The following is a 70,445-nucleotide window of genomic DNA, read 5'->3' on the forward strand; positions in this document are numbered from 1 at the left end:
TAACCTTTTGTTTTCTATGTGTAATGCAGGCACACTATGAAGCAACTGCTGAGATGACTGATGTGAGCCCATGTGTGTCTCTTACTGTCCGTCTTCTGTCACTTCAGTCAAAGACATCAGTGCACATTGAGGAGATCTGCATATTTGCTGACCCTGTTGAATCTACCAATGATAATTCAGTAACAGGTCCTGGAAACATGGGTGGTAGTTCTTTGATGGCTATGCTTGTTCCTGGACTTATGCAAATGTCTAATTCAAGAAATTTGAAAATTGATGAGAGATACTTTTTTGATGGATCAAGGACTCAACTTACCCAAGATCGTGCCGTGAAAGAGAGCAACCCATCTGAAAAGATTATGCAGGAAACGGGGCTAAGTAGCACAGATAATCATAAGCCATCAGGGATAGAAAGTGTAATAAATTCTGCACACAGTGGAACAGTATCTAATGAAAAAAGCAACCAAGGTGAGTTCCAGTTGAAGGACACCGATTCTCTACCGTTGCCTTTGCCTGTACAAACAACAAAAAGCACACAAGCGCCATCAGTGAAGTACCAGCAAGGATCAGGCGTGGGTCATCTTGCTAATCCCCTTGTGAATGAATTTACTTTTTATAATCATAATATTGAGAGAAAGCTGGATACTCTGCTATCTAAGGTTGAGAAGATGGAACTATACTGCTCTAGGTTTGAAGACAGCATGATAAAGCCCCTCGGTAGCATTGAGGCACGGCTTCAGCGACTGGAGGAACAGTTTAGTTCATTCTCTGTGGAGATGCAGTCTTTGCGAGGTTCTTCTGCAGTTAGATCAGCATCAGATGGTATATCTAATATGACTAACTCACAGGAGGAAGCATGTGCTCCTGCTCCTGTAACTGATAGGAAGCTTGGTTTAGCTTTCAGGGTGCCAGATTTTTCTTCTGATGATGCCCATTCTTACAACGCCACCAGGGAAAACCAGATTAATATTTGTGGGTCTAATGTGATGCCAAGGCTACTTGTGAAGGTCCCTGATTTTATTGCTCAACCTGAGTTAACTGGTGGAGACGTTCATGATGGGCCTTCCTCACCTGTCTATTGTGCTCCATCTTCTGAAAAGGAGCGAAAGATTTCCCCAGGTTTAGTTGTCAAGGTTCCTGAATTCATAGATGACGATTATGACTATGACGAAGAAGTGGAGGAAGAGAAAGAAGCAGAAGTTGGGGATCATGATGATGGTAACACACAATATGGTGATACTCTGAGCAAAGGCACTGTTGACAGCACCAAGAGCAAAAAACCTGTATCTATCAATGGTGCATTGGCTTCCGCATTAGAGGCATTACTCACTTCCAGCAAAGGACCATCATCTTCGAAACCTGTTGTTTGCACTGACAGTAATTTAAGTGCTGAAAATACTAATGATTCCTTGAGTTGTTCCCTTTCTCCTGAAAACATGGGCGAGAAGTCCACTATAGATGATTCAGCTGACCAATTTCTGGGTACGTGTGATGCAAATTTGGTTGGTACCTTCAGATCTTCTCAGGAAATTGATGCAACTCCACATACATCTCTCTCAAAGGAAATGTTGGATATCAAGGTTGAGATAAATGAACAAAACACTGATTTTAATGCAGAAAAGGTGTCATTTGTTGCAAGCACAGAATCATTGGTTGTCCCTTCACAGCCTGATACAGTTGAGCAATCTATTGATAGTGGAAGTCAGGTAGATGGACAAAACAATTATCCTACTTTGGACACGATGCCATATGCCATAAGCACTGAACCTATGGGACCTTCTAAGCCTCCTGCAGTTTTTGAAGCTGTTGATGATGGAGTTCATGTTAATGAAAATAGACCTGCCATATCCTTAGCAGAGTTTCTTGCTGCAAGAAATGCTAGCTCTGGCAAGAATGTTACTTCTGAGGTATGCAGCAGTAATGACGGGCCTAAAAAACTGTCCTCTGAGAGAACATTGGCTGGAACTGATAAAAGCTCAAAAAATATCAGTCAACTTCTAGTGAGGAATGCACTTGAGGTTAATGCTGATGAGGGGAAGCATTATTCTAGTGTATCCATTGGGGCAAATTTTGATGGGTCAAGCAGTGTAGATCCGGGAAATGCTGCTAGTAGGCACAATATCATTACAAAAGAAGCTGTCTTAGATAAGGCCTGCGTCCTAAAGAATGCAGAGAGTGGCTTTAGGCTCTCTGTTGGGATTGACTCCATATTTTCTCAGTATCCTGCTACAGATTCCAGGAAAGAATGGATTGAGAACAGCAGCTCAGACTTGAGCCCAGATGATACCTTCTCAAAACCAAATGTGATGCATTCCTGGTTAAGTTTGAGTAGTATGGAGCCGTTTAGTGTGGCACCTGCCTCTGTTTCAGCGAATGCCACATCGAGAAATTACGTGGAAGATCTTGAAGACATTGGAGATTGTCCTACGGCAACACGGATTTCTGGGGAAGAGCTGCAAAAGGCTTGTGATTTGCTTTATGAGTTCAAGGATGACATGTTGGGCCTGACCTCCATGTCGAAGGGTACCAGTAAGAGTAGTTTGTCCCTTGAAGTCTTGCTTGCCGAATCATCTGAATCTGAAGCACAAATTTCTGATCTGGAGGTCATTGACAATGGCGCTGGGGGCTCAGCTCAATTGTGCAGTACATTCTCATCTTCAGATGATGATGACGAGCCTTTAGTTGATGTTGCTGACCTTACCACACCATCCGAACCATGTGCTTGTGCCTTCAACGAGCCTTTGGTTGATGTCTCTGATCTGACAAACCCTTCTGAGACAGATTCTTCTTCTGTGAACGAGCCTTCGGCAAATGTTGATCTGTCAAACCCTTCAGTGACATCTGCTTCTGACGTGAACGACGAGCCTTTGACCAGTGTGGATGATCTGTCAAAACCTCTGGAGACGTTACCTGGTGGGACCAGTGGAGAACATCCTGGCAGTCTTATATAGGGGGCTATGCAATACTGATCTACTTGTCAGAGAAAAGTGAAGCATATTCGTGCTGCACTGGTTGGTTTGTCCTGTACAGTGACAATCGTTTTAAGTCCAAGGTCACACAGTAGTTTCTGTACATAAATAATGTTCATGTCTGCAACAGTTTACTAAATACTATGATACCGAGCGGTGTGGCTTTGGTTTGGACTTTTGGGTTGATGTTCTGCTGTTCGTGTAGTACATTATCCGATTTACAACCGAACACCCGCCGATGTAACTATTAAGGATTAACTGTTGCTCGTTCATTTTAAGGTCAGGGCATTGCAGCCTTTCAGGAAAAAGCATGGATACACAAACACGGTATGACATAACTTCGAACCTTTCCTTCTCTGATACTAAAGCATGATTTGGTGGGTACATTATCTCTGGAGGTTACCTATGTAATTTCTTACACTAATCTCTTGAGCTTGTAACCATCGCTGACAGGTGAAGGCCTCGGATTCTCGGAACACACCATGTTCCAGAAACGAACGGAAGAACAGGCGGCATTCTGTTCACATGTGAGCTTGCTTGCCTGCCGCCTTGCTGCGCGCCTGCGCTCCGTGTAAGCACATGGGCTAGTCCTGTCCATGGGCCAAGCGAAGTCGTCCCCCGAAAGATGCAGAATTCAATACGAGGCACGGCCCACTAGTGGGTCCGTGGCCGTCTTTACTCCGTCTAGGTGCAAGGAATCCACGGATTCGCATCCCCCCGCCGGTCTCGCTGCAGTCCAAAAGGAAAGGGGACATGGGAGACACTATTTTCTACCTCAAAAAACAGGCGGCTCAATTCTCAGGTATTATCGTACCAAAACCACTTTTTTGTCTCTTCGCCTTTGATGATGGTATACGCAAAAAGTTCTAACTTCGTTACAATTACGCATTACATTCACATTTGTTCACACTTCACTATATGCAATCATCTATAATAAAAAAAGACATGTATCCCACGAGAATAATTTGAGTTGTAGAGTTATACCGAGCCAAACAATAAAAGGGAAATACTCCGTCTATAGTCCAAATCCTAAGTTGCCAAACCATGCAAGGTACCATACTATCGTTGGTGCCATACTGCGCTACACTCCACATCAAAATTAAGTACGTTGAAGGTCACTTTCCTGTCACGGATATTGTTTAGCAAACTTGTACCAGTGTATACCTGCTTTTCTTAAAGCTTTCTTAAACTACGATCATACCAATTGGAAGTATGGGTCAGAATTTATTTAACGAGACGGAGATGACCTATCACCTATCATTTGGCTCCTGTCTGCAAAGGGCACTTTCGGGTACAGTATATGCGTTTAATGATGATGAGTGCTGTTACTCTCAAAGTCTCACCATGTCAATGCGACTGTGAGTTGAGGTGACACTCGGGGGGCGTTAAAAATTTTTGAGCAAAATTTTTTAGCACATTTTCCAACACTAATTACGAGTATTAAACATAAATTAATTATAAAACTAATTACACGGGTGGACGGGAAATCGTGAGGCGAATCTATTAAGCCTAATTAATATGTCACTAGAGGTTGTTTACTGTAACACGATATTGTCTAATCATTGCATAATTAGGTTTATTAGATTCGTCTCGCGATTTCACCCGGGAGTTATGGAATGAGTTTTGTCAGTTATCCACATTTAATACTCCTAGTTAGTAGTCAAACGTTTAAAGTTACTGTAGCATCCGAAAAATTTTGGGAACTAACGGGCCCGGGCCCATGGGGCGTGCGGCCCGTGCGCCCGCACAGGCCCCAATTTTCTAGGGCCCCAGAATCTGAAATGGCCCATTAACTAGTTATGGGTTGAGATAACTTGTTCTGAGCTTCTGACCTGCTTTGGTCCTATCTGCGCAGCCCAAACGCAAATGACGCGACGCAAATGACGCGCAGCCCAAAAGAAAAGAAAGGTCCGGCCAGCCCAAACACAATCGACGTGCAGCCCAAAACAAAAAAAAATGTCCGGCCAGCCGGCGGCCGCCTATTCAGTGCCCTCCGAGGCTCCGACTTTGGCGATTCTGCCGATTCATCTTCAGTTTCGCTCGACAGATGAGACGGAGACGCCGACCGAGACTCCGGCCAAGCAGATAGAGACGACAAGTCGGCAATCTGCAGGACCAGGGCGCGTCGCAACCTACCTGCAAACACCGCCGCCGACGCCACCGAGGCCGCGGCAGGCAGAGCGCCAGAGCCGGAGCGGCGGAGCCGCAATCCACAGCCCACAGGCGTCAGGCGATCAGAGATGAAGGAGAAGGTAAATAGTTTTCTTTTTAATTTCCAATCGACAACTGTATTGATCTACATGTACTTGTATCCTTTAAATCTTAACAGATTAATTATAATTTTGTCCTTTAATCTTTTGTGTTAGAACGATCGATTGAAATCATGACTTCTGCAAATCGGTCTAGAAAATATGATTCTGGCAGCCAAAAACGTAAAAACAAACAAAGACTAGATGATTTAACTCAATCTCAAAAAGGAGCTATGGATAGATTTATTGTAAAAGAATCGCAAGTGTCCTCTAATAATCAGATACTTGATCAGAACCCTACACTTGATAGTAATGTTGCCTGTCTAGTAAGCCCCACTTTAGATTTTCGCACAGGGCCCGATTTTTTCCGGCACGGCCCTGGGAACTAAACAGATAGTTCTAAAAAATTTCATACAGTACTCGTCACATCAAATTTTTAGACACATGTATAGAACATTAAATGTAGCTGAAAAAATAACTAATTATACAGTTTAATTGTTTCATACGAGATGAATATTTTAAACCTAATAGTCCATAATTGAACATTAATTATCAAATAATAACGAAATGTGATACAATACCAAAACACAAATTTTTTTCACCAACTAAACATCCCCCCTCGATTAGGAAGCAACAGCTTCACCACACGACTAGCTCATCACCACAACTGACCAGGATAGTCTCATCGAACAGCAGATACACTGATGTGCCCATCGAAACTGGTCAGTTAATAGTTAACACACGCAGAGGTGGAAGCAGAGTATGTTCAGTTACACTTCATGGAGTTCAATACTGCCCCATGTTTACGGAATTCAATGTTTTTTTTGCTCAATATAAGCATATAAGCAAATTTACAGCGCGGTAATTCACTTGATATCTTGTTCATATTGACATACACGATCCTTCATGAAAAGAAATTTGCAAGAAAACACAGGCAGCTCTTGCCCTCAAGACTCAGGCAGAGCACATCCTTCTTATGACATGTGTACTGTTCCCTGTCTGTCCTGGCCATCGACCTTGCAATACCATACAAAGCACAAAACAGGGGAAAAAAAGAGAGAAATAACATTACAAATCATACATGTGGACACAACACTAAAACAAGCGTTCCACACAGCTAGCACGGCACTGATCACTCTGTCTGATCCCGTGTAGTGAAGCGGTGAACGATCCAATCCAACAAAACGAGTGCACCGGCGGCGACGAGCACCAGGCTGAGGAAGTTCTGACTGAAGACGACGAGGCCGGGAGGGATTCAGAAGAAGGAGCGCTTGGTGGAGGGCGCCCTCCCGACGGCCCTCATGAAGTTGGCGAGCTCCAGCACGCGCGCCACCTTGGTGCCCCGCCTGGCCTCCGCCGACGCGCGCTTCTCCTCCGCCTTCCGCCGCGCCTTGGCCACCTCGTTCTGCGCCTTCTCCATCGCCTTGGCACGCTTCTCCTCCAGCTTCCTCTGCACGCGCGCAGCAGAAATTCAGAGCCGATCGGGTCGGGAATGGCGCCGCCGGATTGTCGGATTGAGTAAGGGAAGGGGGTTTGGTCGGTGGACGGTGGATTGGTGATCAATTACCTCGTACTTCTTGAGCCAGGCGCTGGCCTTCTCGACCTGGTCGCCCTCCCATCCGTTGATGACGACCTCCTCGCGCTTGAAGCGGTTGTTGACCTTGGCCACCTCGGCGATCTGCCACGCGGCGATCTTGGACTCGACCTCCTCCTTCTTCACCTGCCCGACCGACACCCCGGCCTGGCCCTGGCCGTGGGCGCCGGTGCCGGCCAGCGCCGCGTCCGCGCCGGGGGTCGGCGGGCCCCGGCGCGGCGACGGGATGGGGTTGCTGTCCGGCACGATGGCCAGCGGGTTGGTCTCCTCCAGCTCCTCGCCCTCCCCGATCCTCCCCATCGCGTCGACGTCCCTCTCGGCGTCGCTCCCGGCCCCGTTGGCGGCGTTGGCGGTGGCGGTGGCGGTGGCGGTGGCTGCTGCGGCGACCATGGCCGAGAACTCCCTGCTCATAGTCGGGAAGGGCTCGCTGGGGGCGGTGTCGCTCCCGACGGAGCGGATCGACGTGTGCCTGCTCCCGCCCGCGGCGGACCCCCACGACTCCCCGCGCCCCCTGCGGTACGACGGCGGCTGGCTCGGCGGCGGGCTCAGCGCGTGGATGTCCCTGAACTCCGGCTCCTCCTCCTCGTCCTCCCCCACCGGCTGCCGCCGCCTCTCCTGCTCGACGACGACGCTCCTCTCCCGGTCGACGACGACGCCGCTGCTGGTGGTGCTGCTGCTAGCCGCCGTCTGCGCGCTCAACATGTGGCACGCCGCGTGCTGTCCTCGATCGCCGATCGACGCTAGGCCTCCCGCAGCCGCGGAACCATCTGCGGCTCAGCCGATGAGCTCGCGCTTCCCCTGCCGACCCCTCGAGCTTGCGGTGGTGGACTGGTGGTGAGCGGTGAGTAGGATGGTGGCGGGTGGCGCCTTCTTAAATAGCCCCGGAGGCGGTGGCGGGCCGTGGCAGCGTGGGGCGCGCGCCCACCAGCCCGAGGGGAAGCGACACCAACAGGCACCAGGCCGGCCGCCCGGGATATTTCCCGAAATTCTTTTTGGCGCCTTCGTCTTGCTTTCTCAGAACCGGATGGAGGAGGCGATGTTTATTTTTGGGGGGTAAGCAAGGGTCGCGTGGCCCAAGTGCGCTGACTCACACTACCATGCATCCACCACTGCTAATTCCAGTGCTCTCAAGCCTCAGGATTCGATTGTTTTTTGTTGTTGTTGCCTCCCTCTCTCTCCCTCTCTCTCTCTCCCTCTCTCTCTCTCTCTCTCTCTCTCTCTCTCTCTCTCTCTCTCTCTCTCTCTCTCGTTTTTTTTCGGGCTCGGGCGAATTGTTTTCGTTATCGGCGTGCCATTGCCACGGGTAGGTATCATTGACGAACATTCCAGCGACGGGGCTCCGGTCACGGTGCGGAGCTGAGCTATCATCTGTAAGCAATTCACAACAGGACACTGAGGCCGGTTTTGCAAATGATATTGTGATTGCAGTGATTATTTCTAGGCTCTCGGTTTCTCTAGAGCCATCAGACTATCAGAGCACAAAACCTGAGCAGGATCGGAGGCAGGATCTAATACAATACAATCCCTCATGACTGGCTATATGTATGGATTTTAACTAGTTATATATGGCTTACCCAGTGAAGCCAAAAAAGATTCAATCTATAACGTGGAGGGTAGTTGCGTGATTTCTCTTTTTACCACCGCCCACGTAAAAAGGGAGATTAGAAAGAGATATTCCGTTACCATGGGGATAAGATCGACGTGGTCGGCCGTGGTAACACAGGTCGCCCGTCGCATGATCAAAGTAGACATGACCGCCCAGCGAGATGAAATTGACCGCACAGGCACTGACGCGAGAGGCGGTAGAGGGAATTAGCGTTAACCCCGCGTGGGCCCGGCTCCCCGATAGCTCCACTAATTAAGAAATCACACCCCATTTATCTATCTATTTTATTAAATTATTAAACCCCTCGGTAGGCGCAGACAAGGTGGGCCTGGGCCCTTTCCGTCTCCCGCCAGTGGGCCCGGCGCAATATAGGCGGGGAGATTCACTTGATGGAAGCATCTTCTTTTTTTAAGCCTCTCATCTGGGTACAATTGTAAGTTGTAGCATCTGTTCATATAGTACTCACACCCATCCTACATATGTACGCCTCACTCATACCACACATGTACAAATAAACCTACAACTATACTCAGATACGAAGATCGCGTCTTTCTTGAGATCACCGGAATCTTCTGACTCCGTAGGCAACGGGTACGTCACATCCCCATTGTAGTTCCACGCGTGAGAGGCAAACACTTGAAAATCATCCAGCGGAGACTACACAACAGAGGGAGAATCACGCGTTCCAGCGCGCTCGAACCGTGACCGGCGGCCTCCACACTCGGAGGTCACTCACACCACACATGTACAAATAAACCTACAACTACACTCAGATACGAAGATCGCGTCCTTCTTGAGATCACCGGAATCTTCTAACTCCGTAGGCAACGGGCACGTCACATTCCCATTGTAGCTCCACGCGTGAGAGACAAACACTTGGGAATCATCCAGCTCACATAACAGGGGGAGAATCACGCGTTCCAGCGCGCTCGAACCGTGACCGGCGGCCTCCACACTCGGAGGTCACGCCACCCGAGCTACGCTCGGTCCCCATCTTCTTCTTCGTTCTTCCTTGTGAGGGTCGGACGGTAGGAATGTGGAGAGGAGAGTAGCCGAGTAGGAGTCGTTGGCTGTCAGAAGAAAGGAAAGGGAAACGAAACGAACAAACCCGTCAGTCAGGAGGCGTTAGCCGTTAGAGATACAGCAGGCCGGGGATAAGGGCCGTGTTTGGATGGAGGGGTAAATGAGGTAAAAAGGATAAAAGGAGATATTTTTTACCTTCAACATCCAAACATGAGGGTAAAAAGAGTTGAGGTAAATGTTTTACCCCAAATTTTCTTTACCCCTTTTTGGGTGTCAAATAGGGGTAAAACTTGCCTAGATCCCACCAAAAGTAGGACAATTATTGTATGGCTCTCTCTCATGACTATCTTACCAAGTCTAGCTATCTACTAAACATTGAATGTTATCCCCAACTACATTTACCCCTAATCCAAACATTTTTATAGGGTAAAACTATTAGAGGCAAATAATAGAAGTAAAACATTTACCTTGAGGTAAATTTACCCCCAAATCATCCAAAACAGGGGTATGGCCGTCGGCATCCGGCTCCTGTGTGCACAAACCCACGTCCCGTGATGGACCACTGCTCACTGCTGGACGGTACTGTACGCTGTGCCCATCATCTATCGTGTTGCAGCCTGCAGCCATGGCCGGCTCGTGTCAGCGCGAGAGCGACACGCCACGTGGCATGCTGGCAACTTAATCTATTATATTATTAAAGGAATGTTAATCTAAAAAAGAGAAAGATTTGCACCGTTGGATTTTATAAAGATGTAACGGTTCAATATAACTCAAGAGTCCATTTTAAATACGATTAAAAAATAGCTAATTTCGGATTTAAAATATTAAAAAAAATTAGGACATGACAAAGAATTCTTGCCGAATTTGATTAGTAAATAGCTTAATTTGAAATTTAAAAATAAAGAAATTAGGACTTAACCAAAGATACTAAATAGGCAAATTTGAAATTATAAAATTATAAAAAATAGCATTAGCACTCGATAAAAAATGATATTAGCCGAATAGCTAAATTAAATATTTAAAATATAAAAAATTGCATCGAATATGACTAATAAATAGATAAATGCAAGAATTAGAATACAAAAAAATTATTGTTGATGTGTATAGTTATTAAGAAGCATATTAAGAAGGAAAATAGCTAAATAAATAGTATATGTCAAATGCAATAATAAATACCCAAATTTGAGTTTCATGCCAAATAAAATTAATAAATACTCCAATTTAATGGAGATCTACATAATATTTGTGTATAGGATTTACACCATTTGATTTAATGAAGATCTAGCCATCTAAATTGGCAGAGTCCATGTCTAATTTAGTGAAGATGCAATATTCTAAACTACCCAAAAGTGTTTGTATCCAACTAAAGTTAAATATAGAGGTCGCATGACATAAAAACTCATGTTACCATCTATGTCTCGCATTAACCCTCTTTAAAGATGCAAAAAAAAATGACAGCAGCATAAGCGTGACAGCGCGACCATAGTTGTATTGTGTCTGTACTATAGAAAGAGATAATTGCTTTCAAAAATCTTCGGAACGCCCTGCACTACGACGCCACCATAGTCTTAGCCCTAGATTCCAAATCACAACTTTTCGAGTCTCCAGAACGTCCTGCAGTACATACAGATGCATGAAGTACACTAGATTCTACTCAAAATCATTGCCGAACTCAATCAATCCATTTCTCCTAGAGCAACCAAACATCAAGATAGGGATGAAAAAAATAATGACAATGCTTAGAGTTTCAGATATTGCAATCTATTGCAAGACCATCAGCACCTTTTATGATTGTCAATGTGGGCCAATGAATATGCATGCCAATCAATGTGAGAGAAATATCCACCGAAGAATCAATGCTTTCTCCAAACACGGATTATCATCATAAATGTTGCATATTCCTGAAAAACTTTAGTTATACAAACTAATCTGATGGTGGTCAACGAAGATTCATGATTATGTGGGCATACAAATAGTTCCATACAAGTAATAATCGCTGGGATAAAGAGTAAAGCATTGGGAAAAATCAGAGACTTAGTCGTGTGAGGAATCAAATAGCATAAATAATTCTTAATTTTGTTATCCCTATCTAATCTTCTATAAATACATGAAAAAACACTAGGCACGGAACACAAATGTGATTTATACCTCTAAAAAAGTATAGAGAAAGAGAATAAAAAAGGATAAAGAAGCAACAACGTTAAATGGGTAAGGAAACTAGAAAAAGGAGAATAGAAAAAGCAGGCAGGCATAAATGTTGCATATTGCTGAACACCTTCAGTTATACAAACTAATCTGATGGTGGTCAACAAAGATTCATGATTCTGTGGGCATATAAATACAGATATGTACAATATGCATCCGTATTCAAGGTGACTCAAAATTAAATTCAGTCCTCAAATTAAGATTTTGCAGGTTAAAGTACTAAAATATGCAACTATAATATATAACAAAGCAACATAAAAATAGAATCTATTCCACTAAAAGATCCCAAAGTTAGATATATACCATCGTGATCCACATGTCATTGACTCATGTGAGCCCCATATGTCAATGATCTAAAATTTGATGATTGATATGAATTCCTATGCATAGAAAGTTGCAGATAGTATTCAACAAGACCAAACGATAGATAAATAAATTACCAAATACATCTCTTCTGTCAATGTAATTTTTTTAAAAAGAATTAAATAAAAAAACTAGCTACCCGCGCTATTAGCGCGGGCCACCTTCTAGTTTTTTCTACTTCAAAGTTCAATTTCTTTTTTTTAAAAGCCAAAGTTCAATTTGTAGCTAGTGGTTGCTCCGATGGAAGCGAAAAGGTTTACGAGAGAATAATCCCAGCTTAGTCTCCCGCGTACTATCTTAGAAGCAACAGTAGACGGCGGTGGGAAATTACGATTGATGAGAACAGGACCGGCCGAGGACGAGAGGCGAGTAAAGGGCGACCGAATTTCCTGTGATCACCCGTCATCCTCGGGGTGAAAACTGAAAAAATGATCGGTGGCTGCGTCGACATCTTCTATAATCTCTTCAAGGAGGCACTGTCGTTGTTTGCAGAGACGTAAGAATCATGAGACCGCGGCCAGCAGGAAAAGCTCCTTGGATGGCCAAGCTTTGGTGGGTGTGGAACAGCAGCTCTGGCCTGGAGCTAAGGATGGTAATGGGTCGGATTCGATTCGGGTGGGGTGTCTGGGCACCCAAAATCGAAACCCGAACTTGAAACCCGAACCCGTCCCGAACTCCGATTCAGATAGGAATTCATCCCAAAATCGAAACCCGCGGGTACCCGAAACCCAATGGATAATTTGAAACCTGAATTTTTTTTACAAATCAGCATTCCTATTCAGCCCACTTTCTCGGTCCAACACACTACGACACTACCGCCCCACGTCCCCGCTCCGCGAGTCGCGCCCAAGGGCCCAATCCTTTGGAACCCTAGCCTCTCATGTTGTCACTCAAATCTCTCTCACCGTCGCTGCCCCCAGGCCACTGCTACCCCCCAGGCCGCTGCTGACCCCAGGCCACCGTCGCCCCAAAGCCCAGAGTCGGTCGTTGCCGCCCCCAAGGTCGCAGTCGGCCGCCACCGCCACAAGCGAGGCCGACGCGGCTTGGAGAGACACCAAGGTCACCGAGGTCGCTCGTCGGGTGCGGGCGAGGTGTGAGGGTCGAGCCGACCGCGAACAGGAGGCCAGCATGCGGGCGTGCGGTGCGGCCGCCGTCCGAGTCGCTGCTGCTGCGGCTACGTAGCCTCTGTGGCGTGCGGGGCGCGGCCGGCCGCTGACCCGCTGGCCTGCCGCCGTGCTGTGCGGTCGCTAGGTGCGGGGGCCGGCGGGTGGGGGCCTGTGCGAGCACGACCGATCGAGGAGCCGAGCGCGATGCCAGGCTGCCGGGATTGGTGAGAGATTGAGGGAGGGGGCGGCTGACAGGTGAGGCTGTGAGGGAGAAGCCGGATTGAGGGTGATGGAAGGATGGGTAAGGGGATTTTCAGTTTATATATATATTTAGGGTTGTTAGGTGGGTGTCTATTGGGACATTGTTTTGCAAGCCCGATGGAGCTCCGCGGGTAGTATTTACGATCCGCCCAAAACCCGAACTTTTTCGGGTATCCAAATCCGCAAATTCACGGGTGCAAAACAGAATCTGAACCCAAAACCCGCATATACGAAATCCACGGATAACCGCCCCGCTGCCATTCTTACCTGGAGCGTTAGGATTCAAGGTGAGCATTGGTACTAGCAGTGTACCAACCTGTTGGGCTGCACGCTGATCGAGTCGCTGGCACCCGGACGTGGGGGTGGCCCCGTGTGTTCCTCTTTCACTTTCACCTTTCGATGCAGCGTCTCCTCTTTCCCGCCATCTGAAAGCTACTATAGCTAGCATGCAGCAGGGCCCTAGTGCTGTCTCCGCAGCGTGCCACACGGTGCGTGCAAGGCAGTATGGTCGTGGCATCTGGTTCACCGGAACCCGGGGTGACCCCGCCATGGCATGCACGACGACACTGCGCGCGCATCGAATCAACGAAAGCTGGAGCCAACTTACTTCAATTATTTTACAGCTAGTAGTAGTTTAAGAAGAATGTTTGAAATAAAAGTGCTTATGATTATCTTTGACTCGGCAGGACCAGAGGACATGGCGAATCTCTCAAGATCACGTTTTTTTAAAAAAAAAATCCCGGGCCCCAAAGGAAAAAGTATTAATTCGCGTTCTTTTTTTTTATTTTGTGGGAGAAAGTGAAGAAACACGAAGTTTCAGTGACAAGGAACGGACGCGTCGGGGAGATTAGGAACAAGGGTCAGGAGAGGACGGACCCCGCCCCGTAGAAACGCCAAATGTGAAATCGGCCTCGGACCCTCGGACCTCGGTCGATCGATCGGCTTGGATTATACGTGCACGTGGGTCCCAGAGCTTGATGCAGCAGCAGGGGGAACAGACAACGGAAAAGATCGCTCGAGCTAGCAGGCCGGGATCCTCTGTAACCACAATGGCTGTGTTTAGATCCCTGGAAAGCGGGTAGAAAAGGTCACATCGGATACTGTAGTATACTGTAGCACTTTTCGTTTGTTTGTGGTAAATATTATCCTACCATGACCTAACTAGGCTCAAAAGATTCGTCTCGCAACATACATCAAAACTATGCAATTAGTTTTTTATTTAACTACATTTAGTACTCCATACATGCATGAGTTATTTGTTATATTTAATGTTTCGATGTGATTTCGATGTGATGGAAAGTTTGAAAAGTTTGGAGAAGTTTGGGGATCTAAACACACCCAATATATGATATAACTACGCTAATCCAATGCGCAATCAACTGTCTTCTCCCGTGACCATCGGTATGTACTTGATCAAGTCACTCGTACTGATAATGCAAAGGCAGGGTGGCTTAACTGCATGCAAGCACCATAGACCATACAAAGTCTACAAAACAGAAGCATAGAAAGTATAATAAACGCGAGAAGCTTAGCCCCAAAGTTTCATCCAAGTTAGGCGTATGGCCAACGCATTTGCGCGGCTAGTATTGAAAATTTAAAAATTTGCATATCATTATATCCTTACTATTTTTAAAAATCATAATATTTGTTACCATACATCACCCTGTTAGTTATCGTAAATTATATCTTACTATTGGTTAAAACAATTCAAATATAATCTACATATAATAAAAATTGAATTTGTTGAGCTTTAATAATATTATGCATATAATTATTCTTATTTTCTGTTTATTTTGATTGATTGTTGTTAGCTTTAGTTTTTAATACATAGCTAAATGGTATTTTATATTTTTTCATAATGGCATTGGTGAGTGGTTTTTAATAAGGCACATGAGTATTTTAGACTAATTTTTATCGTAATGGCAGTGGTGGGTAATTTTTGTTTTTCTATTTTTCTCCGATTAGTGTGGAAATTTCTAGACTTTAAGAGCGAATATGGAGACTTTGTTTGTTGGTCAAATAATAAGATAATATAGTTTACCATGGTGTAAGCTGCGAGGCGCACCGCAACGTGCATATGTTTCCTGCTGTCAAACCAAGCACGTGAACAATAGTGCAGCAGCAGCTAGCGTAATGCCCAGTGGTGTCGTTGCTGCTCCGATCCGCGCAGAAGATCCCTGAGGCGAGCAGCCCCCTCGCTCGTGGCACGTCCACGGACGAGGTCAAGGTCAACCTTAACGTACCCTACCACGGCAAACCTACCGGATACCGGTGGTCCGGTGCCGCACAAGGGAACTGGAAAAAGCGAGGCTCGGCGCGCCCCACCACGTCATGGGAAGCCATGGCGGGTCAGACGCGGTTGTCGGCCGGGGCGGGCGGCCAGACACGTGGGTTACCGACAGCGCCCGTGCCCCGCGGGGCCCGGCGGCGCTGCAGCCGGAGCTCGAGGCCTCCGGTACCCTCGTCGCAGGAGGCCATCGCGATCGATCGATCCATCGCTGCCGCGGCCACGCCGTGGCCCGTGGGCGAGCGCGCGGCTCGTCCCGCACCGTGTGACCCCTCGCCGATGGAGACGGGCCCCTCGCCATGCACGCGACGGGCCTTGCGACGAGCAGGCCCGGCCGCGGAGGTTATTCATCGCGTGCGCGACGCAGAAGAGGCGCTGCGGCGCTGTAGGTGGGCCTGCGCATTGCGCATCTTCAATCTTGAGCTCGCGATGGTGGTTGGGGTCGCCGGCGAGCTAAGGGTGGGGGAGGGGGTGGCCGGCGAGGGGTGGGAGGTGGGCGGGGCGGCCGTCGGCGGCCGGGGTGGTGGCGGGAGGCGGCGGAGCTTTAGTTTTCGAATTGCTGGGGTGGGACGGGCTTCATGGTCGTCGGACCTAGAGGAGGGGGGCGGTGGAGGGCGCGGGAGCGCCGCCGGCCTGCTGGGGCCGAACAACAGGTGGGTGGTGGCCGGCGGCGGTGCTGGACGGACGGCGCGGCGGTGAGATTGGTTAGCGTGGCGGTGGTAGAGAGCGGCGGCGGAGGCGGCGGAGGCCGCCGGAGCCTGGGGAGGCGCTCGACGGCGGGGGCGGGCAGCGGACGAGGGTGCTCGGCTGTCAGCTCTCTGCGATTGGCGATGAGTAGACGCCCCCGGCCCGGCCGGCGAGGGGCTTTGCTTGCTTTCGCATAATCTTTTCGTTCCGGGTGACAAGATTATTGTATTAAAGTTAATTTATGATTGATGGACGCGGCTCCATGGAAAGGGAAATATGGAGGGGAGAGGGATTGGTGCGCGAATCACTCTCCCGTCCGCTGCCGGCGGCCCGCCACTTGGCCGGCGCTCGGTTGGTGGCCGCGGCTGCTCATTATTGCTGTTACTGCAGCGGCGTCTCTTTTTATCAGTTTTCGATCATATTGGTTGGGAATTCTGGATGGCCAGTGCCAGTGTGCCACTGACAGCGCGGTTGAGCTTCTATACGTGTGGTTGCATCTAGTGCTGGACGCCCAATCCAATTTCCCATGTTCGATCAGCAAGAGGCTGCTAGAATCTGATGACCTGAACCCAACCCCCTTGTTTTATGGGCACATAGTACACGTAGCAAAGCCAGTGCATGGAAGCAACATGCCAAAAGCGATCGGCTATGGTCCATATGGCGGGCTGGCTCTCGTTTTTTGTTACTACATGCAGGTCGCATGCCAAAACTAAAGCGAATCTGCTGCGCTGCAGGCTGCCATGCTCGCTTCCTTTTGGACGGGTGGATGACTGGCCGGAGCCCAGACTAGGAACGTGACGGCATGCGCGTCACGGCATCGCTATGGCGCGCCTGGCGGAGGGACGGACTGGGGAGACCATTCTCGACGCTGACGTTTGTGTGGACACGTGGTCGCCGTGCGTGCGACGCTGGCTAGGTATAGTGGCCGGGATGTCATTGTGGATGAGATGATCGAAGCCGCCGATGGGTACGTTACTAACTAGTACGGGTGAACGCGCCGTGACGTCGGCCCTCGCGTCAAATGCCATCCATCGGCACCTGCCGCTGGCTGCTCGAACGACAATGTCTATCCATGGACATGGGCCACGAGAGTCCATACATGCCACAGCCCACGGATCAGTCGCAGCAATGGATACATGCATGGAGGGCGGAGAATCTGATTCTTCCGCAACGTTCCGCGCATGCTGCTCGCAGCTCGCTCAAGTGGTTTTCCTTCGTCCTCGTCATAATCGATCGGGGAATCTGACGCTATCTCTAGCTAGATACGCGTACTGGGAGTACCGTACCACACGCCGGTCGACAGATGTCCGAGGAGGAGAACTGGAACGCATGTAGTCGGAGCACCAGCACTCCCTGAGCCTGTCGGCAAACGACTCTGATATCTCTACTCTAGTCTCTACTCCACAAGCAGAGAGCGACCGGGCGCCTGAAACGAAAACCCGGGGCAGAAGCGCCCAAACCCTGAGTTCCCGATCGACGGCGACGACGCGAGCCAGCCAGCAGCAGCGCGATGTGGTGGGCCCTCTGTCCCTCTGTCCGTATGTAGACAAACGCATGGAACACGGGCCGCGTACCCATGAAAGGATAAAGCGCCCGGCCGGGCCGGGGGGCGGCGAGAGTGACGCAGCGACCACCCCGGCCGCCGGCCGGACGGCGCCATCCGGGACGAAGCTTCCGTCGTCCTCCGCCCCGGCCCCCCTGCCCGCCGGGCGGTGCATGCATTGCACCGATCGGCGCACGGATAGATCCTTTTCGATATCGCCCGCGGGTGGCCGGGCGTCGCGTCAGGGCTCGCTCTCTCGCGCGCGCTGGCTGGACGTACCGGGCTACCGGCGACGAAACGGGCCCCGGCCGGCCGGCCCGCCCGCTCTGCTGTCGCTCTTGCCCGCTGGTCGTACTACGACGTGGTCGCGTCCGGGCCAGCGGTGAGACCGAATCGATCGATCGCCGTGGCCCGCTGCTGGCTTGCATCAACGCGGCTTTCGGTGGGAAATTTCTGACCTACTTGCTGTTTTACAGCTGCGGATGACAGCAACTAATGTTACAACGATCAGACGGTCAGTTTTTTTTTTAAAGAAAGAAACACCAATGTTACGTCAGTTCAGTCAGGAGCAAGGAAACCGTCGAGCGAATATCATACTGTAATATACAATAGACAAAAAAAGAGGTCCATGTCATGATACGATGATGCGTTGTCTCTTCCTTGGTGGATGCATGGTCGGGAGGAGGGAGGGACAAAGGCGACCATGGAGTTACTAGTTCCCGTGAAGAAAAAGGCTACCGGCTCTTGCTTGTCCGATCCGGTCCCGTCCATGGAAGAAGGAGCTTTAGGGGTGCCACGCACTCACATGTTTTTTAAGTGGCGAAGCCTAACCAAAGGATAGGGAGGGGGCTATCCTATATTAATTGAGCTGCTAAACCAAATGAACAATATCAAAATTACTGTTTAATCAATGGAAAATTTGCATGGTATGATCATGGCCCTTTGTGGTCCCAACGACACTCCGCCGGCGGCGAGGAGCACCTTTTAGCACAAGCTTCTGTTGACCGGTCGGTGGAGCAAGTTTTAGTGTTTTACTGATCTGGCTATAATCAGTAGATCAGATAGATTGCGTTCAGTTTTAGAGAAGAGTACATTCACAAATATAGGGCCAATCCACTGAAATAGGAGTCTGCGCTCGCGTCGCCCCTGCGCGGGCGGCTCAGGCGTCCCTGAAACCCTAGCCGCCGCCTCGGTCAGCCGCGCCGTCGCCGGAGCGGGCCGCTGGAAGCCCGTGCAACCCGTGATGAGGGCGGCGGCGGGGCCCTTCCCCTTTCCTCTGGTGCTCTCGGGCGGGTGCAGCTGTCCGGTCCGTAGTTGGAGGCTCGCCGGCGGGGCGGCGTTCCGCGGCGGCAGATCCCTTGGAGCCTCGGATCCGGCCCGGCGCCGGCCGGATCCGGTGCTCGCGCTGCCTGCGCGCGCGTCTGGGGATGGCCCGGCGCGGCGGTGGCGCGGCGCGGCGGCTGCGCAGTGGAGGTGGCGCGGCGCGGCATCGGTTGCGGGTGTTGTGGGTGGTCCTGGGAGGCGCAGTGGAGGAGGCGGTGCCGACGACGCTGTGGAGGAGGCGTGGCGCGGTGGCTGTGCAGTGATGGCGGCGTGGTGCAGTGTCATGACGGGGTTGTGCCCCATGGGTGCACCCCAAGGTTCCTCGGTTGGATGCTGCGCGTGACGATCTGCTGTGATGCGGTGGCGGCTTGAGGCCCACTTTGGGCGGCGACGGCCACGGTGTGTGCGGGACGTCGGTGGCTAGGGTGTGGCGCCCCTGGCTGCTCTGGAGGTCAGTGGGCGGCAACGGCAGCGGTGGAGGTGCGACCAACTGGGAAGAGGCAACACGATGGTGCGAGTTCCACGGCGCGAGGTGGCACGGCGGCGGCCCCGTCGGCCCTGGGGAGGCTTCCGTAGTTTGCCAAGCGGTGGGCGTGCAACTAGGGACACGATCTCCGGACGAAAGTCTTGCCGGCTACATGCTTGTGGCGATGACGATGGCGTCCGAGGGCGTCATTCTCCGCATTGGCGACATCATCTTGGAGTCTGTCCCTGTTGCACGGTTTTCTCTGGGTGAAAACCCTGTCCACATGTTGGACGAGCGACGGCGGTGCATTTGGCGTCGTTACCTCGTTGGAGGCGTCGTTGGTGGAGACCCATCTCGGCCAATTCATGGAAGACTTGCCGGTGGCCTGGCAGGGCTGCACGGTGCAGAGTGGGAAGCTCAAAGTGGGTTGCCGAGCTCAAGCAGTGGCGACCAAAATCATGTTGGTGGCAGGGGTTGTCGCATGGATGTTGGTTTTGGCTACTTGCAGCGAATACTGCGGCTGGCATTGCTTGGCAACTATCGGTTCGGTGTGGAACTGCGTCTGAAGACGGTGCTTGCAGCAACAACATTATGGGACGGCTTGGCTTTGCAGCGGATTGTGATGGGTTGCTTAGCATTGCTCAGCAACTTCGGTGCGGTACATCGTCGGTAGATGGCGCAAGCGACAACCTGGCTTCCTGGCATGTTGATGGAGGCTGCGTGCGCGGGAGGTGCAACGAGATGCTGTCATCCGCAGGGATGGTTCGACTGTTGATGGAGAGCTTGGAAACAGGGCAAAATTTTCATCATCTTGATGGCGATATAATAAATGGATCCGTGACTTAGAGTACTGTGGCAGACGTGGCGAGCCCCCCCTCCCCGCGTGCGGTGTCTTCTGCGAGGCGATGAGAGCATGGTGGAGTCCACGGCGGATGTGGCGAGGCCCCCGTGTGATTGTGTATTCGCTATGGTGACTGCGAGGCAGCCTGCGTGTGGTCCGGATTCGGTGTTTTCACCCTGTCAGATGGTGTGTGATGTTGCAGCGACACTATGGCGTCGGGTCCTGCATAGCGGTGGCCTTCTCGGTGCGGTGTGGTCTGTTTCTCTCGTTTCTCCCTCGGCACGGGGCTATGCCTTGCTGGCGACTTCATGGGATGGAAAAGGTTGTTAGCCACCGCGGCTATGTTTTGTTTCTGCCTTCGTTACCTGAGGATTGGCCCTGTTTGTGTCAATGTCCCAATCTGATCGGACTGTTTGGTCTCGTGGAGACAAGTTGCGTGGCTTGTATCGATGACCCAATCCGATCAGCCTGAGTTGAGTTGTTTTTTAGCGCGTGTTGATGCCCTAATCTAACCTGCCGGTGTGTGTTTTTTTCTTCCTTTTTTTTATTTTTCTTGATTTTGGCCTTCCAGGGATATGATCTTGTATTTTTTCCTACTATATCAATGAAACGCACTGGTCGAATGTTGTTCGTTCGAAAAAAAAATCAAATATACAACCTAGAGCGCCTGGACCGGACGGTTTGGAAAGCAAGCAGCAGCGGCTGCCAGGACGAAAAGGTTTATATACAAATGCAAAAGGAACCGGATTCTTACCCTATACCGAGCGTTTTGATTGGCTACACGAGAACGGACGCTTTGAACGCGTACTCTGTAGTCCTGTGATGGATCCACATGTAGGATATAAATGTTCATCGTAGTACGACACTGCACGTGGCTGCTCTTGCAGCAGTTCACCAAACCATCCGTGGTTTCGTTCTTCCACACGGTTCAGCTTGGTAGCAGGCCACAACGAAACTGCACGTGGAAACTGGAAACCAGCTAACCAGTACTGCACTGATGAGTCAATCTGCTAGTGGTCTGGGTCGAAACTTGTCTTTGTGGTTTGTTTTTTGTTTGGGCTGACTTGGTTTGGTGATAATCGGGCTGAAATATCTTATGGGCTGGTTTGGTTGGGATTGGCAATTTAGGTGGGTCAGTCTGAGTTGGTCTGGTTTGTCGCGGATCCAGTCGCCCTTATCCGCTCGGCTCGTCATCAGCGGCGGCGATGGCGACGCAATAGCAGCAGCTTCTGTCGTTCGCTCATGGGGGCTCGATCGTCGTCGCTGGCACCTGGGTGCTCGCGTCGTTGCACCCCATCTGGTTGTCCATGATCCGCGAGGTACTCCTCTCCTTCTCCCATAGCTGCTCCTCTCCTTCTCGGCTTCTCCCATGTCGCTCCGACCCTTCCTCGGCGGTTAGCACGACGCCCCCTCCTATCCCCTCCTTCTATTCCGGCGGTTAGCGAGGAGGCGACTGTGGGAGGTAGCGAAGGAGAGGGCGGAGGTGTGTAGGTGGTCGGCGGCGGCGCAAAGGCGTAGCCTGTCGATAAGGAGGAGGAGGTTGGCGACCAGTGGCAACGCAGAGTGTTTGGCAGCCACTCGCAGACCCAAACTGACGAGGCTTTGGTCCGCAAGTGTTTGCTGGCTGTGTAGCTGTGTAGTGTTGGAACCAGCTAATATATACGGCTCGGTTTAGGTTTGGTTTGAAACAACAAACAGTTTGGTTTGGCTCAGTTTTTTAGGCATGTAGTTTGGAGTGGTGGCGTTGGATCAGTGAACAAAGTAATAAATAATTTGGTGTGGTTATGGTCCGCATCTCACACTATTAGCAGGTTGACTGATGAGTGATGGCGTAAAACGCGGCGAGTTTTTTTCTCTTCTTTTTTTACCCGACGGCGGTGGGTTAAAAGTTGTATTGACTTTCTTTCAAAAAAAAATTGTATTGACTGAGTACGCTTCTGCATCGACCGTCTTAAAAAAAAATCACCGTTCGTGCGCAGGCCTTTTTTCATTTTTATATTAAAAAAATAAAATTCCAAAAATATATATCAAATAGTGAAATTTTCAAAAATAGGTGACTGGCGCCCCCCTAATGGGCGATAGGTTGCCTGTCGCCCATCAATGTATCTAAATAAAGAAAAATAGTTCTTGTACCTAGAAAAATCTGAAATAATTTATTTGGTCTAGTTGTGCTTATCTAAAATTTACCAAACTTTTTTATAGCTCTTAGGAAATAAAATAATGGTACTGTAAAAGTTATGACTTCTAATACTCAGTATAGCAGCATGGATAAATAACCCATTTAAACTAGACATATTGCAAGATCTAATTTAAAAACTTATTCTAGAAATGTTTTCTGGGCCTACAAATTTTGTACAAGCCTATGCTCACCATATGCAACACTCTGGCCAAAGATGACATGCATCCAAAGGATGGATCTTGAGATTTAAATAAAAGTGCATTAAACTGGTATTTAAAATAGAGCAAGATACATTGATCAAATGAAAAACTTTATGTAACAAAAAGTTGTAGATCTTGTTTCATAGAATCTAAAACAGTTGAGTTTGTATTTTTTTTATTTTTCTACGATTTTATATCAATTTTACTGTTTAATGCGCTCTGGACGCCAGGACCTAAATGTATTTTTTTTACATTTAGGTCCTGTCGCCCACTGGATGAGCGACAGGTCACCCATTAGGGGGGCGACAGGCACCCATTTTTGAAAATTTCCCTATTCGGCATATATTTTTGAAATTTTATTTTTTTTAAATATAAAAATGAAAAAAGCGCTCGGCAAGGAGCCACGAGCCCATGACCAGGTGCTTTCGGCCCACCGGCCACCGCCCTTCCCGCAACTGCAACGCGATACCGACGTTGGGCTGAGAGAGTCTTTTCCAGGATGATGCTGGGCCCGGAAATAGGGGGCGTGGGAGTTTTTGGGTAAGCCATCGCTGAAATAGATCCGCGCGTGCCGAGTGCGAGGGGGTGCGAGAATTTTTCCCGGTAATTCCAGCAGGCATTTCGGCCCACTACAGTTTTAAATGGGCGGTGATAATGGTGTTACCGGGCTTTCGGGAGTTCAGAAAAATTCTCTAGTGTCCTCTATTAAGCATCCTAAATTAGTGGGCAATGAAGTGGTGATGGCATCGTTATCCTTGAGTTCGTGGTAGAGACAGAGTGGTAATAGTGCAAGGCACAAAATGTTAGTAGAGGGGCTAATGTGCACTGGTCGCAGTGTGTTTGGTTGCATGTGCCATTTGTTGATACATGGAACTGTTCCATATGGATGGTGATCCTTATACATTGGTTGGATGAACCGTAAGAATAGTTTTCAACTAAGAGTGGTGAATCATATGGTTTAAGAATTAAAAACATATCATCCAGGAGATGATAAATACAATCAAATACATCTAGGGCAGATGATAATAAGGGAAGATCAGAGAGGCTCTCAATTAGGAGATGATAAATGGTTACATACTTCTAACAATCAAACACTTCCCAAATTTTTTGGGAAAGTTACTGTAGCACTTTTCAATCGAAGATTAGGAGGACTAAATGTGATTTAATTATAAAACTAATTACATGGATGGACGGGAAATCGCGAGACGAATCTATTAAGCCTAATTAATCTATCATTAGAGATTGGTTACTGTAGCACAACATTGTCTAATCATTGCATAATTAGGTTCATTAGATTCGTCTCACGATTTTGCCTGGGGGTGTGGAATGGATTTTGCGAATTATCCACATTTAATACTCTAAATTAATGGTCAAACGTTATAAATTACTTTAGCGAGCGAATTTTTTTTGGAACTAAACGGGCTGTAAGCCACGATGAATGACTGGCCTGACGATGAACTACGTCAAAATGGCAACACATACAACGGTCTCCGATGTCCCCACGCTCCAAGGCTTTTGACCTAGTAAACCCTCCGGCATAATCGCTTGCCCGATGGCCGCCGCCGCCGAAGCCGAAGCCGCCGGCGCGTTCCCCTCCACCGCCTCGTCCGACTCCGACTCCGAAGACCTCCTCCTCCTTCCAAACCTCCTCCCGTCCGCACCTTCCTCCCCGTCGCACTCGCAGCTCCACCACTTCCACGTCCCGTCCCTCCCGTCCCCCATCACCGTGCGCGCGCTCCCCTCGCGGGGCCTGTCGTTCCAGCTCTGGCCCTCCGCATCCACGCTCCTCCGCGTCCTCCCGGCCTCCCCGCACTTCCTCCCGCGGGCGCCTGCCCCGGGGGGCCCGCCGCTCAGCGTCCTCGAGCTCGGCTCCGGCACCGGCGCCGCGGGTCTCGCGCTGGCCGCGGCGCTCCCGGCCCGCGCCATCCTCTCCGACCTCCCCGACGCGCTCCCCAACCTCCGCCACAACGCCGACCTAAACGCGCCCCTCCTCGCCTCCGCCGGCGGCGCCGCCTCCGTCGTGCCGCTCCCCTGGGGCGACGCCGCCGCGATGCGGGAGGTGGCGGCGGCGCGGGCGGAGGCACCTTTCGACCTCGTCGTGGCGTCGGACGTTGTGTACTATGAGGCGTTGGTTGACCCCTTGATCGAGACGCTGCGGTTCTTCGTCAAGGGGGAGGTGGTGTTCCTGATGGCGCACATGAGGCGGTGGAAGCGCACCGACAAGAAGTTCTTCGGGAAGGCGAGGAAGCTGTTCAACATCGAGGTGGTGCACGAGGACCCGCCGCTTGAAGGTTGGCGCCACGGGCCGGTGGTATACCGGTTCACCGTGAAGAAGCAGCACGGCAAGAAGTGATGAAGCTGCCTCAAGGTAATGGTTGCCTGCTTGCCTGTGTGCTCACGTTGTATTGCCCCTGCTGTTGATGGGTAACTCAACGAAATTTGGATCCCAATGTTGGCAACAGAAAATAGTTCCTGTGAACAAGAACAATGTAACATTGTGCAACTCAGGACTGGAACTTGGGATTGTATCGGTGGAGGTGTTAGTGCTGCTGCAGTTTACTTTATGCCTGGTTTGATGAGTGCAATTTAAGTGTCATATTGCAGTTTCGAATTAGATGAAGCTTAAAGAATCTGAACCTAGTATGATAAAACATGATTTGAACTATGAGGTAGTTGGCTCATGTGCTTTGTGAGGGACCTTTTGGATTTTCTAGTTGAGACATGATGAAGTTGGTGGCAATGCTAGTGTGTTTTCATGTTATATTTCAAATGATGATGGACCTCAGGTGGAGTGATGAATCACATTGTGCCTCATCACGTCCGTAAATTGGTGACCTTGTTAACATTGAATTTTAATTTTAGTGGTTTATTCAGCTAATAGTTAACTCTTTCTGTTGTGTGAGTAGAAATGTATCCACAGTATTGTTTGGGTGATGTAATTTCTACTTTTTAGGATTGTATCGGTGGAGGTGTTAGTGCTGCTGTAGTTTACTTTATGCCTGGTTTGATGAGTGCAATTTAAGTGTCATATTGCAGTTTCGAATTAGATGAAGTTTAAAGAATCTGAACCTAGTATGATAAAACATGATTTGAACTATGAGGTAGTAGGCTCATGTGCTTTGTGAGGGACCTTTTGGATTTTCTAGTTGAGACATGATGAAGTTGGTGGCAATGCTAGTGTGTTTTCATGATATATTTCAAATGATGATGGACCTCAGGTGGAGTGATGAATCACATTGTGCCTCATCACGTCCTTAAATTGGTGACCTTGTTAACATTGAATTTTAATTTTAGTGGTTTATTCAGCTAATAGTTAACTCTTTCTGTTGTGTGAGTAGAAATGTATCCACAGTATTGTTTGGGTGATGTAATTTCTACTTTTTAACTTTCCAACCTGCTTCTAGGTCCTCGTGCTTTCTAAACACATGTCTGCTTCACCTACACAATTGACTTAAAGTAGAATTATGAATTTTTCAACACCACTTCTATCCCTCAACAAATGTTTGCTTCACTGTTAACTTAAGTAGTATGAATTTATCCATTTGTTAAATTGCCATAGAAGGTTGTCAACTTTGTAACGCTTTGTCCGTATGGCATGCTAACCTAGTTCTTCTTGGAGGACTTCTCTTGCACTATTTTTCTTTGTGCATGCATATGGAAGCAAAACTACAACTCTAGCTTAAACCTTATTTTCTCTCGGGGATACATTTGAGTCCTCTCATATGAAAGGTCCATTTGCATGTTTACATGGAACCCTGCATCTCATTACTCAATGTCTCTGATGCCTTATACCTTAAGTTATGCTGTATGGCTTTTAAAGAGGGAAGATGTCAAACACTTGCATACAGGGCAAATCTGGAAAGGATATCTTAGAACCAATGATAAGTAGAAAAGATTTAGTGCGTGTTCATTGATCAGTAGGTACTAGGCATGCCAGAGCTGGCCTTCACCTGATATAGGACAACAGTAGAGCTTGCTCATACCCAGAAAAAAAGAAGAAAAAAAGAGAAAAAGAGGAAAGTTGATCTCAGTATGCATTGACAAGCACAATTGATGAAATATTCAAAATGAAAGCAGCTGACTCGTATTGATGAACAATACCAGCACGGAAGTCTAGGTGTTAGATGAATGTCAGAGCTTCACCTAAGAGAATTATTTATATAAAACTAGTCTTTACCAAGAGCATTTCAATACACAATATACTTACATGGTAGCCAGTCTATACAGAAGTAGTCGAATTAATACTGTTTACAACATGCAGATGAACTCAATAAAGGTATTTTGGCTGTAACTTAAGGTGTCTTTTGAATACCGCCGGTTGTAAACACAAGTAAACACATTTAGTATATAAAAAGGAAGCTGACAGACCTAGTAACCCATCTGTGGTAAATGAATAGAGGGAGGTGAACTAGAAGCATTGGTTGCACTAGACGAGCTTGTTGTCTTCCCATAAATTTTGGACCCCTCCAGCTCCTTCAGTGTTCCATCAGATGAGGTGTATGAAAACTTGCAAAGATGGATTGGTGGTGCAAAGTACATTGCCACAGGCATCTTTGCTGGAAGGCTTGGCAATGGTGCCTCAAACTTCAATACACTTATGACCTGGCGGATTGAAGGTCGGAAATTATAGTCTGGGTGTGCACACCAGAGCCCCACAACCATCAAGCACACAGCTTCACGCTCATCCAATGCACCGTCAAGCCTTCCATCAACTGCATTAAGTATCTCATTTCTTCCATAGAGATCCCACACCCATTGAACCAGCTTGATCTTCTCATCATCTTCCTTTAGCACAACAGGCCTCCTTCCGCAGGCAACCTCCAATGCAAGAATTCCAAAGCTGTATACATCAGATTCTTTGCTTGCTTTGCCAGTGGTGACGCATTCTGGAGCCAAGTAACCCATTGTGCCAGCTATCACTGTAGTTTGTGAGCCCCGGTCATGATCAACAAGACGTGCCAGCCCGAAGTCCCCAAGCTTAGCGTTGAATGAAGAATCAAGCATCACATTGCTTGGCTTGACATCACGGTGCACAACACATTGCTCCCACTCCTCGTGAAGGTACAGGAGGGCAGATGCAACGCTGATGGTGATCTTGAACCGCAACGGCCATGCTAGGATGTTACTATTGTCATAGAGGTGTGTGTCCAAGCTCCTATTCGGCATGAACTCGTACACGAGCAAGAACTCTCCATGCTCATGACACCAGCCCACAAGTTGCACAAGGTTCCTATGCCTCAGCCTGCTGATGATCTTGACCTCAGAGATGTACTCCTTCTTGCCCTGTGTTGATCCTTTGGCAACTCGTTTAATGGCAATGTTGAGGTTTTGATCCTTAAAGAAACCCTGGTAAACTGCTCCAAATCCTCCTTCTCCAAGCTTTCTCTCCAATGCAAAATTCTTTGTTGCAGCCACAAGTTCATTGTATTGAAATCTTCTTGGACCCCTCCCTTTCTCAAATTCACCATCAATGGACTCATCATATTCTAGCTTCTCTTCTTCCTCCTTTCTTAACCTCCTAGTCTTTCTAAACCTCAGGAAGCACCAAACCAATCCCATAGAACAGACTATGCCACTTATGCTAGTAGCCAAGCTTATGACTAGTACACTTTTGATCTTCTTACTCCTCTGCTGCACATCAGTAGAATTGAATTCCCAGTAAAGTATCCGATGAGTCTCTACCAATTTACCTGTGGCAGCTGAGAAGCCAATCGCCACTTTGTCTGGGAGATTTTCTCTGAGATCAACTGAATAAGATAGGGTGGAGTTGCCACTGAATTGTGGGTTGTCCTTGTAGGTCAAGAAGACACTCAGGTTCTTGGAGCTGGCCTGGTAAGTTACCCATGCATTTGCTATCCTACCATCCTTGATGCTACTTTTCCATTTTACATTGGCTGCAGATACGATCGAATTGATGTTGATACCTACATGGTTGTCGTCTGGATCCCATGTGTTCTTGTGGCTGTCAAACTCGACGGCCAAGATCTGGTTGGATATCCCACTCTGATCAGCACTGCCACTGAAGAGGCCAAGGTTACCATCCGTGGAATTATTGGGGACAACAGAAGGGTATGGTGAGAGGAAAAAGGCAAGCCCCTCACCATATGAGCCATCAGTAACGTTAGCTTTTATCATGAATGTGAAGCGGGTTGTGAAGTCAGCCAACTGACCAGTGGTGCTATCCCAGAGGGTTACTGGATCCTTGAAGACTGCTCGGCCGACACTGTGAGCAATCTCGCCATCCATCTCTTCCTTGGTAAGCCTGACCGCCTTGTTGTAGAAGGCATCCTCTTGGAACTGGATTGTGGCAACTCCATTGTGGTTCGATTCAGTGAAATTCAGCTTGAAATACAGAGGACTGACGCAGCTGATATTCTGAAATAGGAATACGTGGAGTGCCAAGAAGCTGGTAACTGAGCTTCTTGATCTCATTGCTGTTGAGAGAGAGCTGGAGAAGCAGGAGGGGAGCAAGGGAGGAGAGGCAAAGCATCACAACTTCTGTGGAACTGAGGTTGTTTCCTATGTATGCTGATGTAAATGAGTTCCCAACTTGGTCAGCCGTCGGTTACTTCACAGTGCAGACATGCTTGTTTTTTGCGTATCACTATGGCCGGCCTGTCAATAGGGCATAGGCCTTGAAAGGACAGATGTAAGCCACAGGAGAAGCCGCTCAAATTTGAAGTTTATATTGGTGCTACCAGAGGGAGGAGGATGTATAATAATGGTATGATGTTGAAATATGAATTGAATTTTTCAACAGGAGAGAGGATGCTTGGTTTCTATCGCCATTGCCGTCCTAGATCACAGATAAATACAAAGATAGTGACATGAAACGAGGTCAAGTATAGTCCGTCCACACTGAGTTTGTTGATTGCCGGCCAAAGCAAGATCTTTGCTTCTTTCAGCAAATGGAGCAGGTATCTTTAGTGGTATCCCTGAAGGCCAGGAGCTCACACTTTCCTTCCCTCTGGCATCTGTGCTTACCACACTGGATCCGGGTGTATTTTCTTTTTTCATATAGTTCAATGACAAATCATGTCATTCATCTGTAGATAGTTTACCTGGTCCTAATATCAGGTCAATGTTTCTCAATATATTGTGTAAACTTCAATGTTTACAGACATCTGTCGCCAAATAAGATCACATTTAGTAGTAGGACGACTTATTACTATCTAATATGTTCAGAATTCAGAACTAGGATTCAAGTACTTAATTTTTGCACCTGCAGTTAAATGAGGCTTATCTATCAATCTGTGCCAGTAGCTCAATATGTGTCGCGCCCCCAAAAAATCCTTCAAAATCAAGAAATTTAAAATAAAAGACAGGCTGGGGGAACTTGTACTTTCATTTCGAAATCTAGGCACAAGACAAAACATCCGGGTTTTCCAAAAAAAAGGAAAAAGAAACACCCATTGTTACGATGCTTTGCTGAGTCGTATTGTGAGGACAAAAAAGGGTCCCTTCCACTAATGACTAAACCATAAACCCTAGAAGAGAATATACATCGGTGTTCTGTTCTATCCATGCAGGGTAGGGCGTAGTATACAGAAATGCGCAGGTCAAATCAAACCCCTGAAGAGAATAAACACAACACCCTGTCGAGTGAAGCAGTCATACTCGTTGCTTGGCGCGAGCTCCAATCTCGCCGTTAACCCTTGGACTCGCCGGTGCTTGTGTCATCGGTCGGCCAGACCACCGTCTCCAGCAGCCTCTGGCGCATGATATCCAGGTTCTCTTTGGAGATCTGCTCGCACATCATCGCGTGGTCGCACTTCTGCTCAGGCGCAGGTTTGTTTTACACAGAGGTAAGTTCAAGTTGTGCCATAAATCTTTATTTCTTTCAGATTCAGCTGATGGGCTGATCTCTGAATTACTACCTTGATCCATTTGCCGTACAGGTGAAGCCGTGAAGGCGTGTGATCATCACTCTCTCGGCCAGGTCATGCCTCTCCTGTCACCAGATACGAACCAAGCCAAAGGAATGAACCCTAGCACAATGCTAACACACTATAGTTTTTTTTGTCAGTTTCGTGTTAACAAGCAGAAGCAAAGGAGATAGCTAGATAAAATACCTTCGCGAGCAGGCGAAGGAAATAATCGCCATCTAACGGATCGTTGACGAGAACGTAGCTGACAAAAGGAGGAGCGTTAATTTCGAAAGGCAGTCGAACAAATATTCAGATGCAGGTATGGATTCGGACCGAAGAGGATGGCTGCTCGCTCACTTGTAGAGCCAAGTGTAGGACGGCGGGTTCATCTCGTAGAGCTGGTGGAGGACCGTGTGCGTGGCCTTGTAGGTGAAGTAGTTGATGATGTTCTGCACATCAGAAGTTCAAAACAATGGCAACTGATGAAACGTCTCGCAGAGTAACCAATTCACACAACCAGAGCTAAGCGTATGGGTTCGTTTTCTGATAGTGAGACAACAATGCTGAACAAATCAGACCCAACAATATGAAACAGCAATTGTTCACGTTCAAAGAGCAACAATTTTTTTTGTCAGCGCCACGCTTGGCACGTTGAGGCTGTCAGTGAGGCGCACGGTACCTTGTGCACGTCCTCGAATCCGTCCTCATACGTCCCGCCGAACTCGGCCACGACCACGGGGCTGCGGCGGCGGCCGGTGGCCCGCGCCCGTGCCCGGGTCTGCGCGCGCCTCCGTAGCCACCTGAACCCGCACGTCGTCCCGACCGGCGACCGGGACGGCAATGCCCAGCGCGAGGGGCCCCGGCGGCACGCGGCGGAAACGCAGGCGGCGGCGTGCGCGGACGCCGCAGCCACCACCGGCGCGGCGACCGCTGCGGCCTGGGCGACTGCCATCGTTCGTGGAGAAGGATAGCGGCCAGATATTTTCGTCGGCTGGCGTCGCAGGGGGGAAGTGAAGTAGCCAGCAGAGGGACAGACCGACAGAGTGGTCGCTGCGATTTCTTTTCTGTGGAGGAGCTTTTCCTCGCGCGCGGAAGCAGCGCATTTCTTGGGCTCTTCTTGCGATCGCAGCGGCAGAGCCTGCGAGCGCCGTGGGCCTGGTCAGGAAGGAACGGGGATGAGATTCTTGTGATTCAGAGTTGGGCTTTTGTCCTTTTGGTGTTATAGATGATCCTTTCACAGAATCTTCTTTCTTGACCCTTTAACGATGTCGCCAGCGCGAACTTAATTACTACAGTGACTCTCACTAGTCAGCCCACGCAAAAAAAAAAAGAAAAGAAAGAAGACTCTCACTAGCCCTGTTTGGGGGAGCTTTTGGAGCTTTTGCTTCTCCACGAAGCTGCAAAAGCCAAAATCTCCCCCAAACGGGGTCGCAGAATATGCGGGTTGCACCGTGATCAGCAAATCTCCAACCGACGAATATGGGAGCCAATCAACCGAAGGCGTCCATCTCGGGGGCGACGAGCGTGAGCTCCCAATCCACACGCAGTCGTCGTCGTCGTCGTCACGGTTACCCTCGCGTCTCCGAAAAAACCAGAGAATTTTCGTTGCGTAATTGCGTTCCCCGGACGCCCTCCCATTCCCACGCCGACCGTGCGGGCGGCACGGGCGCGTCCACGCAACCCTGGATGATCAAAACCACCAATGCGAAAGAGACGACGCGAAGCGAAGAGGTGGTCTCGGCCGCGTCAACCACGCCGCCGGCCGGCCGTGCTGTGGCGCGACGTACGACGAGGCCTGCGTCACGTAGAAGCCGCGGGCCTAACTAACTACCTCGCCGGTCGTCGTCTGCTCCTGCTCTGACTGCGCACGAGCAAGATGTTGTGGCCTAGCGGGGGCTGGGCGGTCGCGGTCGCCGCCCCCGTGGACTGCGCGATCCGCGCCGGCACCGGCACGGCGACGGCGCTGCGCGCTCAACGCACTCAGCGGACGGGGGTGGACGGTATTTCTGTGCCGGTGCCAATCAAATCGCGACGAAAAATTCTGAAAAAAACCTAGAGACTAAGGAGAAGAGGAGAAAAACATAGAAAATTTTGGTCTCATCCTCAATCTATTGATGGAGAAATTAAATCGAGAAAATGTGGAGGTGGGGTGGACGGTATTTGAAACACCGTCCACCCCCTGTGCCCCTGTATTTCAGTTCATTTGCAGCCAAACCGAGACTAAAAAAAACTGAGAAAAATCATGGAGGCTGAGGATTCAATGGAGAATCGCTGCTCCTGGGCTGAGAAGAATCGCGGGCAGTCGCGTGACCTGTGCGCCGACGTGCCGCCAGGCCGCTGCTCCGTGCGGTGCCCGGCGCAGGCGCGCGGCTACCCGCGCATCATGCTGCCCGTCCCCTCGCCGTGCATGCATTCTCCAGCGCGAGGGGAGGAGCGCCGCCCAGGGGCCGGAGGCTCGGCAGCCCGGCCGGACTCTGAGCCTCGGGCTCGCCGTCGCCGGCCCGTGCGTGGCGATAGGCAGCGGTGTGCCGGCGAACCAGTGCGCCGGCCTCCTTTTTCCGGGTGCGCGCGGCACGGGGCCACAGGCCGCCCATGGCAGAGGCGCCATCGACTGATCACCGGCACGTCGGTTCGCCGGCCAGCTCCACGTCTGGGCACGCCGCAAAGCACCAAGGTGGCAGAAGGCAACACTGGCGGGCCCCTGAGGCAGCGAGACGAGGAGAAACGGCAGCGCGAGGAAGACGCCGTCCCCCGGGCGGGCGCGGGCGGTGATTGGTCTAGCCTGTTGGGGACGGGGGTGGACGGTATTTCAAATACCGTCCACCGCCCAGTCTCCTATCTCCTTCCATTTCCCGATCCAAATCGCGATGAAAAATTCTGAAAAAAATCGCAGAGACTGAGGAGGAAATGGCGAAAGGACCCACAAAATTTCAGTCTCATCCTCGACCTGTGGAAGGAGAAATCGAAGAGAGAATATCAAACGCGGGGTGGACGGTATTTGAAATACCGTCCACCCCCGGTGTCCTTGTATTTCAGTTCATTCGCAGCCAAATTGAGACCCAAAAATCCTGAGGAAATTCATGGAGGCTGAGGGTTCAACGGAGAACCACCGCACCAAGTTTCAGTCCCAGGCTCGATGCCATTGCAGGGGAATAAAATTGCAAAACCGTAGCGTTCTTTTGTTCTGTTTCAGTCTTGTTTTCCCGTCACAAGTGCGCCGCCGTGCCGCCGGCCGCTGCTCCGTGAGGTGCCTCGCGCCCTCGCCGTGCACGCGTCCACCAGCGCGAAGGGAGGCGCCGCCCAGGGGCCGTAGGTTCGGCCGCCCGGACTCCGGGCCTCCGGCAAGCCGTCGCCGACCCGTGAGTGGCACTAGGCAGCCAAAATGACTGTATGCAAAACCCCGCATCAATAAAATTTGTTCAGGCTGGCTCCTGGCCTGCCGTAGTTTTCCCTCAAAAGTGGCACTAGCCACTAGGCAGCGTGACGGCGGCATGAGCATGAACCAGTGCGCCGGCTTCCTTTTTCCTAGTGCACAGCGCACGGGGCCACGCCCGCCCATGGCGGAGGCACCATCGACTGGGCACGCCGCAATGCGCCGATGCACCAAGATGGCAGAAGGCAACACAGGCAGGCCCCTGAGGCAGCGAGACGAGGAGAAACGGCAGCGCGAGGAAGACGACGTTCCCCGGGTGGGCGCTGGCGGTGATTGGTTGGGGACGGGGGCGGACGGTATTTCAAATACCGTCCGCCCCCGATCTCCTGTCTCCTCCATTTCCCGATCCAAATCACGACGAAAAATTCTGAAAAAAATTGCAGAGACTGAGGAGTGGATGGAGAAACAACACACTAAATTTCGTTCTCATTCTTGACCTGTAGATGGAGAAATTAAATCGACAAAATCTGGAGGCGGGTGGACAACAAATACGGTCCACCCGTGTGTCCCTGTATTTCAGTTCATTCGCAGCCAAACCGAGACCCCAAAAACCTGAAAAAAAAACCAAGGAGGCTGGGGGTTCAACGAACAATCACCGGACCAAGTTTCAGTCCCATGCATAGTCCATAGCAGGGGAACTGAACCTCGCAGTCGCAGGCGCAGGCCCCTGTTCCTCACCTCGCCGAGCCAGATTGAACGCAGAGAAATTGGCACTCCTTGGTTTGGAGAGCAAGAGACGACGAGGCACTCACACCGATGAGCGCCGCCGTACGCTGCGATTTCTGTGGAGGAGCTTTTCCTCGCGCGCGGAAGCTGAGCATTTGGGCTCTTCTTGCGAGCGCCGTGGGCCTGATATTCGTGAGTCCTGACCCGTGGTCAGGAAGGAAACGCGCATGAGATTCTAGTGATTCAGAGTTGGGCTTTTGTCCTTTCGGTGTATATTCATTTTTTTTCTTAATCGCAGTGATTCTCACTAGTCTACAACCGAACATGGGAGCCACCCTGGCGTCCCCCAAAACCAGAGAATTTCCGTCGCCTTCCCCCGACGCCCTCCCGACCTCCCCCACTCCTGCGTCCACGGCCGTGTCAACCACGCCGCCGGCGCGACGTACGCCGAGGCCTGGTCAGGTAAAAGCCGCGGACCTGCCGGGTCAGTGGACACGGACTAGCTCGCTGATCGTCGTATCCTACCCCACTGGACGCGCGCGATCTCGTGGCCTCGCCAGCGTGGATTGCGTGGTCCGCGCCGTGCCGGCGCTCTCAACGAACCCGCCGGCATCATCATCGCATCTCGCGCTTGCGCGTAACGCGTCGATGGGGTTTGGTGGGAGCGGAATACCGAGCACGTCCCCAACCGCCCACGCTTTTCGCCCAAATCCCAACGAATCGTTACCGTAATGCGCGTCGTGTACCGGCACAAATCTATTCCTAATCTTGGATTCTTCAAGCTGAAGCCAAATCCAATCGGCTCCGAACAGTTTCCAGGCTTGAAAAACTCGTGCCAATTGGCCAAACACATGTCGATAATCGCATCCAAAGTTGTAGTCGGATACCACCAAGATACCCGGACTCGAACATCTCTATCTTCTATTAGTGCCAATCGTATCAACGGAACACGAACAATAGCGTCGACGCCCAAATTTCGCCGATACGGTGCCCGCACCGTCTCACCGACCTCACCCGCCCGAGAAAAAGGGGTCGTCTCCTCCCTTTCAAAAAATTTAAAAAGAAAAAAAAGAAAAAGGAGGTTGTTAACAACTAACTAATCCGGGGCCCGCAGATATTCCAGGACCTCGAACCGAGCTCCCGATAAAATCAGAGGGTCTTGCCGCAAAACCTCCCCGTCAAAACGTTACGAGTTTTATTCGATTTCGTGCCCCGTCCGCTTGACGACCGAGCCGCCCGCCCCCGATTTCCTCCTCCCTTCCCTGCCTGCCTGCCGGTGCCGCGGCGCCGGTAGCATCTCGCGCGCGGAGGCGGCGGCGGCGGACGCGGTTACAGGCTCGGCTCTACCGGAGGGCGCGCTGCGGGCTCCAAAGCTGGTATGGGCACGCCGGAGTTCCCCAACCTGGGGAAGCACTGCAGCGTCGGCGACTGCAACCAGATCGACTTCCTCCCCTTCACCTGCGACCGCTGCGACCACGTACGTTTCCCGCAACCTCCCCCGTTGAGTTTTTCTGTGTGTGGATGCGGTGATGCTCTGGTTACTTGTTCTGAATTGGACTGTTGCTGCAAGCGAACTTGTGTGCTGAATCGTTCTTCTGTGGACTATGGAGCGCGAGAACTGATTTTCCCTTGGAAATCCAGTAGATGCGTGCGATATCTCGAGATAGATCTTGGGAGTAGCAGTAGTTTGGGGGCAAATAGGATAGTTATTATCTGAATGGCAGCCTGCTGGGCGGTAGGCACTAGGCACGGGCCTGGGGAGATGTAAAAGGGAACCTTAACCACTCATGTTAGTGACCGGGCGACACCAGTGGATCTCTTTTCGGTGAGGTAGAGTTGGTGTATCTAACCGTTGACCAGAAGAATGATCCTATACACATCTTTAGGGGTGGCGCTTCCGCTTTGCTCCATTTGTTAGTGGGAAAAAAGTTAGGTGGACTCTACCCTTACCATTGGTCTACCATCTATTGCTGACATTCCATAGGACGATTTGATCCACTTGGTTGAGCCTAGAACCCAATATGTTCAAGAAACGAGTTGTTCATTTGATCAATTATTTATTTTTATTACTAGAAACCATTAGAGTGGTAACTGATTCACGTATCATCATGTTTGGGATCCAAAGTATCGTGCTAGTTCCCCTTGCCGCATAGCAAAGTATTTTTGTTTTTTTTTTCAGAATCATATTATCCGAACATGTCCTCGTGAAATTCAGTCTTTTCCTTCAGTCTCAAATTCCACCATCTTCACCATACAGATTGCATGAAGCAGACAATGTTTCACACAAAAAGAAGCACTTAGTAGGGAAAATATTATCAATATGTTCATGTCAATGACTGGTTGCCAACTGCAAACATAATGTGTCTTCTCTTATTGGAACGACTTCTTGTTTCAGTTACAAGCCATTGTCAGACACAAAAACCAAAAACATGGGGTACATGAAAAAAGGATGTCCTAATCGATGACAATGACTATATGTTAACTTTGCGTGATAGCGATGATAATCAAATGCATGGGATGCTAAGGATAACAATACCCACTCGCTGTACATGATTCACATGAACACATATGTTGGTCACATGCCTGGAATACTGTATGCAGCAATCACTTAGGATGCCTCGAATTTTCTGTAGGTTCTTTTCCTCTTTTGATATTCAGTTTCTGTAAATGACATTGCAGCTTGCAATCCTAGATTATGTGTTGTTACTGGACATAATTATTTGTGCTGCGGATCTTTGAATTGAGAAATTTAATTACCGGTACCATGTCCTCTTTATCGCAAGGTTCAAATGTAAGCTGATAACAATTTGGGCTTTAGTTCTTTCTCTTTTTTTTTTCCTTCCAGAATTTTTATTCAACCCTTTGGACGCTTTTTGAATGAGACAGCAATAATCAGAGGTCCATAAAAACAGTTATATGGAAGGATAATGCCTGAGGTCATTTTCATGTTTCTATAGAAAAAGTAATATCTATATTTGTTGTTACTGAGATAATTTAAAGCCCAACTTATGTACTGCGTGAAGGTTTACTGCCCATATTTAGTGTCTATATATAGTTATATCATTGCTAATACTATCAACCAGGTACTGATTGGGTTGTTGGACCATTGTTTAGGTCTTTTGTCTTCAGCACAGAAGTTATACAACACACCAATGTCCAAATGCAAATATGAAGGATGTCACCGTCCTCATCTGCCCACTCTGTGCTCAAGGGGTTCGCCTCAATCCAAGCGAAGACCCAAATATCACCTGGGATACTCATGTTAACACTGATTGTGATCCATCAAACTACCAGAAAGTAACAAAGAAACAGAAATGCCCTGTGCCTGGGTGCAGAGAGACACTGACGTTTTCCAACACGATCAGATGCAAAGACTGCACCAGAGAACACTGCCTGAAGCATAGATTCGGGCCTGATCACAAATGCCCAGGACCAAGAACAGTGGATTCGGGCTTCCCCTTTGTAAATATGCTAAGGAGAAGTCAGAAAGCAGAGACACGTCCGAGCAGCAGCAGTAAGAATAGTTCTTCCTGGTGGAGCTCCAGCCTTGTGAATGCAGCAACAAATTTCAAATCGTCGGCTGAAGCTAGAATGCAGAAACTGAGCATTGCGACTAGCCAAGCCTTCCAGAAGGCTAAGGATGGGATCTCCCCAAACAGCAGCGGCAGCAGTGGTAACCTTGTGGAGGAATGTGTTCATTGCCCAGCAAGATTTTCCACCGTGGGCGCCTTAATTGAACATGTCGAGAAATCCCACCAGAAGAAACAGCAACCAAGTCGTGGCCAAGTGACAGTCGATGTTTGCCCAAAATGTAGCAAGGCGTTTCGAGATCCAGTGTTGCTGGTGGAGCATGTTGAGAGGGAACATGGAGGAACGTCTAGAGCATAAAGCTTCTCGTGTTTACTGTATGCTCGGTGTACTTGCAACTTATTTTTTTTTTACTTCTTGTTTCATCAATTTTCTTTACTCATTTGGGCTTGAAATCTGCCCATATAACAAGTATAGGATGTTCGCTTGAAGGCAAAGCCGTTGTCCATTCCATTGAAGCTACGTTAGTACTCCTGTCGTTCTAGGTTTTCTTTCTAATAGAGATAAAAGTACGGTTTTGTTACGGTAATGGTATTGCCTGTTGCAACTGGGGGAGCGGTTTTCTCGGAAAAAAGTGTCCTATCTTCAGTAGACGGGACGCCATTTATATGTAGCGAAGATTATTAATGTTTTCCTTGTAACTCCACAACCCCCTAGAGCATCAGCAGACAATGGAGGAGCATAATCACCTAGTAGAACATAAAATTTGATTCGTAATAGCAACCAAAGCAAGCTATACCACTCCTGCGTTGCCAAAGCAATTTGTACAGATCACTGCTAGTCGGATATAAGGGCATAAGCATTATCGTCCTTTCTAGGCCTCTTTGAAACGTAACATTCTTGTACATCGTAGAATTGTAAAAGCAAAGCATCGGAGTTAGGAGGAAGTTAAAATCCTTCAGGAATTCAAATTTGACAGCAACCATAAGGGCCTGTTTGGTTCATAGGAATTGCAACCCATTCCAAGATTTAAATTCTTGAAATTAGATTCAACAAGCTATCGTGGCAGTTACGACGTGCCGAGCTGTGGACCTCGTGGTGTCGATCACTATCTGTCGTGGTGACGGTCACTATCTGTCGTGGCGGTTACGGCTCGAAGAACAGGTGCTGATCTGAAGGCTGTTTGCAAATTGCAAACACGTGTGGTGATGAAGCTAGATGTTGTAGTGTGGCTACGCAATACGCACCATTTCCAAATTCCCTTGATCTCTGTTGTTTGCTCCACTAAATATACATGGTAAAATCACCAAGTTCGTTTGCTGCAAGAAAAAAACAGAGGAAGAAGGTGTGGTCTATACAGTAGGGTATTGTTTTTCTGCATTTCCAGAGAAAAACATTCAGAATGGCATCACACTGAATAATCCATGTCTAATTGAATAGCTTCGTCACTTTTACTTCGAATATTCGATTTAGCAGATTTACTATTACGATTGCACACCACAGTCTGTGAGATGAAGCCATCAAGGCGTGTGCCAACTGAAATTATCAGATGACGGAAGGGAAGCAGAACGACCAACTATATCGTTTCCGAGATTTGATAATTCATAATTGATACCCTGTTTATTGGTTCAACTTCTCCTTGAAGCAGAGGAAAGCAAGAAGGCTGCCGCCAGCCCCACCCTCGCCGCGCCCTGCATCGCGTCGCACCTTATCACAGCACGGACACGGCCGGCGACGGGCCAGCTCGCCGCCTCCCCTACTTCCAAGCATCCTGACACCAGAACGCAGCCACCGAGCTCCGCTCGGCCGCCCGTCGAACGTCACCGCCGCCGACTTCTCCCTCCACCACGCCGCTGCCTCCGTCGTGGACGCGGCCGCATCCCCGCCTGCGTTACTTTGCTCCGTCTCCGAGCACATGCCATGGCCGCTGGCCGGAGTACACCTGCAGGCGCGGCGCGCCGGGCGCACTGCAGAGCGGGCGAGCGGCACGGCGCGCGCGCAGCGGGGCAGGCAGAGGCCGCGGTGCTTGGTGCCGACTCAGGCGGCGGCGGATGCCTCGCCGGCGATCTCAACTTCTGTTCCTGAGAGGTGTCCTCTTCGTGGCCTCGCCTGCCGGCTCTCGGCTCGCCGGCCGGTCGCCTTGCCGCCGCATACACCAACCCACAGGGTAGACGGTATGCCGATTACCGTCCGGGACTCCGGGGTGGACGGTATTTCGTTTACCGTCCACCCCGGGCAGCCGAGGACCGTCCAATCCGTATTCGGCGGCCAAGATTCACCCGATTCAGCCTCTTCCCCGCGCCCCCTCGTCAAGTCAATCATCGCATGGCGCTGCCAGCTGCCTCGCCGAGCTCTCCCGAGCCTTGCATGCACGAGCGTTGAGCTTGAATTCATTTGGTTTGGTATGAAAATCTCGACGGGTTCTTTAATTCTTTTTTGTATGCCTGATTGGATGCATCGTGTTCTTCTCATTGGACCTCCCACGCATCTCAGCCCCGGCCCAGGAGAGCAAGAAGGCACTACGCTGCCCAACCTGAAACTCAGTCAGTCCGACAGGCCCACCATCGCCGTGCTCTGCATCGCGCCAATGGCCCAGCTCACCGCCTCCCCTCCTCCCAAGCAACCTGACACCAGCAGGCAGTCACCGTCCACGGCCCGCCAGCCGCCCGGCGCCAATAGAACGTCACTGCGCCGCCAATTTCTCCCAGGGGACGTCTGCTGTGGACGCCGCCGCGTTCCGGCATGTGCCGAGATACTGGGAGCACATGCACCGTGCAACAGTACGCCATGGCGGCCAGGCTGCCACCTCCAAGCGCACCGCAGAGCAGCACGGGGCGTGCACAATGGGGCAGAGAGAGGCTGCCTTTCATGCTGCCGATGCAGGCGACTACGGGTCGCACGCCGGCGCTCTTAGTGTTAACCCCAGAACAGTGTCCTCCCTAGCAGGCTCCCAGCTCGACGGCAGGTGGCTTTGTCGTCGGACACGACGACCTAGGGGGTGGACGGTATTCCCAACCGTCCAGGGCGGACGGTATTTTACCGTCCACCCCTGGCAGGTAAGGGCCGTCCAATCCACATCTGACGGTTTTTATATACTCGACTCAGATTGCATGAACAGGTCTCTACGCCACGCCCCCTTGTCGAGGCCAAGATCCGGCGGGGCTGCCCCACCGAACTCCGGCAAGTCCCCAAGCCTTGCTTGCACGAGTGTCGAGGCGGAGTTCTTTCGACCTAGCCGGAAAAATCTCGGAGGGTTCTTGTATGGCAAATCGGATGCATTTTATTCTCTCCGAGTGGCAAGACCTACCACCAGCAGGCAGACGCCGTCCACGGCCCGCCCGACGCCCATCCAACGTCACCGCATCGCCGATTTCTCCCTCGGCCGCCGTATTCCCTTGTGCAAAGCGCTACTCGGAGAACACATACCTTGCGACGAAACGCCGCGGCGGCCGGCCGGTCACCTGCAGGAGCGCCCAGCGCACCGCGGAGCGGCATGGCGCGACCGCAATGGGCCAGACAGAGGCGGCGACGCCGCGTCTGGAGTGCGGCACGCTTATTGGAGCACAGAGACCTTGCGACGGGATGCCATGGCGACCGGCCACCTGCTGACGCATTGCCGAGCGACAACGCGAGCGTGCGCAACGGTGTTGGAGGCCGCAGTGCTTTGTAATCACGATGGCGACAACGAGTGCCTCGACGGAGCTCCTAGCATTTATTCCAGATCGTTCTCCCCTTCCTGGCCTCACTTGCCGGCTCTCGGATCGCCGGCGGGTGGACTCGCCGCCGCATACAGTGGCCAGGAGATGGACGGTATTTCTGTTACCATCCACCAGCTGGGGCCGTTGAATCCGCAACCGAAGGCCAGGATACAGCTGAGCGAACAGAACGCTCAGGACACGTGCTAAATCGAATAAAGAACCATCAATGTTTTATTTATCATACATGTTCGCCTTGTTGAGCACTTGGAGTTGCAGAATCAATTAGAGCATGTTTAATAGTTTCGTCCGCTACTCTTCAATACATAGATTCCTGCCCATCCAATCGTCACACGCTATGCATTTTCGCCCACCACAGCGGGCGCGTCGCCAGACGCCCGTTCGCTTCTCTCTCTTCGTTTCTCTCTTCTCCACGTAGATATGAGTCTGCTATCCGCTCACCATAATACTTGTTCTTAGCCCTTTTGCCCTATAGCTACTAGGATGGGTAGAGGTAAATGACACACTCTCCTGTATTCAAGAAGGCCCACTTTTGGATGGGATTGTGTTTTGGATTTATGACCCTTGTCATCTTAGGGCTTCTTCTTGGATATGGATGGATATGCTATGTGCATCATTTAATTTTTGTACTACTTGATACCAAGATACTACATACAATATAATAATACTCGAAATAAATCTATGCAATAATGCACATAGATATATGCAGGTAGGTGAGTATCCAAACCTGGTGGTAATAGAGTAGTACTTAGATACAGTATAAATACACACATGCGCTTCTCTTCCTTCTCGCCCAACAAAGCAAAATTCAGACAGTTTCTGTTCCACCATGAATGGGAAGAACGCAGCGACAACTGCTGCCCTTTGCCTGCTCTTCATGACCTGTGGTGAGTGAGTTCACCCAATCCATCGAAATCTGCACATGACATATTGTTATCCTTCAAATCTGACTCTCTTGCGATTGATTTGTTGTTGAATGGTTGATGAGTTTGACTGTGCTTGAAGGTGCGGAGGCCATGTTGTGCAGAACGCCAAGCACGATCTTCAAAGGGATTTGCCGACAGAATATGAATTGCGCCCACATCTGCGTCTCAGAGGGCAGAAGCGGCGGATACTGTAAAGGATTTCCGATGCGCAAGCGCTGCATGTGCACTTTTGATTGCAGCAGTGATGGAGGAGGTGGTGGCAGTGGTGGTGGAGCGACGGTGCCACTAAGGCAGCCGCCAGCATTGACGGCAAGGGGTCGAAGGGCCGGAAGCCCTGCATGAGGAGCTGCTAGACTCCGGTCGCCAGGCCTCTGATCTGATTGTGTATGCGTACCACAGGCTGGGCGACTCTCTCATGCTAACTCGTGTTCGAAGTTGATGACAATAATGATACTAAAAGATAATGGTTTTGCTACCTGGCAGTAATTACGCACAAGCACGAATCATTAACATGCATGTCCTCTATGACTCTATCTAAAATTAAAGAAGCTAGGAACAAGAATTGTAATGCTCAAGGGCGATGGCTTCTGTCATTCTGTGAATGCTCGCAGTGCATGCTATATACTAGTTTACAAATATTTAAGGCCTACACATCTTCCTCTGGAACTAGTTTTTTTCTTCTTCTTTCTGAAACGATCTCTAGAACTAGTGTATTCAGCCTCTTCCTCACGCCCCCTCTCGCAATTCCAATTCAGCGGTCGATCGCTAGTAAAAATTCCAGCAATTGAACCTGTTTATTCCCTGGCCCACCTCTTTCCCTTTCTGTTCTCATTCAACTCTCATCTGCCTGTTGTGGGTCTCTGCCTGCCACGACGTGCAGCTCCAGCGCCTGAGAAACGAGGGGCCGGCCGAGCCCATGGAATCGGCGGCGTAGGCCGGGGAGACCGAGCGATCATTTTTTTATTTTTATTTCCTTGTTTTTCGTCTGCCACGGAAAAAATTATATGTATAGATTATATGCATAACTTATCCTTTAGTTTATAACTACTTTCTTTCATATGAGTTATGTATATAACTTTTATATAGGAAAAATTATATATATGTTTTTCTTTTTATTGATAAGTTTTGTATATTTGGATAAATTATATATATAATTTCTTATAGAAAAAAAATTACGTATATAACCTTATTGTCTTATTTGTTACTTCTTCTTTATAGTAGTTACCAGTAGTGTACCTGAGGTTTGGCAGGAGACTGGCTGGCACACGGATCATTGGTGAAACCTAGCAGACCGTGTGAGGCTGTGAGCGCATGGAGGAAGAAGCAATTGCGTGAGCCAGGGAGGAAATACTAGACTGAGCGCACATAAAGGAAATATTTTCCAAAAAGGGAAAGTGTATGCTATCGGGCGATTGTTGGTTTGTCGCCCCCTCGTCGAGTCAATTAGGCGCTGCCAGCTGTCAGAGCTGCCTCGCCGGCCTCCGACGAGCTCTCCGAGCCTTGCATGCACGACCGTCAAGCCGGAGTTCATTCGGTTTGGCTGGAAAATCTCGACGGGTTCTTTAATTCTTTTTTTATGTCTGATTGGATGCATCGTGTTCTTCCCTTGGAACTCCCACGCATATCATCCCTGGCCGACAGCAAGAAGGCGCTACGCCGCCGCCCAACCTGAACTCCGGCGTCCGGCGCCTGCCCCACCATCACCGAGCTCTGCATCACGCCGCACCTCATCACGTCACGGACACGGCCGGCAAGCGGCAATGGCCCAGCTCACCACCACTCCTCCCAAGCAACCTGACACCAACAGGCAGCCACCGTCCGCGGCCCGCCGTCCGCCCGGTGCCAGTCTAACGTCACTGCGCCGCCAATTTCTCCCACGGCCGCCACGCCACGTCTGGTGTGGCCGCCGCGGCGTTCCGGCATGTGGCGCGATACTCGGAGCACGCACACCGTTCGACAGTATGCCATGGCGGCTGGGCTGCCACCTGCAGGCGCGCCTGGCGCACCGTGGAGCAGCACAGCACGTCGCGCGCGCCACGGGAGACAGGCTGCCTTGTTTGCTGCCGATGCAGGCGACGGCGGGTCGCACGCCGGCGCTCTTAGCCTTAATCCCATAGCAGTGCCCTTCCTGGCCTCTCTAGCAGGCTTCCGGCTCGACAGCGGGTGGCTTTGTCGCCGGACACGACGACCTGGGGGTGGACGGTATTCCAATTACCTTCCACCCCCTACGCAGCTGAGGGCCATCCAATCCACATCCGACGGACATAATATACACGACTCAGACTGCAGGGAAGGGAACATGTCTCGCTACTACAGAAATACACATTTGTCCCTATTAGAAACTGCTTTTAGTCCCGGTTTTCCAACCGGGACAACCCATCTAGGACAGATGTGTGTATGCTTTTTGTCCAACCAGGACAACCCATCTAGGACAGATGTAGATGTGTGTATGCTTTTTGTCCAGGCTGCTACTCAACCAGAATCAATGTAGTTTTTGGCCAACAAAAAAAATTCACCAACTCCGCATCCGGGAGCCGGCTTCTCCAAATCCAAAAGTTGACCAAAATTGCAATCTCAAAATTAAGTTTCATCACCACACAAACATCACACAAGGAAGCACAAGATCCAATTCACAACACAGAGATCGATGTGATTCACATTACAAAGATTCATCACCAGCATAATCAAAAATGAAAAAAAAATCACAGAGCACATGCCATCGCCCGCCTTGCCCCTTGCTGCCCCTGCGCTTGGCCACGCCCGGCGGCGGCGGCTCGCCGGGCCGCACCCGCGCCCGTCCTGGCGGCAGCTCGCCGGCCCACGCCCACGCCGGGCCGCGCTGCGGCTGCTGGCCTGTCCCCGGCGGCGTGTGCCTGGTCGCGCGCGCGGCGGCAGCTCGCCGGCCTGCCCTAGTGCACGCTCGTCCCCGCCGGCGCGGGGCCCGCGGCCACGCCTGCCCGCGCCCTGGCAGCTCGCCAGCCTCTACCAGCGCCGGGGAGGGAGCTGAGGGACCCGGCGAGCGTTGAGGGAGCTGATGGAGCGAGGGAGCCGGGAGGAAGAAGCAAGCTTGTGGCTGTGAGGAGATAGAGAAGAATCTAAGGGTGAGAGAGAAAGGGAGCTGATGTTAAATAAAACTTGAGTACCGTCGGTTGCGGCACATTTTATCCTGGTTGGAGATATGGACCGGGATCAAAGACTAACATAATATTTAATCTCGGTTGATGGCTCTAACCGAGACAAAAAAGAAGTCTTTGGTCCTGGTTGGTGCCTCCACCCGGGACAAAAGGCCCATGTACCTCCGCTGGCCCGGCTAGTCGTTGGACCAGAGACAAAAGCCACATTTGACCCCGGGACCAAAGACAGCCAGAACAAAAGACCTGGATAGGTCATTTTTGTAATAGTGTCTCCTCTTCCCCGCGCCCCCTCATCGAGGCCATGACCCCGCGGCGCTGCACCGTGCCCCCGCCGAACGCTGGCGAGCCCCCAAGCCTTGCTTGCACAAGTGTGAAGGCGGAGTTCTTTTGACTTGGCTGGAAAAATTTCAGTGGGTTTGTATGGAAAATTGGATGCATTTTATTCTATCCGATGATGGCAAAATCTACCACCAGCAGGCAGAAAGCCAGAAAGACACCGTCCACGGCCCGCCCAATGCCCGTCCAACGTCACCGCGCCACCGATTTCTCCCTCGACCGCCGCGCCGCGTCGTCCGCGCTCCCGCGTGTGGAGTGCTACTCAGGAGCACACATACCTTGCGACTGAACGCCACGGCGCCCGACCAAACACCTGCAGGAGCGGCACGGCGCGAGCGCAATATTAATGGGCAGACAACGCCGCGTCCAGAGTGCGGCGTGCTCATCGGAGCTCACAGACCTTGCAAAGAAACGCCATGGCGGCTGGCCACCTGCTGGCACACTACCGAGCGGCAACGCGAGCGTGCGCAACGGTGTTAAAGGTCGCAGTGCTTTGTACTCACGACAGTGACGGCGGGTGCCTCGATGGAGTTCCTAGCATTCATTCCAGGTCGTTCTCCCCTTCTGGCTTCGCTTGCCGGCTCTCGGCTCGCTGGCGGGTGGACTTGCCGCCGCACACAGTGGCCAGGGGGTGGACGGTATTTTAGTTACCGTCCACCTCTGGGAAGCTGAGGACCGTCGAATCGGCAACCGATCGAAGGCCAGGATACACCCGACACGGACTCTAGCTGAGCGAACAGAGCGCCATCCCGCGGCCGCTCATCGAGTCGTCAGTCATGATCCCGCGCCGCTGCTTCGCTGGCCTCCGGCGAGCTCCATAGCCGGTGTTGGTTCGATCTCTGTTGTTTGCTCCACTAAATATATATGTTTCACGTCTAGCATTCACTAATTCATAAAAGATGACATGTTTAACGGCAGAGAAGCGCAACTCTATCACTTCATTTTTATTGGCAAATAATGTGGTGAAACTGTACAGCGCATGCAGTTCATCAGTAGTTCAGTTTCCATTTTTTTAAGCATTGTGCAACATCACTAGCTCTCGTAACAACAAATGGCCTGATTTCCCCATGACATGGCTTCTGTTCAAATCTTCATTCTACTTATACACACAGTGTCAGGACACGTGCTGAACTGAATCAGGAACCATCAATCAATGTTTTATCATACCTGATCGCCTTGTTGAGCACTTAGAGTTGCAAAATCAATTAGCTCAATTTTGCCCTATAGCTGTTAGGATGGGCAGAGGTAAATCACTCTCTAAAACCTCTCCTGTGTTCCCAAGAAGGCCCACTCTGATGCGGTCCTATCTATCCGCAACCAAGATGGTAGCGTTTGGAGGACATTATTCTACAAAGGATATTGTGGTCTGGATTATGACCCTCTCATCCTAGGGCTTCTTGTTGGACATGGATGGATATGCTATGCACATCATTTAATTTTTCTACTTATTTGATACCAAGATATTAAATAATATAATAATGCTCATAAATAAATCTATGCAATAATGCACTCAGATATATGCTGGTAGGCAAGTATCCAACCCTTCGTCGGACGCATGGTGGTAACGGAGGTAGTACTCAGAAACACTATAAATAGACACTTGTGTGAAAGAGATTGGATTTGTGTGGAATATCAGATTGATTATTGAGAGAAACATGGAGGTTACATATATAGGGAGAGGAGATCTTAGAGGCTAAAAGAAATCCATAATCAAGATCTCCTAGGACTCTAACCTACCATATCTCTACAATATCATCTAGGGGCCGGCTGGCAAACAAGCCACGCTCAGGCCCAATTACACGGGTTTGCCGGCTAACAAGCCAGGCGCATAGCCCTATCCACACATGTACATCAACTGTCTAACACGCCCCCGCAGTCGAAGCATCGGATGACCGAATGTTGAGACTGGATCGAAACTCAGTGAAGACTGATGTAGGCAGTCTGAAACGAACATGGCACCATTTATGCCATTTCGAGTGATTTTGGTGATCGAATGACAACACAACACTTGGACTAATATGATTGTTAAGATGACCATTATCAGGCTTTTAGGTTCAAGTGATGACAAAGAAAAAGAGAAGATAGGTGTAGCAAGGCCCAAAGGGCCGCCCCTACGGGGGTTCCGCAAGCATCGGTGCATCTTCGGATCAGGAGCACCGGAAGAACCGATGCCTAAGCATCGGTGCATCCGACGCTTGTCGTAAGAACCGACGCTATGATGTTTGGTGCAGGAGGAAATCGAAGCCAAGTCAGCCTATAGGCACCGGTTGAACCGACGGTCCAAGAAAGGGCATCGGTGCATTGGGCGTACTGTGTACCAGAGACGATGTCAAGTGCCCAGGAGAAGTTTCTTCCGCACCGGTTCAACCGACGGTGCATCGGAGTATTGCGTCGGTGCATTGACGTCAGCAGAAGAGAAGAAGGCTGTGAGTGACCGGTTTAACCGACGGGCAAGCATCGGTTCAACCGATGGTCACTGTAGCAGCAGTCAAAAGTTCAACGGCTATTTCGTGTCTTAGAGTGACCGGATGAACCGACGCTACCCCTACCAGAGGCATTGGTTCTTCCGGTGATACGCAGATTTTCTGCTGACCGTTGGAGCAATGGCTACAAGACTTGGTGGCCTATATATACGCCTCACCCCGGCCATTTGAAGATTGCTGGAGTTGCTGGACATCCCACACATATCCAAGAACATCTCCAAGCCATACAAAAGCATCAAGATCATATCCTTAGCCCTTAGCACACTTTGAGAGTGTTGTGTAAAGGATTAGTTCTTAGTGAGTGAGATTGCAAGGCCTTGAGCCTTTGTGCTGTGGTTCTCTAGTGAACCAAAACAAGAGCTTGGTGCGCCGGCACCTTGGAGCGTGAAGCTCGCCGGTAACGTCATCGACCCTCCGACTTGGTGTGGAGCGGCGATGACAACTTTGTGCGGGGGACGTGGAGACCCCCATCCTTTGTGGAGAAGCTCCTTAGTGGAACTCGGGGCCAAGGTGACCGTGATTGTGTTCATGGAAGAGACTTGGTGGCCGAGTAGCAATACTCTTAGTGAGTGCTACAACAACGTGGATGTAGGTGTGCCTTTGTGGCTAACCGAACCATGGGATAAACACCCGCGTCAAGAGTTTGCTATCTCCTATCCCGCTCATTAAGCTTCCGCATTTCTTACTAGCAATTTGAATGCCTTTGCTTTCATAGAGTAGTATCTTGATAGGAAAGGCTATAGATTGCTAAACTCTTTTGGGATAGGGGTTTTACACTAGAATAACCATAGTTGCACATCTAGATAGCTTGCTTTAGTTTAAGTTTTGTGCAAACTAGTTGGAGCCATAGGTCTAAGTTTTTATTAGTGCCTAATTCACCCCCTTCCCCTCTTAGGCTAGAGCACCCGATTACTTTCACAGTCCCTTGGTGAAGATGTCGGCGAACTGCGACGTAGTCGGCACATGAAGAACGCGGACATCACCAAGAGCAATGCGCTCCCGAACGAAGTGAAGATCAATCTCCACATGTTTAGTGCGCTAATGCTGAACAGGGTTCGAGGACATGTAGACGGCACTAATGCTATCACAATACACCAAGGTTGTCTTGTGCAATGGCGAGTGTAGCTCAGACAATAGTTGGCGTAACCAAGTGACTTCTGCAATGGCATTGACAACGTCTCGGTACTCGGCCTCGGCACTGGAGCGAGAGACGGTGTGCTGTCGCTTGGACGACCAGGAGATCAGATTGTCACCAAGAAATACTGCATAGCCAGAAGTTGATCTGCGAGTATCCGGACAACCAGCCCAATCAGCATCAGAGTAAACCACCAAGTCAGACTGAGCACAAGGACGTAACAAGAGTCCAAGATCCAAAGTGCCACGAACATAGCGCAGAATATGCTTAAGAGCGGCCAGGTGGGGCTCTCGTGGATCATGCATATGTAGACAAACTTGTTGAACGGCATAGGAGATATCCGGCCGAGTGAAGGTGAGCCACTGGAGAGCGCCGGCTAAGCTGCGAAAATCAGTAGGATCTGAAACTGGTGCACCGACCTCGGCAGAGAGCTTGGGATTCATATCCACGGGTGTCGACCAGGGCTTACAATTTACCATGCCAGCACACTCAAGGATCTCAATCATATACTGCCGCTGGGAGAGAAGAAGACCAGAGTCTGGTTGCTGAACCTGCATGCCAAGAAAGTGATGAAGGGGCCCGAGATCCTTCATGGAGAATTCCTGCTGCAGAGCTGTAATGGTGTGGCGTAGAAGACCAGTAGAAGAAGCTGTCAAGACAATATCATCCACATACAACAGCAGATAGACAACATCATCGCCATGGTGATAGATGAACAATGAAGTGTCAGACTTCGCTTCAACAAAACCCAGCTGTAGAAGGTGAGAAGCAAACCGACTAAACCAAGCGTGGGGTGCCTGTTTGAGCCCATAGAGCGAACGATTGAGCTTGCAAACATAGTCCGGGTGTGCAGAGTCCTCGAAACCAGATGGCTGAACACAATAGACTGCCTCAGACAGATTACCATGCAGGAACGGATTATTCACATCGAGCTGATGAATAGGCTAGGAGCGTGAAAGAGCAAGAGATAACACTATCCGAACTGTAGCAGGTTTGACCACCGGGCTAAAAGTTTCATCGAAATCAATACCAGGACGTTGAGTGAAACCCCGTAGAACCCAGCGAGCCTTATAGCGCTCAAGAGACCCGTCAGACTTGAATTTATGCTTGAATACCCACTTGCCAGTGACCACGTTGGAACCTGGTGGCTGAGGAACGAGATCCCAAGTATGGTTGGACAAAAGGGCGCTGAATTCAGCCTCCATAGCAGCACACCAATCTGGATTTGTGAGGGCGGCGCGATATGTCCGAGGAACTGGGGACAAAGTCGCTGTCTGGTAGAGTGCCGGTAGGCGGATGCCGCGCTTCGCCCGAGTGACCATACCATGCTGATTGGTCACGGGCGGAATCCGAATGGCGCCGGCAGGGAGCTGAGCTGGAGAAGTCGGAGGCACAGGAGCAGGAGATGCAGCCTGAGCAGGTGGTGCGGCACGCCGGGAGTACACAGCACGACCAAAATGTTCGGGGGTCGCGCGTGGCGCAGGGGCTGGTGACGACGCCGTGGCCGCGCGTGGCGCTGGTGAAGCTGGCGTCGATGCCACGCGTGGCGCAACGGCTGGTGACGATGCCGTGGCCACGCGTGGCGCTGGTGAAGCTGGCGTCGATGCCGCGCGTGGCGCAGTAGCTGGAGAAGACGCCGTGGCCGCGCGTGGCATGGGTGAAGTGGGCGCCGTCGATGCCGCGCGTGGCACAGCAGCCGGAGAGGACGCCAGGGCCGCGTGTGGCACGGCGGAAGAACCTGCAGGCATCAAACCGGTGGACGGAGGGAAGGGAAGTACCACCGGATGAGCAGACTCTTCCAAAAAATCAAAGTCCGTTAGTGTGGGTGAAGAGGAGGACTCAGCAAACGGAAAGGAAGACTCCTCAAAGAGCACATGACGGGAGATGATGGTCCGATTAGTGTGTCGATCAAGGCAAATATACCCCTTGTGGTAAGGAGAGTATCCGAGAAAGACACAAAGAGCGGATCGAGGGGAAAGCTTATTGGCGACTGTGGCAGAAAGCTTGGGGTAGCACTTACACCCAAAGACGTGCAGGTGGTCGTATGATGGTGGTGTACCGAAGAGGGTAAGGTGTGGTGTAGAAAAATTGAGCGTCTTGGTGGGCAGGATGTTTAGCAAGTATGTGGCGGTGGTGAGCGCTGCAGCCCAATAGCGAGGAGGAACACTACCCTGGAACAGAAGGGAGCGAACAGTGTTATTGACAGTGCGAATAATCCGTTTAGCTTTACTGTTCTGAGGGAAAGTAAATGGACAGGACATGCGCAGGCGAACACCATTGGCCAAGAAGAAGACGCGAGAGCTGGAGTTGTCAAACTCCCTGCCATTGTCACACTGTATACCCTGTACAGTAACACCAAACTATGTGCGCACATAAGCAAAAATGTCAGACAAGGTGGAAAAAGTGTCAAACTTGAGGCGCAGAGGAAAGGTCCAAAGATAGTGGGGGAAATCATCAAGCACCACAAGATAATATTTATGACCCGAAACACTAGTGATTGGGGACGTCCAAAGATCACAATGAATCAACACAAAAGGGCGCGAGGCGCGAGATGTTGACATGTGAAAGGGGAGACGCACATGACGACCCAGTTGGCAAGCATGGCATAAAGAATCACTAGTGTGTCTGTTACATCGAATAGCAGAAGAGCGCATAAGGTGGGCCAAAACTTCATGACCAGGATGACCAAGACGCTGATGCCAAAGTGAAGGGGTGGTGGTCGCAAGCAGGGCGGAGGCGGGGAGCCGCAACGGGTAGAGAGGTCCAGAGCTGTCACACCTGACGATCTCGCTCCGAGTGGGAAGATCCTTCACAGAACAACCGAAGGGGTCAAATTCCACATAACAATTATTGTCGGTGGTGAATTGGCGAACAAAAATAAGATTCTTAATAAGATCAGGAGAGACCAAGACATTATTAAGATGAAGCTTATGAGGAAGAACCGTGTTGCCAATGGCGGTGACAGGCAAAAGGTTCCCATTACCGACAATAATGGACGAAGGAGAATGACCGGAAGGAGCAAAAGAGGTCGAAAGTATACCAGCATTGGATGCCATGTTACAGCTGGTAGCACCAGTATCAAAATACCAGTCCTGTTGCGGCGGCTGTTGAAGCGTCATGGTTTGGAAGTTGGCCGCCAAGCTCTGCTGATCCCAACCTTGGGCCAAGGCGGGATGGACAATGGGGCTGGCAGGAGGTGGAACGCCCCACTGACCGGCCCACTGGCCGGGAGGCCCGGCAAGGTAAGCCTGCTACTGCTGTTGCGGAGGCAAAGGAGGATGAGGTGGCGTTGGGGCCCGCGGACCTGGCCACATGTATATGGCGCCGGTCCACAGATTGTAGTAGCTGGCTCCAGAGGGAGGCTGTCCAGGAGCAGAACCCCCGGAGGCACCCTGAGAGCCACCAGAAGAGGAGGCGTTGCCACTGCCCTTGTTGTAGCGCTTGCCACCACGCTTGCCGCGCTGCTGGAAACCGCCCCCGGAGCCAGAGGAGGGTGTCTGTTGCTGCTGCTGTGGCTTTGACTGTTGCTGGGCGGGCTTGGGCGATGGTGCAGATCCACCAGAGCTGCCGCCGGAGGTGCCAGAACCACCGCCAGAGAGAGCAGCAAGAGCTGCAGCTGGAGGTGCCTTTGCCATGGTGAGTTCCTCGAGTCGCAGATCATCCCGAACCTAGATGAACTTGGGAAGAGGAGCAGTGCGCCGTAGGTGAAGGCCGATGGCGCTGAATCGCTCGTTCAACCCGCGAATGATGTTGAGGACGAGAGTGTCCTCCGTGATTGGCTGGCCAAGGTCCCTGAGGTCCTCAGCCATGCGCTTGAAGCGGCGGCAGTAGTCGACGACGGACAGGTCGCCTTGGGAGAAGGCGCGGAACTCCTGATCAGCGTAGAGGGCGCGTGTGGTGCGGTTGCCAAGGAACTGGGACTCAATTGCAAGCCAGATCGCACGAGCAGAGGCGCCACGCTCGGAGACAGTGTCGGCGAGGTCGTCGGAGATGGCGCCTAGCAGCCAGGTGCGGACAACGCAGTTCATCTGCACCTAGAAGGAGAGGCAGGCGCAACATCGTTGGAGAGGACATGGCGTTCCAGGGAGTACTTGCCCAGGACGTCGAGGAAGGACTGCTTCCAGCGGCCGTAGAAGGTGGAGTTGATGTCGAGGACGAGCGGAACCAGAGAGCGGATATTCTGGACCGCCACGGCTTGCGCATGGAGATTGAGGAGGACAGAGGCCTCCTATTGAAGCAGCGCCTCGTGGAGGTGGAAGTCGCCGGCGTCGGATTCATCATCCTGGCCATCCTCTTCACCAGAAGGTTGGGCCGCGGCCCGCTCCTTGGTGGCTTGGAGACGCGCGAGAGCGGCGTCGATCTCCTCCTGGGCGGCGGCAGCCTCACGATCCGCTTCCTCGGCACGAAGCAGCGCGGCCTCCGCGGAGGTTGGCGATGCGCGCGCGCTCGGCGTCGTCCTCGGCGCCAGGAGGGGCGGCTCCCTCAGGGGGCGGGGTCTTGCCGGATACGTCGACGACGCTGGAGTCCGGCATGGCGCGGGTGCACTGAGAGCAGCGCCTGGGAGGCGCGCAAAAGGCAGCGCCGAAGGGAGGGGCGCGCTGGAAGTGGCGCCGCAGGGGAGGGCGCCCTGGGAGCAGCGCCGGCAGCGGAAAAACCTAAACTCGTGATACCATGAAAGAGATTGGATTTGTGTGGAATATCGGATTGATTATTGAGAGAAACATGGAGGTTACATATATAGGGAGATGAGATCTTGAGGTTAAAGGAAATCCATAATCAAGGTCTCCTAGAACTCTAACCTACCATATCTCTACAATATCATCTAGGGGCCGGCTGGCAAACAAGCCACGCTCAGGCCCAATTACACGGGTTGGCCGGCTAACAAGCCAGGCACATAGCCCTATCCACACATGTACATCAACTGTCTAACATTGTGCTCTTCTCTTCCTCCTCGCCCAACAAATCAAGGTTCAGATCAGTTTCAGTTCAACCATGAATGGGAAGATCGCAACGACAACTGCTGTCCTGTGCTTGCTCCTCATGACCTGTGGTGAGTGAGTTCACCAAATCCATCGAAATCTGCACATGACATATTGTTATCCTTCAAATCTGACTCTCTTGCGATTGATTTGTTGTTGAATGGTTGATGAGTTTGACTGTGCTTGAAGGTGCGGAGGCCATGTTGTGCAGAACGCCAAGCACGATCTTCAAAGGGATTTGCAGGCAGAATAGGAATTGCGCCAACATCTGCGTCTCAGAGGGTAGAAGCGGCGGATACTGTAAAGGACTTCCGATGCGCAAGCGGTGCATGTGCACTTTTGACTGCAGCAGCGGCGGAGGCGACGGTGACGGTGGAGGTGGCGGCGGTGGTGCTACCAGGGTTTGACTGTTTTCAACCCTACTTGCGATTGATTTGTTGTTGAATGGTTGATGGGTTTGACTGTGCTTGAAGGTGCGGAGGCCATGCTGTGCAAAACGCGAAGCAACGATCTTCAAAGGGATTTGCCGGCAGAATATGAATTGCGCCAACATCTGCGTCTCGGAGGGCAGAAGCAGCGGATACTATAAAGGACTTCCAATGCGCAAGCGCTGCATGTGCACTTTTGACTGCAGTAGTGACAAAGGCGGTGGTGGCGGTGGCGGTGGAGGAGGTGGTAGCGGCAGCGGTGGAGCGACGGTGGCACTAAGGCAGCCACCAGCATTGACGGCAAGGGGTCGATGGGCCGGAAGCTATGCATGAGGAGCTGCTAGACTCTGGTCGCCTGGCCTCTGATCTGATTGTGTATGCCTACCACAGGCTGGGCGACTCTCTCATGCTAAATCGTGTTCGGAGTTGATGACAATCTTACTATTACTAATTGGAGGCTTCTTTGAAGCCTCCATGTGAAGCCACGAATTATAGGTGGACACTCTAAAAAAATAGATTATAAAAATAGGTGAGAAGTCCTAAAAATTCCCACAAAAATCAGAAACATCTGGCCATCCATCTAACTACTCTAACCATAATAGTCATTGAATCTGTTATCTTTTTTTAATAAATTACCCACATCTGCCATTATTAAAAAAACATAAAGTAACTCCTTAATTTTCGTGTAAATTACCCACCTATGCCATTAAAACAATAATGCAAAACAGCCCCTAATTTGTATATAAATCATCCAACTATGTTATTATTAAAAGTTAAATTAACCCCTAAATATGAATCTGAATTATATAATTATAATAAGATATTAAAGTATATCAATATAAAATTCTAAATTAATATTTCTATCATTATTGTATTATTATGTATATAAAAATACTATTCATAGTAAGTGTCACTGTGTATTCATGTACGATAAAAAAGATAAGAATACTAAATCATAAATAAATAGTTTAATTTTATATATATATATATATATATATATATATATATATATATATATATATATATATATATATATATATATATATATATATATATATATATCAAACACTCATGGAAATGTGGTGCAAAATGAAATCTATTGCAACTATATAATGATAAATATATATTTTATAGTATGTGTTAGAATATCCAATAGATGGGAGTACGTGAGATAGATAATTATAGTTATTAATTGTATGATTTATTTTTAAAATAATTCTAATTAGCTCGTGCGGGAGCACGAGTTGATAGACTAGTAATGATAAACAAAAATGGTTTTGCTACCTGGCAGTAATTACGCACAAGCACGAATGATTAACATTTAGATGTCCTCTATGACTCTATCCAAAATTAAAGAAGCTACGAACAAGAATTGTAATGATCAAGGGTCATGGCTTCAGTCATTATGAGAATGCTCGCAGTGCATGCTAGTTTACAAATATTTACTCCATTCGTCCCAAAATAAATGCAATTTTAGGACTGAGCACGTAAACCAACGCTATATGTAAAATTACAAAAATACCTCATCTTTTGTGAGGAATGATGAGGTGTCAGTTGTCTTTTGTAAAAATATTCTGAAAATTGCCTTATCTTTTGTGGTAGGTAGGTCAAAATTAGCATTTTTTGTGTGATAAATGTTGAACTCTATAATTGCAATTATTTTAGGACGGATGGAGTAAGGCCTCCACATCTATCTCTGGAACTAGTTTCTTCTTCTTCTTTTTGAAACGATTTCTAGAACTAGTGTATTCAGCCTCTTCCTCGTGCCTCCACGCACAATTCCAATTAGGGATGGCACCCGCAGATGCGGGTGCGGGTTTGGCGAAAATCTGTCTGCAGGCAAACCCACGGGGTTGGGAAAATCCGCCAGCAGGCAGACTCGCGGGTGCATTTCTGCACCCGCACCCGTCGGGTTTCGGACGGGTTTTGGGTGCACGCGGGTATGGTAGCAGATATAATAAAAATACATAAATCTATCAATTTAAACACTCAAATAGCATATTTCTATAAGTAATAAGAGCAAACTAACAATAAATCTATAAGTTCAAAGCAACAAGGACAAACTAATAACAAATCCATAAATTCTTGTGCTTATTTTATAGTTAGTATAGTTAGGCTGGGCCTTACTTAAGCTGGTCGAGCCGGGTTTTTTTTTGATTTCGGATGGATGCGGGTCCACCCGCGGGTGGAATTCAAACTCGCACCCGCACCCGCACCCGCAATATGCGAGTACGCGTGTGAGTTCATCCTCGGATGTAATATCGGACCCGCACTCGTACCAATCGGGTTTAAAATCTATGGATACCCGCGTCCACGGATGAAATTGCCATTCCTGATTCCAATTCATCCCTAGTAAGGATTCCAGCAATCGAATCTATCCGCTCCCTGGCCCACCTTCTCTTTCTCTTTCCGTTCTCATTGAACTCTCATCTGCCTGTCGTGGATCTCATCTGCCTGCTACGACGTGCAGCTCCAGCGCATGAGAAACGAGGAGCCTCATGGAATCGGCGGCGCAGACTGCCAGACTGGGGAGACCGAGCAATCATTTTTTTTTATTTTTATTTCCTTGTTTTTTCATCTGCGACGGAAAAAATTATATGTATAGATTATTATTGTCGACCGAAACATACCGGCGAGCAACGACGGGCAACACGAAGAGCCGGGAGGTTGCTAGGGCGCTAGAGGCACTGCTCCCTCGTCGACGGCCCGCAATTTCCGTCACGCGCCCGGAGGATGTATGAAAACCGGGCGTGCCACCTGACCTATACCCGATCAGGAGGGTGCGGACGTGCTCCGAACAGTTTCCTGCATACAAAGACACGTGTAAACGTAAGTCCGAGCCGTGGTCGGCTCCCCGGGACGACTCTTGCATCGGCTTTGAAGAGCCGATCGAGTCCCGGTGTCAGATGGGATCTGATTGTATCCAGATATGATAAATAGAGCAAATAACTATAAAACTGCTTCAATTAAATCTAATTGATCTAATCCACGATAGTAACAGCTTCACTGCTAGATCGGAACATCCTACACGTGACTAGGCCTAGCGAACATAAAAGATAACTAAACCACAACCCAAAACAGAGGCCTAAGAACTAGCAAGAGCCGATTCCCGGAACAATCCCTATCAAGGCTAAGATAAAGCATCCACTACGCCACCGGATCATCCAATCCGTTTGCAAGGCCTAACCTAGCAGATATTACGCAAACTCTTAAGATAAGAGCAAACCATAACAGATCAGATCTACTAGACATAAGAGAAGCAGGGTGTTGCCTCTGTGTAACTAGTTCTATGCGACAAGAACTAGCATAAGATTGAAACGTGACTGCACAGAGATAACATGATATTCGTAGATGATAAGCAACGAAGCACAATAGATCTATTACAAGCCATGCTACGAACATTAGGATAACTAGTACTACTCGCCATCAAAAACGCTTCAGTACGAGTAATACCAAGGTAAAAGCAAGAACAATGCTGCCCTGATCACGCGAAGCAATCAGGGCAGCATGACGCTTACTTGGGTGGAACCCTAGAATTAGGGGTGGCGGTGCGCCGAGGTTTGTTGTGGTGGAGACACCCGCCGTGTGTAAACGAATGCCGTCATCTTTATTCAATAGCATATGGGTACATATTTATAGTCCGAAGACTTCTTGTCGTGCAAGGCAACCCCTAAACTCTTTCCTAACCGAAGACTAGAGATAAATTACAACTCAATAAGGACTCTAAGATTAGATAATATGATCTGGACTCTTTCCTCCACCGGCCCAGATCTTCATGAAGCTTCCAAATATCAGCCGAAACACGCCGTATAGTTGTTGCAGATTCTGGTCGTCCTATTGTTTCGGCAATTCTCGTCGACTCCAAGGTAATCTGGACGTGATTCCAGTTGTATTGGAAAGCTTATCTCCTTAGCTTTCCATGCATATCTAGAACGCCTAAAACGGAGTCCATATGTGGCCTGGGCGTCCATTCTCGTACGGCCTCTCCCTGCAGTCCGAACCAGCCTCGCGAATAAACTGGGCTTCAACATGGATTAGGCCTGTAACTCCATCTCGGCTTGAGCCCTGAGTGCACAGTTATCATCATATTTGGCCAAACTTATGATATAAGCCTGGCTAAGTGGACTCCTTTACCGTGTGTTTCTTCTGACATTTGGCCTACCAATCCTGGTCAAATTCTGGCGATAACACATGCCCCCCAAGTTTGGCCAAATATGACAGAATCTTCTAAGCGCCAGCTGCAAACCAAATAAAAATATCATCTCCTCAAATTGTCTTCTCATGCCACTGATGGTCTTGCCCCCCGACCCGATAGATCGGCTATTAGCCAACTGACTTTGTGACCGATTGCTTGAACCGGCCTCACGCCTTCCTCGACCAATCTCAATGTTGTTGCAGACTGGTCCTAGTTTTCATATTCCATGGATGGCGCTGACTTACGGGATCATCCTCAAGCTTCATCAGATCAGCATCAACATACTTGGCCTCTTCTTGATGATCGTTAATCGCCAGGAGTTGGTGAAGACATAGATATTCAATAGGTAGTCGATTCTCCATCGAATAAATAATAATGTGGGCTACATGGATTACCTGCAAAACAATCACTTGCCGGACCGGCTCTACAAAGATCATTGTGAATCGGCTAAAAGCCGATGGATCATATTTAGTTAGGCAAAAGTCATGCAAGCCGACCCAACATCAAAAAATCTCTTCCCCCACAAAAATATGCTATGTCATGCAAAGGGTGAGTGTGAGCTTCCAGGTATTTCTTAAAGCATTTACAAGTGCTAGCATGTATATACAGTGAGGGTATAGCATAAAGACACCGCATAGAAAAGCTCAAAAGAATATATCTATATTAGAACATGAGCAGGCAATTTTTAAGATTTTTCAAAATAAAAAGCATCACCACTTAGCCCAACCAACTAGTACATTAAAGCATGACAAGCAAAAACCAGCAAGTACCTACACCAGTGAGCTTTTTCCAATACAAGGATCTTTTAACAAGCTTGATTATTCATGCCCTCAGGTCTTGCAGGTTAAAACATATTGCATTTGAAACTCAAACAAGCCTTTTGTTCCGTGCCAGGGGTTATTTGCTTATCAGGCCACTTCTTACCAACCAATGCTAAGCCTAGGTCCGTTGAACCATCAGAAGCTTAAAGCAAGGTTTTGGTCATTCACAGCCTAGTCCAAGTTCATGCTAAAGTGCAATAGCAAGCAGTCCCGAACTAGATCAGTGAGACAAAACAAACCCACCTGGATCTTTTCATTATAGCACAGCATGGACATCATTCATATTTTAATGTAATTTAGCACAAGATTACCATATAAGCATTGAGACTCTAGCTGCATAAATGATTCCAAGAAAAGGATATAGCTACCAGGCATGTACAAGATAGTAAAAGCAAAGTCAGCCTACACATACTAGTAGCCAAGTAAAGCGGTGACCATATTTCAGATTTTCAAAAGAACAAAAGTCATGCTCGGTATCAGATATTCAACATATTCAAATGAGCGTAACCACACATGGTCACCAGCATCCACACCTCAAAATATATACACGAAACACAAGTAGAAGCTACTAAACATACAAGGAAGCTAGTGCAAGTGATAAATGCATATACTGTATGATGATGCAATGGTGAGTTTGAATATTACCAATCAAATTGGCCGTTGACGAGCCGATGGTTAAAATCCCGCCTGGTCTGTACTTGCCATAATGCATTCTCATCACAATTATCGGCTGTTGTGACGAATGCCCTGACCCCGTAGGAGCCGAATTCGCCGATGTCGATGGTGTCGCAGGAATGGGAATAGCCGATGACGATGACGATGCAGAAGTACTATTGGCCGGATAGATCGGCTAATGTATCAGACACTCCCACGCCCACATGGGAGCAGAAGTAGCCGATGTCCATGGCCGGAACTGCGAAGGAGCAGAAGTAGCCGATGGCGAAGAAGCTGTAGGAGCACCGGCGGTAGTTCTTCATCCGGATGAAAATTTTTGTATGGGTCTCCATATTTCATCACCAAATCATGCCAGAATGTGTTTATTCTGTGAGGCCAGTGGATAAGACCAGCCTCAATCCGTTTTTTGTCTCTTCGATCCAATCACAGTCTTCCAGCGTGATCCCTGAGATCGGCTCTTGCCCTTCCGCGTCCCGGGCGTTCATGTCTGCGAGCGAAACCTCGCTGGAGTCATCTGCACGGACCACCTCCACTTCATTGCCATCCCATTGGACCAAACACTGGTGCATCGTGGAAGGAACACAACAATTGGCATGAATCCAATCCCTCCCAAGCAGCACTGTGTATGTACTCTTACTGTTGACGATGAAGAACGAGATTGGGACGGTCTTGCGGCCAACTATCAACTCCACATTGAGGATACCCTGTGCCTCTGACGGCTGGCCGTTGAAATCATTGAGCATCACGTTGGTCTTGATAAGATCAGCAGCAGAACGACCCAATCGGCGCAGTACTGAGTACGGCATCAGATTGACCGCGGCACCAGTGTCGACCAACATCCTGTTCACAGGCTTGCCGTCGATGAAGCCCTTGAGATATAACCCCTTCAGGTGCTTGTAGCTCTTCTCCTTGGGCTTCTCGAAAATGATTGGCCGTGGGCCGAGATCCAGCTGCGCGATGGCCAATTCCTCCGGTTGGGGTGCTCGAAACTCCGACGGGAGCATGAACACCATGTTCACATCAGCCGATGGCTTCTCATCGGCTTTTGTCTGCTTGGGGCGCCACTCTTTTCTCGGAGGGCGTCTCTCCTCCCTTCGCGGTCGCCTGACTTGCTCCGCGAGATTCGGACGCGCTTTCCTCAGCACGTCGAGGTACTTTGCTTCTGCCTCTTCCAGATTGCGCAAGCGCTGTACTCTGCGCTTCTGCGACCGATTAAGCCCATCAGGACACCACCGTGGACGATGGTACATGTCTTATTCTTCTTCTTGCTCGGAATCACCCCTGGTCGGCCTCCTCACACGGTCATCATGACGTGTTCCGGGCCCTAAGCGCCGGAACACTGATGTTTCGTCCTGCTGGTGTCCTCGAGGCCTGCACTCCAAGCAATCATCTATAGTAGGCAATCGGCTCATGCCGGAATTCCAACAGTACCTGAAGAACGGGCAATGCCAGTGGTCGCGTACAGCATGGCGTCTCCCCAGTGTCCTTCCTGAGCGGTGCTCGTACTCGTCCTCTTCCGATTCATATCGGCGGCGCAACTTGTACTGGTACTTTTCCAGAAGCCGATTAGAAGCTGGAAGCTGATTGCAGATGTGACGCACCTGCTCTTCGGTCACATGCTGCTGTTCCAGTTCGCGTCTATCCTGCGGCCGTTTGCCAGAAGCGGCCTCTCTCCTCTGCTTGTCATGGCGGCGCACGGGTCTCACCATGTTGATCTGGAATGCCAAATCCTGGCCCTTGGATCCGAAATCTGACAGCTCCACCATGTTAGCTTGTGGGAAGGGCTTTGTGTCAACCTTCATCGTGTGTTGAGCCAGGATTAACCGGCCTTGCTCGATAGCCTATTGTATCTGACGACGTAACTCCTTGCATTCACCCGTGGAATGAGTGAACGAGTGGTGCCATTTGCAGTACAGTCTCCCCTACAACTCTTGTGGCGTTGGTAGCTTGTGATTTTCTGGGAGCTTCAGCTGTTTTTCTTTGAGGAGCAAATCGAATATCTGCTCTGCCTTGGTTACGTCGAAGTCGAAGCCCTTCACAAGCCCCTGCTGTTTGATCCATTTGCACGGGACAGGGTTTGCCCCCCGAGTCCACTATGCCACGGCCACTTCTTGCTCCTCGCCAGAGTCGTCAGATTCTTCCGCCTGGGCCATGTTTACATGGCGCTTGAACTTGTCCTGGTACAGCTCAGGATGGTAATGTTCGTATGCTGTAAGCTTCTGCACCAGGTGCGCTAGAGATGTAAACTCCAACTGAAAAGCCGCATCCTTGATTGGCTTAGCGAGTCCCAGGACAGCCAGGTCGACTGCCTCCTTCTCTGTGATGCGCGACGAGTAGCATCGGTTCTTGACCTCCCTGAAGCGCTGTATGTATTCTGACACAGTCTCTCCTCGCTTCTGCCTAACTTGGGCGAGGTCGGCAATTCCAGCTTCAGCAGCCTCCGAGTGGTACTGGGTATGGAATTGATCTTCAAGCTGCCTCCAAGTCCGAATTGAATCCGGAGCAAGTGATGCATACCATCCAAAAACTGGGCCTGTAAGGGATTGGCCGAAGAACCGGACCCTCAACGGATCCGACACTGAGATCATCCCAAGCTGCGTTAAGTATCGGCTCACATGCTCGATGGAACTGGCTCCCTCTGACCCGTTGAACTTGGTGAACTCAGGAAGCCGATACTTGGGTGGCAGTGGGATCAAGTCATAGTCGCTTGGATACGGCTTGGAATAGCCGATCGCTTTCCTCTTGGGCAGGATGACGAACTGGTCCCTCAGTATTGCACTGACATGCTCCACACTAAGAACTCCTGGGGCCGATGGCTCAGCACTCGGCCCAGTAGCGTACTTTGCCAGCCACGCTTGTTTTTCTGCGTCTGCTCCAGAAGCTCCTGGGTTCACCATCTGCACCGAGCATTCTGGACTGACGCTGTCAGGAATGTAGGCGCACGTGTAGCCGTGCGGAATCTCCTTGGGTGGCTCGGTGAGGAACTGGCCTTCTCCAGGATCACCGCCAATCTTGTGGACGACGTAGATCGGCAAGCTCTGTGGTCTGGGAGCTGCAAATGAGAATGGCAGTTGCGGCCTAGAATGCAGTGCAGCTTCCTCTGTGTGACTCCCCAGGATTGGCCTCGATGGAGAGTACTGATTCTTGATTATCTCCTGGATGATGTGGTGCGCCATGCGCTCAAGCTCGTTCATCAGGCTCTGAGAATGCCGATGAAGCGAATGGGCCACCATGTAGTTCATCTCCTAACGCAGTGCCCTGGTGTGCTCCTCTGATGGTATAGACAGATCTACATTGTCGAGAGCGCCTTCAGGCGAGAACCCCTTCCACCTGATGCCATGGTTGCGGGTCCTCTCAAAAGAGCCGATGAGATCGGCTTCCAGCAGAGCTTTGACCTCATCATACTTCTTCTTGTGTTCAGGAGGAAGCTCTTCATACGTGACGGGCTTGGGAGCGGGTTCTTGATCTTGAGCTCTAGTCATCATTGCGGTGGACGTTGTTGCCGAGAAGAGTCCCACCAGGCGTGCCAGAATGTGTTGTCGACCGAAACCCACCGGCAAGCAACGACGGGCAACACGAAGAGCCGGGAGGTTGCTAGGGCGCTAGAGGCACTGCTCCCTCGTCGACGGCCCGCAATTTCCGTCACGCGCCCGGAGGATGTATGAAAACCGGGCGTGCCACCTGACCTATACCCGATCAGGAGGGTGCGGACGTGCTCCGAACAGTTTCCTGCATACAAAGATCTACTAGACATAAGAGAAGCAGGGTGTTGCCTCTGTGTAACTAGTTCTATGCGACAAGAACTAGCATAAGATTGAAACGTGACTGCACAGAGACAACATGATATTCGTAGATGATAAGCAACGAAGCACAATAGATCTACTAAAAGCCATGCTACGAACATCAGGATAACTAGTACTACTCGCCATCAAAAACGCTTTAGTACGAGTAATACCAAGGTAAAATCAAGAACAATGCTGCCCTGATCACGCGAAGCGATCAGGGCAGCATGGCGCTTACTTGGGTGGAACCCTAGAATTAGGGGTGGCAGTGCGCCGAGGTTTGTTGTGGTGGAGACACCCGCCGTGTGTAAACGAATGCCGTCATCTTTATTCAATAGCATATGGGTACATATTTATAGTCCGAAGACTTCTTGCCGTGCAAGGCAACCCCTAAACTCTTTCTTAACCGAAGACTAGAGATAAATTACAACTCAATAAGGACTCTAAGATTAGATAATATGATCTGGACTCTTTCCTCCACCGGCCTAGATCTTCATGAAGCTTCCAAATATCAGCCGAAACACGCCGTATAGTTGTGGCAGATTCTGGTCGTCCTATTGTTTCGGTAATTCTCGTCGACTCCAAGCGAATCTGGACGTGATTCCAGTTGTATTGGAAAGCTTATCTCCTTAGCTTTCCATGCATATCTAGAACGCCTAAAACGGAGTCCATATGTGGCCTGGGCGTCCATTCTCGTACGGCCTCTCCCTGCAGTCCGAACCAGCCTCGCGAATAAACTGGGCTTCAATATGGATTAGGCCTGTAACTCCATCTCGGCTTGAGCCCTGAGTGCACAGTTATCATCATATTTGGCCAAACTTATGATATAAGCCTGGCTAAGTGGACTCTTTTACCGTGGGCTTCTTCTGACATTTGGCCTACCAATCCTGGTCAAATTCTGGCGATAACAATTATATATTTATGCGTAACTAATCCTTTCGTTTATAACTCTTTACTTCTTTCGCATGAGTTGTGTATATAACTTTTGTATAGGAAAATTTTTTATACATATGTTTTCTTTTTATTGATAAGTTTTGCATATTTTGCATAAATTATATACATATTACTTTTCGAAAAAAATCTACTTAACCCTGAAAGGCCCTTGTTTAATTTTGGTAATTGAGTGACAAGTTAGGTGGACTAATAAGTATTTATGTTGAGATACACAGGTGATTAGTCCACACAAAAACACTAGTATAAGCAACATATGTCATAGAGGAGAAATGACTAAGTGTTGATGCTATGCTCATATAGTGTGATGGAGAAACTCATTGCATATGAGACATGACATGGGGTCATGTGACCAAAGTGGAGAAGATGAAGACAAGACTTGGCTTGATGGACCGGTTGCAATGGTGAAGGGCAAGTCAAGGCTTTGAAGTGAGTGACCGCGAGGCGGTGAATCTTGAGCAAGACTTGGCACCGATGGACCGAGGCTACAGTGAAGAGCGAGCAAGGTCAAGATCGATGGACCAAAGAGGTCATGTGATGATATGGAGTGGATCATATCATTCAAGGAAGATCAAGCCAAGTGTTGATTCATTATGATGATCAAAAGGCTTGATGGAGTTTGGTGCTTGTGTGGCATCAATATTTGAGAAGATGAAATAGAATGCGCAAGGCAAAGGTATGACTTGTAGGGCATTTCATTTCACCGGTCAAAGGTTGTGTAGAGAAGTGCATGACCGGATTTAGGATAGATAGCCGTACTATCAAGAGGGGCAAACTTGTTTGCATATCGGTCATCTAGTGCCACTTGAGCGATCTAACATTGCGATGTTGCTAGGATCGAGTGGCATGGTGAGATCAAGTAAAAATCCTTTGAAAATGATTATAAAAATGCTATCACACATGCACATGATGTTGTTCACTTGGTGTTGTTGGCACATTTGCAAAGGAGAAGGTGTTGGAGTTGATGTTGATCAACTTGGGAAGCAAGAAAGGCTTTTCGGTGTTCTCCGAAAACTAGGTTGGCTCTTGGAGCGGAATACTGCTTTGATCTATTATGTTTTGGATCAAATATTTAGTTGGGTTGTGTAGCCCTCTAAATAAACTTTTCATAGAGTCCAAGATCACCTAATTTGGACATCGGAACTAAGAGTTATGGCCGTTTTACCGAGATTCGTTTCTGTTGGAAATGTACCTGCGGACGGTCCGCTCCTGGGGGCCGGACGGTCCGCCGTTGTCTTATTTGAGCTCAAACAAGACTGATTTTGGCTCTGGATGGTGGTCCAAAATGAACTGCGGACCGTCCGGTCCTTGGGGGCGGACGGTTTGCCTTTAAAACCTAAAACAGACACAGAAACTTGGTCTTTCTGTATGGGGTGTCCAAATGAACTGCGGACCATCCGCCATTTGTGAGGCGGACTGTCCGCCTAGACTGTAACGGTCGACTTCGAGATGCATTTATTGAGAATATAGCCGTTGGATTTGAAATGGCGGACCGTCCGGGCCCTGTGGAGCGGACAGTCCGCGAAAACTCTGTTTTCACAGGATTTGAGTGTAACGGCTAGTTTGGGGCTTCCCTCTATAAATAGAGGTGGTGGCCGGCCATTTGAGAGTTTGAGCACATTGGAGACTTGGTGTGCTTGTGTGAGAGTGCTTGAGAGCCCTCTAACTCACTTGTGCTTGCAAAGATTGTGATCCGATTGTGAGATAGCGATTCTAGTGCGTTGTATTGAGAGATTGCAAGAGTTTAACACTAGATGATCGTGTTGCAAGCCGGTAGTGCTTGTTACTCTTGGAGGTTGCCACCTCCTAGATGGCTTGGTGGTGTGTCTCCGTCGTGAAGCCCGCAAGAAGATTGTGCGGTGCTCCGGAGAAGTGATTGTGAGGGGTATTGTGCTCACCCCGCGGGAGCCGCGAAGAGCAACTCTAGTTGAGCGAGACACAAAGAGCAACAAGTGATCCGGCCTGATCATGTGCTAGAGCTCGGTGTGAGCACTCCACATGGGAGAGTGTGACTTTAGAGTCACCACTAGCAAGAGGATTGGCGGCAACCTTGGACCTTGTCTCAACGGGGATTAGCTTGGTGGCAACCAAGTGAACCTCGGGATAAAAATTACCGTGTCAACTTTGTCTACTCTTCTTGGTGGTTTGTATTCTCAAAATCACAAGCCTTGTATTTGCATTTATATATATCTTGTGCTTGTGTAGTCGCTCTAGTGTTTAGTTAGCTTGTGTAGCTTGCTAATCATCTTCTTGCTTGTGTAGCATAGAAGTAAAGATCTTAGTGTAGCTAATTATCTTATGTAGTTTAATTAGTTGTCTTGCTTAGTTTGTGTAGCTAAATAATTTTGAGCTCTCTAGTTTGGCTTTTGTAGCCTGTCTTTTGAGAACTACTTGTTGTGCTTAGATTTTGTGAACTTTGCATACTAGTATGTGTAGGAGCTCCCCGGTTGTTTGAGTACTAGTTGCATAGACGTGTATGACCTTGCAAACTAGAATTGTGTAGGAGAGCTCTACCTAGCCCGCACCTTAGTTGCTCAATTAGGATCCTTTTGTAAGATGCAAGTTTTAGATAGAAGGGTGTAGTCTTTGCTAGACCGATTAGTTTTATTCCGCACTTGTTTCGGTTAGCTGGCAACATTTAAAGTTTTAGAAAGAACTATTCACCCCCCTCTAGTCCGCCACCTTGACCCTACAAACCCCCGCCGCCAACTATTGATGGTGGACTACTTCACCCCCAAACTATAAAACCGGATATTATACACTCTGAATTGGTTTTGTATTTTTCTTTTTTTATTTATTTCCCTTGAACCTTTAAAAATTATAGTAAATCATAAAAAATTATAAAATAGAAAAGCTAATTTTGTTAGACTCCACATAAATAGATCTACACAGTAAATATATAATATGGTATTCTTTAGTACAAAGTTTTTGCCACAGATTTAGTTCTATGTTTTTTTTATAATTAATTGAAACGGTTCATAGCTGTAGCTTCTATGGTCCAATTGTGGTAAAAATTTTATGGTTAGCTAAATATTGTATGTTTGAACCTGTAGTATAAAATTCATACTCATTCGATCACATATAACTTAGTTATAGATAAACCATAGACTTAACAAGCATAAACCTAAATAAATCTATAACTAAGTTATACGTGATCCAATGAGTATGAAAATTTTACTACAGTTCAAACATACAATATTTTTCCAACCATAAAAATTTCACCACAATTGGACCATAGAAGCTGCAGCTATAAACTGTTTCAATTAATTATAGAAAAGCATAGATCTAAATCTACGACAAAAACTTTATAATAAAAAATATTATATTATATATTCACTGTGTAGATCTACTTATGTGGAGTCCAACAAAATTAGATTTTCTATTTTATGACTTTTGTGCGATTTACTATGATTTTTTGAAGATTTAGGGGAAATAAAAAGAAAAATACAAAACTGTGCTACTGTAGCAAAAGCATGTTCAAAACCACTTGAGGGGGTTATTTGACCGGTTTTGAAAAGTTAAGGGTGTAGAATATCCGGTTTTATAGTTTGGGAGATGAAGTAGTCCACCATCCATAGTTGAGGGGTTAATTAGACTTTATATAAAAAATTACATATATAACTTTATTATTTTTATTGTTTTTTTTTTAAATCATATGGTACAACTCAGACACTCACAACACATGCACACTCACTCCTATGAACACACGTATGCAAACCCTACCTTTATTTGCATCTTAGAAGTCTGAGCCAGCAAATCCTCGAGATTGATGAAGTCACCGCTAAATCCTCAAAATTGACGAAGTCATGAGTCGAACCCAGGACTTTAGATGCTACTTGCCCTAACAACTAGGCTACAGGCTCTTCCGCTATTTATTGCTTCTTCTTGTTTAGTAGTTACCAGTAGTATACCTAGAGGTTTGGCGGGAGACTGGCTGGCACAAGGATCATTGGTGGGACCTCGCAGACCTTGTGAGCCTTTGCGTGTTTAGTTGCCTCCTCGAAAATTTTTACACCCATCACATCAAAAGTAACTTTATTATTTAAAGTATTAAATAAATTTATTTACAAAATTTTTTACATAGATAAGTTGTAAATTGCGAGATGAATCTAACGAGCATACATAATTTATGATCTGTAATATTGATGCTACAGTAACCATCCATTTATTATGGATTAATTAGGCTCATTAGTTTCATCTCGCGATTTACAATCCATCCGTGTGAAAAATTTTAAATAAATTTTATTTAATACTCTACTTTTAAATAGCAAGATTTTTTTTAAAAAAATTGAGGAACTAAACGCAGCTGAAAGGAAATATTTTCCAAAAATTAAAGTGTATGCAGTCGGGCGATCGATTGTTGGTTTGTCTCCTGGCGAGCGCGCACGCATTAGCAAGATCCCGCCCCCCTCGTCGAGTCAATCATCGCATGGCGCTGCCAGCTGCCAAAGCTGCCTCGCCGGCCTCCGGCGAGCTCTCCCGAGCCTTTG

General features: G+C 49.3%; 6 protein-coding genes and 1 pseudogene across 10 annotated transcripts in view; 4 read left to right on the forward strand and 3 right to left on the reverse strand.

Annotated features, from left to right (window-relative positions):
• Positions 1-3,224, forward strand: part of LOC120662879 — a 5,475-nt gene extending 2,251 nt beyond the window's left edge. Inside the window, exon 4 of the mRNA XM_039941938.1 lies at positions 30-3,224. Coding sequence (XP_039797872.1) covers positions 30-2,948 — 2,919 coding nt within the window. The 3' untranslated portion in view covers positions 2,949-3,224. The remainder of the gene's footprint in view (positions 1-29) is intronic.
• A 2,795-nt stretch (positions 3,225-6,019) lies between these two features.
• On the reverse strand, positions 6,020-7,670 carry LOC120661725 (remorin 4.1-like). The gene is made up of 2 exons (XM_039940646.1): positions 6,783-7,670; positions 6,020-6,665 (listed from the first exon to the last, which is right to left on the reverse strand). The coding sequence occupies exons 1-2, from the start codon at positions 7,509-7,511 to the stop codon at positions 6,471-6,473; spliced, it is 924 nt and encodes a 307-aa protein (XP_039796580.1). The 5' UTR covers positions 7,512-7,670; the 3' UTR covers positions 6,020-6,470.
• A 16,103-nt stretch (positions 7,671-23,773) lies between these two features.
• Positions 23,774-30,070, forward strand: LOC120661726 (protein-lysine methyltransferase METTL21D-like). 5 transcript variants are annotated; one of them, XR_005670030.1, is made up of 4 exons: positions 23,776-25,267; positions 28,697-29,014; positions 29,087-29,155; positions 29,284-30,070. XR_005670030.1 is itself a non-coding variant. In XM_039940648.1 (2 exons), exon 1 carries the CDS (start codon positions 24,452-24,454, stop codon positions 25,250-25,252), a length of 801 nt encoding a protein of 266 aa, XP_039796582.1. In that variant the 5' UTR covers positions 23,774-24,451; the 3' UTR covers positions 25,253-25,267; positions 28,800-30,070. The 5 variants fall into 5 exon arrangements, 2 of the variants coding, with proteins under 2 accessions (XP_039796582.1, XP_039796581.1); XR_005670029.1 differs by having other exon boundaries at positions 28,697-29,155; XM_039940648.1 differs by having other exon boundaries at positions 23,774-25,267; positions 28,800-30,070.
• LOC120662880 (L-type lectin-domain containing receptor kinase IX.1-like) lies at positions 27,268-29,331 on the reverse strand. The gene has a single exon (XM_039941939.1). The coding sequence runs from the start codon at positions 29,329-29,331 to the stop codon at positions 27,268-27,270; it is 2,064 nt and encodes a 687-aa protein (XP_039797873.1).
• Positions 30,071-30,256: 186 nt separating the features above from the next.
• On the reverse strand, positions 30,257-31,807 carry LOC120661727 (annotated as a pseudogene).
• Positions 31,808-36,036: 4,229 nt separating this feature from the next.
• LOC120661729 (zinc finger AN1 and C2H2 domain-containing stress-associated protein 16-like) lies at positions 36,037-38,977 on the forward strand. Its single transcript, XM_039940649.1, has 2 exons — positions 36,037-36,343; positions 37,981-38,977. Exons 1-2 carry the CDS (start codon positions 36,245-36,247, stop codon positions 38,752-38,754), a joined length of 873 nt encoding a protein of 290 aa, XP_039796583.1. The 5' UTR covers positions 36,037-36,244; the 3' UTR covers positions 38,755-38,977.
• A 16,139-nt stretch (positions 38,978-55,116) lies between these two features.
• LOC120662881 (defensin J1-2-like) lies at positions 55,117-55,811 on the forward strand. Its single transcript, XM_039941940.1, has 3 exons — positions 55,117-55,174; positions 55,293-55,469; positions 55,738-55,811. Exons 1-3 carry the CDS (start codon positions 55,117-55,119, stop codon positions 55,809-55,811), a joined length of 309 nt encoding a protein of 102 aa, XP_039797874.1.
• Positions 55,812-70,445: the final 14,634 nt, after the last annotated feature.

Source organism: Panicum virgatum, chromosome 2N, assembly GCF_016808335.1.
Source record: "Panicum virgatum strain AP13 chromosome 2N, P.virgatum_v5, whole genome shotgun sequence".
NCBI lineage: Eukaryota > Viridiplantae > Streptophyta > Magnoliopsida > Poales > Poaceae > Panicum > Panicum virgatum.

Coding starts and splice junctions, on each gene's coding strand:
- LOC120661726 (XM_039940648.1), top strand. CDS start 24,452: ATGGCCGCCGCCGCCGAAGCCGAAGCCGCCGGCGCGTTCCCCTCCACC.
- LOC120661725 (XM_039940646.1), bottom strand. CDS start 7,511: ATGTTGAGCGCGCAGACGGCGGCTAGCAGCAGCACCACCAGCAGCGGC. Junction 6,666..6,782: donor CCTGGCTCAAGAAGTACGAG/GTAATTGATCAC, acceptor GCGCGCGTGCAG/AGGAAGCTGGAGGAGAAGCG.
- LOC120661729 (XM_039940649.1), top strand. CDS start 36,245: ATGGGCACGCCGGAGTTCCCCAACCTGGGGAAGCACTGCAGCGTCGGC. Junction 36,344..37,980: donor CCTGCGACCGCTGCGACCAC/GTACGTTTCCCG, acceptor ACCATTGTTTAG/GTCTTTTGTCTTCAGCACAG.
- LOC120662881 (XM_039941940.1), top strand. CDS start 55,117: ATGAATGGGAAGATCGCAACGACAACTGCTGTCCTGTGCTTGCTCCTC. Junction 55,175..55,292: donor CTTGCTCCTCATGACCTGTG/GTGAGTGAGTTC, acceptor CTGTGCTTGAAG/GTGCGGAGGCCATGTTGTGC. Junction 55,470..55,737: donor CAGCAGCGGCGGAGGCGACG/GTGACGGTGGAG, acceptor TTTTGACTGCAG/TAGTGACAAAGGCGGTGGTG.
- LOC120662880 (XM_039941939.1), bottom strand. CDS start 29,331: ATGAGATCAAGAAGCTCAGTTACCAGCTTCTTGGCACTCCACGTATTC.